Here is a 72,089-nt window from a genome sequence, read left to right on the forward strand (position 1 = left end):
TTGGAGCAGCTGGGTTTCTCTTTGCTCTCCGGGCCTCATTCGCTGAGCCCGGGCATGGTAGGCACATACGCTTTGGATCCAACTCTATTTCAGCGTCCAAGCTTAGTCCCAGTCTTTTAAATCTGCATTGCCAGCCTTGAGAATAAATTGTCTGTGGTCCAAAAAAAAAAAAAAATGATTGAAGGGTTTTCATCAGCAAGGTGCGTGTATGATTTGTGAAAGCCAGGAGAGACCCTGATTGAGGCAGTGACGGTTGGGAGATGGGCAGCCATCCAGGATAGATAACATCGCGATGGTATTTCAAATGGTGTGCTTTATGTGCTTGGGTTTTTGTGAGCTGCCAAGGATGAAAAATGAAAAACAAAAAAAGTGAAAAGAAATTGCGAGATGGCTCTCCCGGGGTGACTGGACTGGGTGTGCTAAATATTAATTTGAGTTTGAGGTGATTGTCGGAGAGGCCAAAGCGTGGGTTAGAATTTGGATGGCTGCTTAATCAGGGCTTGTTAGATACCTGCTGGGGGATCTCTCGGAGGGAAGATTTGTAGTAAGCTGATTTACTGAGTAACATAGGAACCAAAGAGATACCGCCTCTCTCTGGCAAAGTGGTCATGATTTGAATGTGGTGGTCCATCCCCCTTTTCTTTGCTTTTTGTAATTATGTTGCAGTGATAAAGGGGCTCAGAGAAACTTTAGTGTGGGAGTGTTCTGATTTTATTGAAAAAGTCTCTTTTAACAATTGAAACCTCTTGTTAACCTGAATGAAGTGTCGGTGTGTTAAAAAAACATACAGCTTTTTTTCTAGATAGATCTCTGCTGCTCATTTTTGAGCTAATTCATGAGTAATTGCAGCACAGGAATGCTCTCTATATCATCAAGGACAGCACACGCTGAAGATCAAGTGTGCCATCATTGTACACGTTCTAATACGTCTTTGCTCTCTTTTGTTTTTTTATTTATGCAGGTCCCTGACAGGCTGGATGAAATGAGATCCCCATGTAGCGATTACCATGGAAACTTGTGATTCCCCTTCTCTCTCAAGGCAGGAAAATGGGCAGCAGATATCAAAGCTACGTGAGACGACACATCTTGATAATGAGGTGCCAGAGAAAGTCCCTGGGATGGAGCCTGACAAGGAAAACAGCCCTGCGGATGACAACCTGAGGACGGAGGAGAGCCGTCGAGAGATCGCATCGGGATTGAGCACGGAGAATGCGATAGGTGCGGCCACTAAAGAGATCCCCTGCAACGAATGTGCCACTTCCTTCTCGAGTTTACAAAAATACATGGAGCACCACTGCCCGAACGCGCGCCTTCCTCTTCTGAAGGACGAGAACGAGAGCGAGGTCAGCGACCTCGAGGACAGCGATGTAGAGAACCTGACAGGAGAGATCGTTTACCAGCCAGATGGCTCAGCTTTTATTCTTGAGGACTCCAAAGAAGGTGGTCCGAATGCCCAGTCAGGGGTCAAAAGCCTCTTCTCCCCAGCACTGTTTTCAAACTCCCAAACTGCTGGCGGGGACAAGACTGAGCAGTCGGCCACAGCCCCCATGTCCTTTTATCCACAAGTGATCAATACCTTTCACATCGCTTCATCCCTCGGGAAACCATTTACGGCCGATCAGGCTTTCCCAAATACCTCAGCATTAGCAGGAGATGGTCCTGTGTTGCACAGTTTCCGTGTCTACGATCTCCGACACAAGAGTGATAAAGACTATCTTACCATTGATGGCGCAGCCAAAAACTCCTGTGTGTCCAAAGATGTTCCAAACAATGTGGACTTGTCTAAATTTGATGGTTGCATTAGTGATGGGAAAAGGAAACCTATTCTGATGTGTTTCTTGTGCAAGTTGTCTTTTGGTTATAGTAGGTCATTTGTAACCCATGCTGTGCATGATCATCGAATGACCCTCAATGAGCAGGAGCAAAAGCTCCTTAGTAATAAATATGTCTCTGCCATCATACAGGGCATTGGTAAAGACAAAGAACCTCTTATAAGCTTTCTGGAACCAAAAAAAAACAATTCTGTGTTACCACACTTTTCTACTGCAAACTTCATGGGCCCTGATCCAGGCATCCGCAGCCTGTGGAACACCTTTCACATGGAGAACGGTGATTCCCTGCAGGCTGGTTTCGCCTTCCTGAAGGGAAGTGCCAGTTTGGCATCTTCCGCAGACCAGTCGCCCAGGAGTGCCCAGATGCCAAAGGCTGAACTGAACCTCGGGGTTGCGGCCACCTCGGCGCTCAAGTCCCCCGTTGTCGGCTCCATGTCTCTCCAGCGCTCGTCGCCAGGGGCTGGGTTCAGAGATCAGGAGAGCAACTGTGAACGGCAGAAGGACGTTAGCACTTTGCATGCGAATGGTGAGCTCCCCATCAAAAGCGAGCCCAGAGACGCGGCTGATGCCGAGGAGGACGAAGACATGTATTTGAATGAGCTCGACGACGATGGTGTTTGTGAACTTGGGGATAGTACCAGTAGCAAAGATTTCCCTCTCTTAAACCAAAGCATATCTCCTTTATCGTCCAGTGTGCTAAAATTTACTGAAAGGGGTACTACTTCCTCTGTGACTGTTGCCAATGACCTAGAGAAGACAAAGCAAGCTGCTGCCAGCTTGGACTACAGCAATGACTCAACGAGCGGAGGCAGCAAAGACGGCTGCGACTCCAACGGAGGCAGGGATGGCAGTCCGCAATCCTTTCCTCTTGACTTGATAAGACGGGACGACGAAAGCCCAGGCCCACTGCACCAGCATGCTGCCACGCCCAGCACCCCTGGCACCCCTGGCCCAGGAGAGGGCTCTCCTGGAAGTGGAATCGAATGCCCCAAGTGTGACACTGTCTTGGGCTCCTCACGCTCGCTCGGTGGTCACATGACCATGATGCACTCGCGGAACTCCTGCAAGACGCTGAAATGCCCCAAATGCAATTGGCACTACAAGTACCAGCAGACCCTGGATGCTCACATGAAGGAGAAGCACCCAGAGTCTGGAGGCTCTTGTGTCTATTGCCGCACCGGCCAGCCTCACCCTCGACTCGCCCGGGGAGAGAGCTACACGTGCGGCTACAAACCTTTCCGCTGCGAGGTCTGCAACTACTCCACAACCACCAAAGGCAACCTTAGCATACACATGCAGTCGGACAAGCACCTCAACAATGTGCAGACTCTGCAGAATGGAGGAACGGAAGCCATCTACAACCACGCTGCTCCTGTGCCCAACCCCAGCCTGAGCGGGTGTGGCACACCCTCGCCCTCCAAGCCCAAACAGAAACCCACGTGGCGATGTGAGGTCTGCGACTACGAGACTAACGTCGCTCGCAATTTGCGCATTCACATGACGAGCGAGAAACACATGCACAACATGATGCTTCTTCAGCAGAACATGAAGCAGATCCAGCACAACTTGCATCTGGGCTTGGCGCCGGCCGAGGCGGAGCTCTACCAGTACTACCTGGCTCAGAACATCGGGCTCACCGGTATGAAACTGGAGAATCCTTCAGACCCACAGATGATGATCAACCCCTTTCAGCTTGACCCTAGCACTGCCGCAGCTCTGGCTCCTGGTCACGGTGAGTAGTTTTCCCTTGGATATGCTTGTCAGTCACTTTCTTTTGTTCTCTATCTCCTCCACTGACTCTGGTCTTATTACTCCTGTCATTATTGTATCCTGCCGTCAACCTGTTCTGTGATTTGAGCTGCTATGTGAGAAACATTTAGTCCTTTGCTCCACCAAGAGAAACCTCATTTTGGCATTAGACTGTAGTGAGCAGATTGCCTACACACAACATCCAGCAGCAGTTTTACTCTTCTACTTTATCAATTAAGACCAAACACAGCCTTTCTGCATCTGTTTCTGAAAGCTGATACCCTTGTGCATTAATCTCATGGATCTTTACCTCCATACGTAGTATAGACTGACACATCAGCCTGTCAAGAAATATAGTTTCCAGAAAAAACATTGTCTTTCATCTAGCAACTCTCGTCTAACAAAATGCTATATTTGTACCTTGTCTTGATCTTGTGTAATTATTAAATTCAAAGCTTTTTTCCAGAGGGTTGAGGGTATGAAAAATGATCTAGTTTGCTTCTAAAAGTGCAGAGATCAAAAGACTAAATTACAATTAGATGTAAGATGATCTGTTTTTTATCATTTTAATTTTTAGGACTACTGTTGAGGCAGGCTGGTTTCATATTGATCAGTTTTGTGTCTTTAAAGAGAAAAAACGTGCCTGAGTACAAACTCAGGAATGCCTGGTAGGAGTAATTAAAGCTATCTGATGAGGGAGTTGAGAACTTGAAAGGGATGATTGTAATTGATCCTGATTCAATCCTATTATAGCTTTTTATAGTTAAGGCTTTATAAAAGCCATACTCCTTACTGAGGCTTTATTTTATCAAATCCTTTTGTATGGGTGCCCTACACCAGTCTCTCAGCTCTTTTTAAATTTCATTTATTAAAAAAACCTTTTCTCTTTTTCTCCTCCCTGTGCCTGTGCCCCACCTCTTCCCTTCTCTCCCCCCCTCCTTTCTCTCTCTCCATGTCTTTCCCTCTCTCTCTCTCCCTGCAGTAAATAATGAGCTGCCTGCGGAGCTGCGTCTTGCGAGTGGTCAGCTAATGGGTGATGACCTGTCCGTCCTCTCTGCTGGGGAGCTGTCACCTTGCATCAACGACCCGCTGCTGAAGCTCTTCCAGTGCGCGGTGTGCAACAAATTCAGCTCTGACAGCCTGGAGGCCCTCAGCGGGCACGTGGCAGCGGAGCGATCGCTTCCGGAAGAGGAGTGGAGGGCCGTGATGGGAGACGTCTACCAGTGCAAGCTGTGCAACTACAACACGCAGCTCAAGGCCAATTTCCAGCTCCACTGCAAGACCGACAAGCACATGCAGAAGTATCAGCTGGTGGCTCATATCAAGGAAGGTGGCAAAGCCAACCAGTGGCGTCTCAAGTGCATTGCCATCGGCAACCCCGTGCACCTGAAGTGTAACGCCTGCGACTACTACAGCAACAGTGTGGAGAAGCTGAGACTGCATGCCACCAACCAGAGGCATGAAGCAGTGCTGAAGGTCTACAAGGTCAGTTGTGCTTTACTTTGTGTTGAACTGTGTCATGACCCACTGTCCTAGTTTTGTATGTTCTCTGTGTCACATAGGTTAATATTTACTTTGTTTTGTTGAACTTTTTATTGCATTATATCTGTTTTATTTGAAATAGTCCCAAACAGAACCCAAACAGTGAACATTTGTATTCTAGCACCTTGTTTTTTTATTTATGATGTCAGATGTCATTAGTCCAGCTGTAAATTTGATTTGGCCTTCCATGCTCGCCCTTTTCCCAGTTTCCTCTGCTCTCTTTCCTGTAAAGACAGGAATATGCCAGTCAGCCTGTTTACACGATGCCTTTCAGAAATCAAACCTAATTGAATTTATGCCAGCAATATCAATATTTTTAACAGTTGGCCGCTGTTATAGCGCTTCACTGAATGAGGAGAGCTGCCCCATCAGCCAGTGTATAACAACAAACATCATGTGAACAGCTGACGAATTTCAAACGTGTGACCGTGTGTGGTTGTCAACATGCACGCAGGAGAAATGGAAAAACATTTGGATTATTTTTAGATCGCCCTGTGTTTTACTAGTTTTTTAACATACAAATTTACATTTGATGTTTTATACCTTCTCTTGATGATTTGCGGGTCATATTTGACTGTTTTGCGCAAGGCCTAAGGCCGATAACTGATCCACAGTGGTGGGGGTTGAACAAAGGCCACTGCAGCCTCATCCTGTTCTTAAGTGCATTTGGGTGTTGACTTACTGGACTTGTGTGATTGCCTGAAACAATAATACTAACATCCTGAAATCATAGACCAGCATCACATCCCAGACACATTAGTGGACTCCTCTGGATAAACTGTATTAACTTAATGAGGATCTATTGACCAGCATTAGTCACTTTTGACTTGTGTGTGCTCGTAAGCCGGACTCAGCTGTATATTTAGAAAAGTGAATTTAGCAGCTGACAATGGCTAGACTGCAAACGAAATTGGCAGTCTTGTAATGATAGCAATAATGCGAACAATTCATTACTTTGACCCAATTACACACACAGTCATTCAAAAAGGGCTTTTTAAGAGGAAAACACAACTACTGTCACTTTCACACCAAGAACCTCCTGAAAAATAGTTGCCTTCTGAGAAAAATAAATGTTCAGTTTCTGCTCCCTTTTTTTAAGAATTGGGACTTTGAGCTCCTTCGTGTTATTAATGTATTCAGACAGTGTTAGAAATACAGAGCAAGTAACTAAACAACAAAGAGCAAATCCTCCAATGGGTGAAGTCAGCATGAGGCAAATAAAGGGCTGAAAGAATCGCATGTGGTATTTGGAGGCCTGGCATTAAAGACGCAGTCCATGGGAATGTTTTGAAATCCTTAGCAGTTTAGAAAGGGGTGGGGGGTCAGGGGGCTTGGCTAATTCTCTAAGCAAATAAAAAGGCTCCATGGCAACAGAGAGCATTTCGGATCACATCGAAAGACAAATAGATTGGAGATTAGAGAAAGAGAAAGGCCTAGCTTAGCTATGATCTTAGTAAGTCTCGCAGTAGATTTGTTTCTTCACGTGCACGTGTGGTTGGGTCACTGCCTGATTATTGACACGATTGTTTGTGTTCATCCTGAAATGTTTAATTAGACTTGAATTTTTAGCACCTGAGGTGCATCTTTTACATTTACACTTTCTGTTTTAGAACAGCAGGTGGCTATGTAGAGCATGTAGAATTAAAATACTCCCGATATTTCAAGTGTTTTTCTATGTTTGAGTGATCTACTCTAACAGAGAGACATATAATCTAATGAAATCTGTAGTTTGTATGGTTTTAATTAGAATTTTGAGGTAAAAAAAAAAAAAGCACTCAAATGGACGCCCACTCATTTGAGTTTTATTGGCTCACACTTTAAGAAGTGTCAGAACAGGTGATGGGGCTGAATTTTGATGGAGAGAGAAGGGTGTCCATTTGACACAGAGGGGGTGAGGGGGTTCGCTCTGGCTCTCTCATCTCCTCACGCCCCCACCTTTACCCGGGGAGAGGGAAATCTGTTCTACAGATGCGGCTTCTAATGCTTTTGGCAGGAACCAGGCCGTTTCGCTCATGTATATTTGGTAGTAAATGTTGAGAAAAAAAAGAAAAGGGGGTTTCTTTATTTGACCAGAAAAACACCTCGTCTTTTATGTTCAAAGGTGAAAGGGTAGCGCGCTAAAGAACAAAGTATTGATGACCTTTCCATATGAGCCCCGGAACACAAGTATCTTTATAGCCCAAAAATGATTGAGGATACAAACAAAAAGCATATTCAGTATTTTTTTATTGCAGCTTTGTACCTACGACTTTTTGAGGAGGGGATTTCAGATTTTCCAGACATTAGAAAAGACCTAAATTACATTAGCAGTGCAATGTTTCTTTTTTTGTCCAAGACTAGGTGCTTTTAAAGCTCCCAAGCCCACACCTAAAACAGCCTTGGATTTTCTTCACTGTTATGAAGTAATTCGGCTGTTAAAATAAATACAATGCACATTCTTGACCTCTTAGTGTTTGGCGTTGGCTTACAGTAATGATATATTGTCGTTATACAATTATCGTTAATAACCACTCAAATAAACGCAGATGTAGTCGAGTGTAAATCTGTCAAGGCCATTCAAAGGCAGTGTAACGCTTGATTAGGAAATGGTGAGAAATGTGTGTTGCTCCAAAGAGCCGATTTGCGCTGGGCACTTGGGTCATTTGAAGCCAAGAATGTTCATGGTCAGTGTGTTGGAAGTGAAGGGAAAGCCAGATACCGACCCGCACCTGTTCACCAGGTGGTCCTCGCCATGCTCGTCTTTTTTTCCTCCCCCTCTGTTTGTCTATTCCCTTCTTTCTCTGTACTTCCTCTCTCCGGAGGCTTGTGTGCTGCACATAAGGATGTCCAGCGTGTATCCCCCAGTTGCGCGTCAGGAGCTATGAACTGCTTAATTACAGCAGCCACCCCCATCCCAAAGCATCCGTCATCAGTCAAGCAGAATTTTTTGTCTGTCTGGAGTCCGAGGCTCCATTTCCATATTTGTATGTTCCTCCTCCTCCACTCGTTTTTTTTCCTCCTTGTCTCCTTTCTCCCCGTTTTGAGCCACAGGGGCCGTGGCACACATAATGCGCCTCTCTCTGGCGGAGGCAGGCGGGGAGATGGAGCCGCAGCGACTGGCTTTCCGTGGCCTTGTCCCCAGGGAGAGGCAGATAGCCCATCTCATTATCCATGATACGGATGGCAACACCATTGGTCGGGGCAGGGAAATGAGAGGGGAAATTAAAAGAGGGGAGCAGAGAAAAGAGGGAGGAGGAGAGAATGTGAAAGTGAGGAGACTGGAATTTTAGTTTTATCAAAAGACTTTTCCCATCCCCTCTTTGCTTTTTATTCTCACCCAGAAGGTCAGTATTTCCTCCTCATTTCCCCCTTTTTTCTCTCTCCATCTTTCTAAACCAAGATGGCTGCCAGTTGATGGGCACATTATATTACAGCACATTCATTACTGAAGGTCAGCCTCACTCCTTCTCATTTGAAAATCAAATGCCCCATATATATGCAGCTCAAATTATTGTCTGTCATTTCCCCCGATCTGATGGTAAAATGGACAGGAGATTGAGTTGAGGGTATTTGCATAAAAAGCCATTGTGCTATAGAAGAACGAGGAGGATCTGTTTTGCATGCGCCTTCATATAGCATCATCATCATCATTGGTGTTGTCCCTTAGCACACATTGTGTTTTATTTTGGGGCTTTTTTCCGCGTTTTATTAATAAATACAGGCTGGATTCAGACCGGTGAGCACCAAAAATTTAAATTCTGACATTTACTCATTCTCATGTCATTTCAAACCTGTATGACTGACTTTCTACTGCAGAACATTGGGGGGGGGGGGGGGGGGTTTGGGGGGGAATTATATTTTGCAGACTATATAAAGAAAGTCAGTGGGGTCCAAAATTGCATTGGACTCCTCGACTTCTATTTTGTTGAAGAAAACAAACTCCTACAGGTCAACAACATGAGTTTGAGTAAAAAATGGCAGATTTTTTGGTGAACTATTGCTTGTTTTTATAGATTTGGTTTGTTTACCAGTATTTTATGCATGTGTGACCCTGGACCACAAAGCTGAAAGCTGGATAAATAAACTTTCCATTGATGTATGGTTTGTTGAATAGGACAATATTTGGCCAAGATACAACTATTTAAAAACCAGGAATCTGAGGGTGTAAAAAAAAAATCTAAATACCTTTTAAGTTGTCCAAATGAAGTTCTTAGCAATGCATATTATTAATCAAAAATTAAGTTTTGATATATTTAGGGTGAAAAATTTACAAGATCTTTACTTAAAATCCTAATGATTTTTGGCATAAAAGAAAAATCTATAATTTTAACCCATACAATGTATTTTTGGCTATTGCACAAATACACCCGTGCTACTTAGGACTGGTTTTGTGGTCCAGGGTCACATTTAGTCTCATGTAATCTCTAAAAATAGCCACAATCCCCTCTAGAAGGTGTCCAAACCTTAAAAGAAAAAGAAAAGTGGATGTTGCCCGGTCTCATCTGTTTGTCAATAAGAGCCAGTGCACCGAACTACCAGAGGACTTTGCGCAGGTCCAAATGGCCTTACGCGAGCCCTCGCTTTCCTTTCCAAACGCAAACGAAACCACAGGCTCACAAATGCGTCCGTTTATCCACTTACTCTCTGCAGGCATAAAAGTATGTCAGCACTCTCTCAGCCTCCCGCTCTGACCCGACAGCGGGGCCAGATTATTCAGACGCTCTCGTCTTTCACCTGCACGCGGATTACAATGGGAATCTTTCAGGGGAGGGCGCGAGGGGGAGGGGGTATAATTAAAGCATACAGACAGACGAGTGTGGGTGCAAACACAAAGCCCAGGCTTCAGCTAGGCCCTGCTGTCATTAATCCTCATAGATATTAATAGGTATTTCTCCCATCATGCCCTCCCCGCTCGTAAGCAGATGGTCATCTCCACACCGGCCCCACAGGACTAACGTTTGCTGACGGACAACTTAAAGCATAGGGGCGCCCCAGACACCCCTCTCTCGGTTTGGTTCTTTCCTGCTTTGCTGTTTTCTTTTCTTTCCGTCTTGTGAGATGAGTGGGGGGCCGCCATATGAGGATGCTCTGATATTAATAACCAGATGTGATCTTCCTGTTGGCCCAGGGTCAGAGAGGCCGGGCAGGTCAGGCCATTTGTCTCTGTGCAGGCACTGTGAAGGCTATTGAGGCTGACAGGTATGGGAACCATAGCAGGGGAAATAAGACTTGCCGAGCCCTGAAGGGGAGCGTGGCACTCCCAGGAACAAAGAGTGGCAGGAGTTTGTCATTTTTACCCCTTTCCTCGTTCCTTTCTCTCTTTCTTTTTTTTTATCTTCCTTCTTTTTTCACTCGCCCCCTCTCCACCCGTCCATTTCTCATGGGATTTGGGCCCAGCTTAACAAAGGATGACTCACAGTTCTCTGATAAGGCCAGCCGTGGAAGGACTTGAATTGCAATAATATGATATTCTTGGTGAAATAGCTGGCTGAAGGTAATTAGCTTTGTTTTAACTCTCCAGACACAGACGGAGAGCAAACATATGACTTTGTCTGGAAAGCATTATTGGACAATAAATGTATGCCTGAACATCACACGTTCCCCCGAGGTCTCTCCTTGTAACTCAGCTGAGATTTTTCTTCCACCGCTAACCTTTATTTTCCCAGTTATTTTATTTAAGTAGCTACACGCAGGCTGCATGTTTAAAAAAAGAAGAATCATCCTGAAGATTATTAGGTCGGTCAACAATTAACGGCAAAGAGAGAGAGAGTTTGCAGAAAAGATTGGAATTAAGATCAATATTGATGTGTGTCGTTTAATAAGAGCCACGGCCCAGAACGGATGCCCGGGCGAAGACAGAGCAGCAGTCATGGGTGGCAGTTTTTGCTCACATTAACAGACCTGAATGCAAGAAAGCATTCCTCAAGTAATTGATTTTAAACATTAGGTGCTCACTGAATAGATAAGTAGAGTGTGATATTCGATTACAGAGCAAAGAACTCATTTAACCTCCTGTTCTTTCCTGGCCAGGATTTCCAACACAATACGATTTACCTCCCCTTAGGTTCAGCAGGATTAGACTGCTACTAGTAATCCTTAATGCTTTGAAATAGATCTGATAGAAGTCCCACTCACTTGTTTGGGATTACACCCATGATTTTTCCCACATTTAGTTAAATTAACCCGTCGAATTATCATTTTTATAATTGTTAAAAGCTTTCCGCGAGATGGCCTTTTTGTTTAATTGCGGTGTGCTGTGATTACAGTTTTTCCAGCGTTGAATGCTCACCTCAGTTTCCCCCTAATATCATGGTTTGCTGAATGCCGCCATGCCTAATGGTTCACCTAAAGGTGCAGTGTGTTTGAAAAGAAGCCTGCCTGGTTTTTGTGATTCTCCGAGAACAAAGGCAAACATTTCAGTAATCTTCAAAGTGGCCAGTGGTATGTCGAGTGGACCGTGGAATGCAAGCAATGGCTAGAGCTTTTCAGCGAAAAAACAATGGCTTTCCTTTTATGGGTTGTAACTGCATAAACTGTGGTCGAGGCATTAGCTGTATCGGTTGTATCAACTTACAATACCGCAGTTTGAATTGATGTGTTTATGTGCATTAGAAGCACTGGAACATTTCTATTTGTCTGTATGTATTTAACGTTCTTAATATATCCCTGCCGGCTCTTGATGTGTGGGTTAGTGGGTGGGTAAGGTGTTATTTACTTAGACTCTTTTGATACGGCACAGGTTAAAAGCGTTCACCCCTACAGGCTCGACTCCTGAAGATCTTCGTAGGCAATATGCAAAGCGTTCGGCTAAGAAGTGCTCCCATTGAGGAGTGAGAGCAGCAAAGCAAGAGGCAGGGCTCTTTAAACAAGCTCCTCTCCGTGATCCCTGCGCTCTCTTCCTCCCTCCCTCTTTCCCTCCCTCCTATAATAGGATGCAAATCAGGGACCCTCCTCTATGTTGTTGTGGAAGGGGAGAAGGCAGATGGAACATGAAAGGGTTTAATGTTTAAAAGTATGAATAGGGAAAGCACGCAGCGGTGAGCCGGGGCTCATTCCGCTCTTATCAGATACACGAGGTGGGAGATTGTCTCATCTTTGCTTGGGCTCATTTTAAAGGAGAGATTTCAGCCCGTAGACCATGCATCATAATTAGTCGGAATGCCACAGTCTCGTACTGTATCAGCTGAGGGTCACACGCATGGATCATCCTTTCCTGTGCTTCCCACCTGAGACTATGAGCTCATAACTCTTTGTTTGCATTCAAAACATATGCTGAGATGTTGGGGGAGGGTTTCAGTATGTGAAAATGTTCACTTATTTTGTTGCACATTGTTCATATATTTTAAACCAACCATGAATAATTTATTGTAGTTCAATAACTTTCTAAATTTTGTAATAGTTCAGTGTTTGAAAGCAAGCCTTACTATCACTACTAGCTTAGCCGCTGGCACAGCTTAACCCAAAACATATGGCAAGTTGTACTGTATTTTATTAATTATATTTCTATATATCATTATATACTATGAAATAATTATAATTGCATTATACACAGACATGGTACTTCTATATAAACCATGCAAATTATTTAATTAAAGCTGAATAAATCGATTAATCACGATTAATCACTTCCAAAATATAAAAAATTATATATACATATATATTACATATATTTCTTAAATATATACATGTATGTGAATATACACTGACGCTCAAAAGTTTAAGATCAGTAAGACTTGTGCTCCTCAAGGCTGCATTTATTTGATCAAAAATACAGTACAAAAAAAATATATTGCAAAATGTTATTACAATATAAAATAAAGGTTTTTATTTTAATATACTTTAAAATATAATTTATTCCTGTGATGCAAAGCTGAATTTTCATAAGCTGTTACTCCAGTTTTAAGTGTCACATGATCCTTCAGAAATCATTCTAATATGCTGATTTATTATTAGAATTATCAATGTTGGGAACAGTTGTGCTGCCAAATATTTTTTGGAACCTGTGATTCTTTTTTCAGAATTCTTTGATGAATAACAAGTTAAAAAGAACAGCATTTATAATTCTTTTTTATATAACAATGTCAATCTTTGCTAACACTTTTTATTAATTTAAAACATCCTTGGTGAATAAAAGTATTAATTTCTTTAAAAAAAAAAAGAAAGAATAAAAATGTTCTGACCCTAAACTTTTGAACAGTAGTGTATGTTGTTAGAAAACCTTTCTATTTTAAATAAATGCTGTTCTTTTTAACCTTTTATTGATCAAAGAATCTTGAAAAAAAGTATCACAGGTTCCAAAAAAATATTAAGCAGCGTTACTGTTTTGTAAAACAGGAATAAATTACATTTTAAAATATATTCATATGAAAACAGTTACTTTAATTAGAAATATATAAATATTTACAGTACACGCGTATATTTTGTTAACACAAACTTTTATTTTGAATTAGATTATTCGCGATTAATCGATTTCACAGCACTAATTATTAAATGCGTGTGTATACTATTATAATTGTTTTTATTATTGTTAGCTGTACATGATGGGTTGCATTTAGTTATTCATTTCCAGACTCTAGCGAGACAGGTCACAAATGTCTTACTCAAAATAAAGTTATGTGACTTACTTGATGGAAAGAGTTTGCAAACCTAGTTTTGACTCGGCTAATTGAGAAGCCCAATTTTAGACTCACCACTGTGCGTAGTTGCAGAAAAGCAAATTTTTCGTGGTTGTGTGGCATGAAGATGATGGTGGTGCCTCTGTTTTTTTTCACCTTCTGATGGAGACAGGCAAAGCTTTTAAGGGTAATGGTAAGGTCAGTGGATTTAATGGGAGAGAAGTGTCCAGGCGACAGATTTTAAATCACCATAATATAAATACACCTCCATGTTCATAGGGAGTTTGCTTTCTTTAAAGGCAATTTGAGGAGCAGACGAACACTCGTGCCTGTCTTAGCGGTGAGAAGGATTAGAGGAGTGAAGATTAAGGACTAGTTATTAATCTTCCATATCAACTACAGAGGTGAGAGGTGATATGCAAATGAAATTTTCCAATGCTCCTGCTTCATGTTTAAGTCCAGTAATTGTATTATATAGACATGAGGTTCATTTATCTGGCTACCAATCAGCAACAACAGGATGTCATCACCAGAGTCTCTGGATTTGTCTCAAAACCTACCTAGACTGCATTCCTGGACATTAGTCCTGTCTACAGAGGTGGCTCACTATGTTGAAAATATAAGCATTATGACATTCAAGGTGCCAGTTAACACATTGTTCAGCATTAGGACCTCCGTTTGACCTTCGACAGAGTCTGAAAGTCCAGTGAACCAGTGGGAAGAGCATGTGATTTAGGAACAGTTACATGAACTCCTTAGTGCCAAAGTTTTTCGTTCATTTCCTTCTGTCAAAGGAACATTATTGTAGGCCTGATGATATATGCCAGATCAACAACATTAGCACCACATGGAAATATTTCTCTCGGCGTGTCCTTCTTCATCTGTTTACCGTTCAGCGAGAAACGTATGAAGCCGTGGCATGATTGGTTCCCAAAGCCCTGTTCGCTGTTTGCTTTAATAGAGAGTCGACAGGAACTGGCGCTCACAGCGATCAATGAAATATTACGTCGCGGATCAATCCACATATTAAAATGCTGGTAAAACACACGCACTCAGACTTTGACATGATTAATACGAATGTAAATGTACATGAGAAGAAAAACAATATTTCCAAAGAAACACACAGAAGTTCTTTTAAGACTTTCCGCAAACCGGCTGTCAATTCGTAGATTTATGTGTTTTTGGTGGATTTGTGTTTGGACCACGCTTGGCTGGCCAACATTTACATGAACTGTTCCAAAGTCGGGGCGCAGACTGCATCGACTTATTGAAGGCCTGATTGCGAACTGCAATATTCACAGTAGCTCGGCAGAAGCAGTGTCCTTGGGAAAATGGGGCGTATGACGCCCTGTCCGGTCCGAGCGCGATTACCGTAAATGAGAGGCTGTGGATGGACGCTACGGCAGTTGTGGCTTTAGTCGTTTTGGAGGGACCCCGGGGTGTGTCCCGCTCTCTTTACTGCGTCTCCACAAGCCACCTCAGACGAGAGTGTGCTGCTGAAAGACACATTGTGCTAATTCACTTATTTAACTTGGCATTCGTTTGCAAGGATGATTATTATTATTATATGACCTAAGCAGCTAACCATACAGCCATGCGCTGGCGGAATGTCCTAAGCCATAATTACATATGATGAACCAGACGGATTCGGAGGAAAAAAATAAATAGGGGAGGTAATTTGGGGCTCTTTGATGCATTCCTTGGGATTTGTTGAGGTAGGGGAGAGGGAAAGTAGAAAAGCGATGGTTTTTCGCTCTTGTTTTGTGCCTGTAGCAGAAAAGACGCTGGCCTTGTGTGCAATCTCTGAATGGAATGTAGGGGGCATACCTCTTGCACAAGAATTTCGCTCAGGTTGCCAACTCCTGCGGTACCCATGATATAACATTACATTTATGTCTCCGGGCTCAATAGCGGTTACTGGTAACATGTGTTTGGACGGTGTCAGCATTGATGGAATCGTATACCTGGCCGGCCTCCAAGTAAGGCTGGAATGTGTTTAAAATGCTTTGAGGAACAAAACAAGCTTTTGTTTATTTTCTTCTTTTTGCTCTCGGGGTCCGGAAACCGGTGCCTCTTTGAAAGCATACAAACAAAAAGGTGGGAAGACAAAAAAACAAAAAAAAATGGCGCTGATAGGATTTATTAAAAAATGCTCAAGAACTTCTTTTTCTTTCCACTAATGACCTGGAAAAAAAGCTTTGAATGCCCTAATTTGTTTTCGTTTAGCAACAACATATTTTTTTAACCCTTCATCTTGTCTGAAGGAGTCTTGTCATCCTAGTAGAACGGAGCGAATAAACACCCAGTCTCAAACAGCCCTTATCCATATTCTGAATGCCACTAATGAGTCTGTTTTGTCACTGCAGGCAGTACAAATGAAACCAGTCTCCTACTGCCAACAGCAGACGGGCAGAGGGGAAGGCAACGAGAGGTGTTTTGTAATCATTGAAGTCAGCATAAATAAATAAGTCTCGTCAGGTTAAGGAAAAAACACGCTCCCTGGGAATTGGGGCCTAGTTTGACAGGTGATGGGGAGTCCCTGGTGCTTTGATTTGCATTGTTTTGGCAGCACGGTACGATGGCGTCTTTGCTTTGGAGTCGCCCAGCTCATGCCTGATTAGGTCCTGAGAGCCCAGAGAGAGCAAGAGGTGGGTGTTCCTCAGACCCCCCGTGCCAGGCTGGATGTGCTCTTTGGCATGCCGAGGGGCACCCGGGAACGATAAGTTCGCTAAAATGATTGGACCCTGTGGGGTTTTCGACTCTTGGTTGTTTGCCAAATGCTAATCTAGAACAATTACCCATCAAAGGCGAGAGCGCGCCGCTGTATTGTCATAGATAACCTCTTCGCCACCCACAACAACAGCACTTGGAGCCATTTCAGAGATTTTCTTAGCGCTTGACAGAACCGCCGTGCAATTTATCCTCCAGCTTTCCGCTAAACCGAGTCGAGGTGAGAGAAACCAAAAGTCGTATTCTTTTTATTTATTTATTTTTGTAATAAATAGGCCTTCTTTTCTTTGCTAGAAGCATCCTGACTTTTCGGTGGGCAAAATCTGCTACGGGATGCCACAAACATTTTGAACTTTGCAGGTAGTATATAACGGCTTTGTGAGTCTGGCAGTACTAAAAATGGTAAGCTTAAACCTCATAAATCAGAAACCCCAGGCTCAAGTCTCTGAACAGCTTGCACCGGTGCCACAGGGGTCTATAAAAGAAGGAAGAAAAATACTTGATTTCAATATAGGTCTTGAGCAAACAAAGCAGGAATGCTGATAGTGAATAAATTAATATTTTCTAGAGTTACGCACTCTTTCGGCCTTTAAATGTTAGGCGCGTCTGCTTGCATTGTATTTTATTAGGACCATAAAAATGGATACTCGGCTGCGATTGTGATTCAGAATAATGTAAGATGTGTGGTCAGCCCCGTTCTCATGCAACACAAATCTATTTCATATTAGTATGAAAATATTAGTAATGGAGGCTGCTAAAAGCAGCTACAACTCAGGATAAGATGCATATAAATGCAATATGAGAATATGAATGCGACAATAGCTAGCCAATAGCCCTTGAGCAAATGCTTGTTTATTAGTGATAGTTATTCATCCTAATGAGGTTTAGTCATCATGCAGAGAAAACAAATTATATTGCTGTTTTTCCCAGAAACAATCTTAAGTCTAAATGGAACATCGTGTCTTTTGTTTCACTAAGCATACGACTACCTAAGATGAATTTATGAAGCACAGACATCTGGTTCTGAATGAGGAATTAGATTGATCTCATTTTGTGTTTTGGAAAAGGTTGAACCCATTCTCCTCTTAATTTACAGAACGGTTACATATAGTCACAGGACCCTTCGAGAGGTCCGTGTGTCAATTCAGCCGGGTTCGAGTCTGTTTACAGGGAGGCAGTTCATACAAGTAGCCCTGCATGTCTTCCAAGGGCTTCCCTTTGGAAAGAAACAAAGATAGCTGTAATTAATGACCCTGAATCTGTGCCAAAAAGGCTTTCCTCTGACAACTTCAACTTAATTAAAGCTTAAGACGTTTCAATGGCCACAGAGAGCCCCTTACGGAGTGCAGCCCTGCAGACTCGTGAGAAAATTCTGCCGAGTTTATGAAAGAAAAGATGTGTGTTACCACTGGTGCCATGACTCTAATCCCTGACAGTCCAAGAATCTGTTTTGTCAAAAGGGTTTTCTTTTTAGCCGGCTCACACCTGCAGTCACGCCGGTACTTCCTTCGGGCTCGTAGAGGGCTGGTTTTGTGTTTTAGCGGAAGATCAGATAATGGAGGCCTCACTCGGCCTTTTGTTTTTACGCATTGTTCATTAGCCTGGGAGTACTGTAGGCACACTTGATATGCTTGGCTTGCCTGGGGAATGGGGAGGGAGGAGGGACTGTTTGTAGCACTGGGGGCTTTGTATGTTTCTTAGGTGGAGGGGACGCCTACTATGGCCTTGCATGGTGCACTGCTGCACAATTTTAATGCAAAACTTTAGCCCAAATTAAAGTGCATAATTGTCAGGCAGGCCTGAATGCAGGAGCCCTGCTGTTTGAAACACATTAGAGCTGAATAGAACAATACGCAAAGCTGGACAGTTCGGATTTCGCCTACAAAGCACTGTTTTAAATACTTTCTCTCTCCTTCTGTGTCTAGCCTCTGCTTGGAGTCTCTTGTCAGAATTAACAAGCTTAGGAAGCCCCACCAGCTCAGTGTGTGTGTGTGTGTGTGTGTGTGTGTGTGTGTGTGTGTGTGTGTGTGCTTGTCCCTAAAAAGACCAATCCAGTTTGGGTTTTGTTAGAGGCAGAGGGGGAAGGAGGCAGTTCACCTTATTCGTACCAGCTGACCCACTGGAAGCCAGAACACCAAGAGAAATAAAGCAGTTTAATAGCTGTAAATAGTAGCGGAATTAGCATGAGAAAGTAGCCAGGATTTCCTCTTAATCTTTAGGAAAAGTTAACACTTAAAGTTAGGTGATATAACTAAAAATGCTGTTATTATTCTAAATTGCTAATTAATTATTATTTTTTTTATTATATAAAAACAACATATGGATTAATAGAATTTAGCACATTTTTTAAAATGTTAGAATCTGCCTTCAAAACATTAACAACATGGTGGCAGTAAAACCACTGTGCGATTCACACACACATACAGTGGGGCCTGAGTAACAGGGGTCTTTGTGTCAGTGGAGAAGAGCGAGAGAGAGGCCACGCGGGGGTTTAGCTTCCACTCTGGTCCGCTAATGCACCACAGGCCTTTCGTACGCCTCTCTATACACACACACACAAAGCAGCATGTGAATATTTAGACTACATAAACCTGAACTTGTGTGTATGTGTGTGTGTCAGTATATGTTTAAACAGTTTCACAGCCTTTATGAGCAGCATGGAAGCCGAGGTGCCCCTCTCCTTCCGAACGAAGCTGCAGACCTGTGGTAGTTTTATAGCCAGGGCCTGGTAGATTTGTTTTCTTATCTTTATCGCTGCACAGATAGTAAATTACCCCCACCAGATCCCATCTTCTTTCATCCCCTTATCCCTTTCTAAAGTTGCACAGTCCAGACTTAAAGTTAAGCTGGACTTTTTGTCGCAGTAAATTACTCGTATGTCCCGGATTACGCGATGCCAGGAGGAGACGCGTTGGCTCGGCTCTCCCTCCGCACCTCGGCTCGCTCTCCCTCGTCTGTCTTTCCTCATCGGGCAGCCCCTCTAAAGCACTCGGCTTTGACAATCTCTCTTTGTTATCAGTATTTATGTTTGGGACAAAGCTGGAAGGAATGCATTTCATGTCGGGAGATTATTACGGGGGAAAGGAAGTATCTGTTTCATGTAGGTGCTGTCTCAGCCCGTGAAACAAACGACGGCTGTAATTTCATGTGAAGCGTATAGCCCCTAATGACTTTTTCCCCTTCTCTCTTTCTCTCTCTCTCCCTCTCTTTCCATCTGTGCTCACACCTCCTCCCCTCCCGCAGCACTTGCAAAAACAAGAGAGTGCGTGTAACTCGGAGTCCTGCTACTACTACTGCGCGTTGTGCGACTACTCCAGCCGAGCCAAGCTGAACCTGCTGCAGCACCTCCGGTCGGTCAAGCACCAGCAGAGCGAAGGCCTCCGCAAGCTGCAGCTGCACCAGCAGGGCCTTCCTCCCGATGAAGACAACCTCGCCGATATTTTCTTCGTCAAGGACTGCCCTCCGAACGAATCGGGTGAGTGCACCATTTAGCCCACTCCCATACCGCATACCTCCTTCCTCAGACCCAAACCTGGAGCACCTCTTCTCCCGATGTTAAACATGCCAGCTGCCTAATCTCCCTAAAATGAACATGTTGTTCCCATTACGGACCGTCTTTTTATATCAGTACCACACTCGGCCCTGTACGCAGTGACATCTTTAGCAGGCATGCAGAAGGTTATGAAACTCTACCTTGGGAGGATCTCACAGTCAAATTCTTCCCCCTGGAGTGAGCTTTAATTTCCTTTCTCATGACCAAAGCAATTTGGCTTTCATTTAAAAGTTTTGGAGCTGCCAGAAGCTAATAAGTGTAACAGGACTGTAAAACATTCAGAAAAAAAAGACGAAGAAGAAAAAAAAAGATTAATAGTTTTATTTGAGAGGGACCTGTAATTTAAAACATAAGAGCGAGTCAGGGTCCATTGTATAGTAATGCCCACGTTAATGCCGCCCGACCAAATGAGCGCTTAACTTGTTTTTGCTTTGCCTGACCTGGCCGAGGGAAACGACTAACACGTTTTCAATGGCATTCCAAAGCTGAATTAATCTCTGTTCCCCAAAGTGTCCTGTTTATATATGAACTCCAGAACCAGATGGGATTAAACGGAGAACCATATGTGAAACTTCAGCTCCAAAACTACCCATATTGGAAATAAACAAGTGTGTTTTACATTTGGCATTAATTATATCTGGATCAAAGGTGGTTCGGAGTCTGGGTGCACCAAAGGACCAGTTAGATAAATCATTATTTTGCTTTTAGACAGACAACCTACCTCTCTTGCGCACACACACACACACACACACACACACACACACACACACACACACACACACACACACACACACACACACACACACACACAGTCTTTGCATGTATATATGTTACTATTATTTGTGCTTACATTATTCCACAGACTGCTTTATTTTTGGTCAGCTGCTATCAATATCATGTTTATTTCTTTACAGCATATTCAAATTCAAAAGTTATTCCCAAATCTCACCTTTCCCTCTCAGTGTTTCCAGCTATAGCTCATGGCTTTTATATTTACCCCAGTCCTTCAGAACGGCGCTAATGTGTATAAACTAACAGACTCATTCAGAATTTATGCTTGCCGTTTAACGACTGTAGTTTTTTTTCCACTTGTACGAACGTCAGACCGAGGCAGACGAGGTGGGCGGACTGCAGACAGAGTGCATTACGGAAAAGATAAACCCGTTGTCGTTGTTTTTCGGTGCTCTAGGCGGACTCTAGAGCAGCTAATGTTTTGATTATCCACAACTACGCTTGGTTCAGTTAAAGAGTAACTAGCTTTAATAGGTTCGAGCCTCAAGCGCAGAGTTAGAGAGTGCCGTTGAACTTTTTTTACAGCTCCAGATCTTAGTAGGAGAGAGATTATTCAGGTAGTTTAACCCCGTAATCCTAATGTTTGAAGTGCTTTCAAACAGACCCAACACTGGCGAGGCTAAGGAAATGGATCGCTGGCACCAGATAAATCGCAACTTATTTTTGTTAATTGTTCCAACTGGCAAGTGTAAGCGGTAAATAAATAAATAAAAAGTTAGCCAAATGCCAGCGCAGGAGGGAGGGGAGGATAAATTGGCAGGGCCAGGGGGGAGTCTGCCCTCCCCGTGACACAGTGCCCACTGCATTCTCAGGACCGGGCCGGGTGCCTGCGTGTATGTGATGGTAATAATTTGTGTCTCTGCTCCAGAGAAAAGGTCCTGGAGTAAGCAACATTTCAGCCCTCGCTGAATTACAGCTCTGTGTTAAAGGGGGACGGTAGGTTTTCATGGGTATAACTCCTTAGTTTAGCATTTTCTGGTCATTAGTCAGTTTCATGAAGAGAGGGAGAGAAGAAAAAAAAGATTTATTTAACTGCTGACCTGTATCTTTCTTTTAAAAGCAGCTCCGTGGAAACTCGCCAAATAATTATAAAACCATTTGGGAATAAAGGTTAGAATGCCATTGACTTCATGTACATGTGAATGGATTTCGTTAAACAATTTTGATGCCATTTTTAAGACGTAATTAAGGGGAGATTTTGTGGCGCTCACAGTGGTTAAATAAAGGAGAAATGCATTAGTGCCAAAAGCCACACTCAGCAAACTACAGCCGTGCTGTAGCACGAGGGCCATATATCCGACTGCTTATTGTTTAATTAGACTACAAAAGCATGCCGAAAAGGGTTTGCGCTGCAAAAATTCTCCAGCGTTGTTTTTGTTGATAAACGCAAAGCATTAAAACATGGCGGCGCGTACGCCAAGGAGACGAGAAGTCGTATATATTCCGGTCTTAGCGACCCAATCGCTGCGGTGCGTGATAATGAATCCGACCTCTACGGGCCCAACGTGCTAAATTAGCCAAAAGAGACCAAGTATGGCAGATCCCAGTAATATACCCTCCTAAAGAGACTATATGAGCCCATCCTCCCTGAGAATCAGACTGCCAAGTCTCCCAGGGCGACTGTAATTCCCTGCGCTCGGGACCCAGAAGGCTCATCATTTACACAAGGTAAACATCATGAAGCTGAGAATTTGGAAAGCCAGTGGGGTTGTGTGGTTAAGCATGTTTTTGAAGTGGCGCCCCTCATTTGTAAATCACAGCCGCGGCGTATATGTGGCCCCTGCAAACTCATATTTTACGCAGATGTGCGATACGTAAGAGTGTGCAAAACGCAACAGGGTTTTGTTTATTAGCTTCTAAATTATATTTACATAGATTATTTCCGTTGTGGAGCTCGGAATTTTTTCATAACGCCAAATCAATTGCTTAAATAAGGCTGTTTGTATGAATATTTGATCTCACTATTGCGTGATATTTTTATATAAATATTTAACACGTTCATATTTGTGATAAAAAGGTGAAATAACAGCAGCAACGTCTTTGTATGTGTGCATGTGTACGTGTGTGTGTGTGTGTGTGTGTGTGTGTGTGTGTGTGTGTGTGTGTGTGTGTGTGTGTGTGTGTGTGTGTGTGTGTTCGCTTGCATTTTAGTCCTTAAAAAGACAAAAGAAGAAAGCACTATAATTGCGTGCGCGTGGAGTGGGACCTATTTCTCTGCCTTGTAGCTTGGCCTGTAAAACGCCTGATGGGCTTGTTGATGCATAAAGGGCTTTTTTGCATCCTTGGGTTGCTTCTCCATTTTGTCGTGGCTCTCGGAGAGGAGATGGGATCTTATGGAGGTAATTATTTCTGAGAGTCTCCCCCGCCACACTTACCCCCCCCCCCCCTTCCATGTGTATTAAAACTAGGCAAGAAGAGGAGACCTTTGTCTGGCAGGGGCTTAAACAAAAGGCCTAGCTGACTTTGGAGATGAACACGTCTTTAAATGCTGCTGCCGGATGGGAGCTGAGAGAGCCCCGCATGTCCCACTCTTTTGTTTCTTCTGAGTGATAATGCTTCAGGAGGTTTGCAACCAGGGCCAAATTACCACCAATGCAGTGAGAACCATTTTCATGGCAGCTGTAGGCCAACAACATGCACTAATGGACATGCTCTCTGTGTCTTTCTGGTATAGATTGGCGTAAAAAAAGAGAGAGAAAGAAAGACTCGTTTTGTTTTAGCCTGACGCAAGCATGTATATGAAGAGGACTGCGTGCTTTGTTCGGTTACACTCTGAATGCGAACCTCAAAGCCGCTCTTTGTTTTCCCTGTGGTCGCATTCTCATCCGCCTGCATTTCAGCGCCATGACAAGATATTTTAACGGTTTAGGTTGTTTTTTTCTTTCCTACTTTGAGAGCACACAAGCAATTATAACAGTTACTTTTCGAGATCGCATCCCTAGACAGTGTTTCCAGGGTTTGTGGCCATAATTTGTAGCCATTACATAAACTGAAATGGGAAAGCAGTGAAGTGAAAGATATGACATACAGCCAAATCGGTCTCATCATTCTGTTAGCCATGGGTGATGTACTAATGCAAGGCCATCCATTTTCCCTTTGATTCCTTACACAAAGCAGGAGGCGCAGAGGCGGCCACATTCCACTGTGATTAGACAGAGACGGGCCAGGCTGCAGGAACACAAGCCTGCAGTGTTTTTTCACTCTCCTGCTATCGTACCTGAGGAAAGTTTAGGAAAAAAAACTGTGTTCGTAAAAATGACCCCGATTTTGGTGTAAAAATCAGTAAGCATTCCCATCGCGATGATTGCAAAGGAACGCTTTTTCACAGAAAATAGGCCATCCCTCGTGAAACACGATCTTCACCAAGAGAGGCTTTTTGTTGATGGACATAAATCGTCTCAGGAGATCCATAGCCCGACCCCGAGTTTATATTGCTGTATCATTAAATGGAGACAATGCTCGATGCTTTTTTTTTTTCATGTCATAATAAGTCAGTTATGCGTATGTGTTTTATTATTTTTGCAAAGAGCAGTGATTTTACCAGAAAAGCTCAAAACCATTTTTCAGATGGCAGGCATTCAAGATTGAGTCATTTCTGAATAATTCCGTCCAATGCTATCATAATTATTCTGCGGTTTCTGCGTGCAGAAAGTCCAAAATTATTTTCGAAAATAGCCAGTTAGTGCTTTTGAAAAGACATGTTTTAGAACCAGCGTCCCTGGTTGTTTTTCTTTCGACGAGATCCTCCTTTCCGAAAGGAGTGATACAAAAGCTAAATTGTTACCTGATGTTTTCACAGGCTGTTGTGGCCACTGACAGTTAAAATTAGCAGAAATTGCAATGATTATTCGCATTAACATACCTGACTTTAAACCAGTACGAGGGATGTGTTCTTTGCATGCTAATGTGCTTATGGTGTTTCACACCATAAGACCTTTATTTATTTCGCTAGGTAGTAAACATCCAGGAATGCGATACCTTTAGAAAAGCGTGACAGTTTCGATTTCCATTCGCTTGAAAAAGTAGGCCCTCTTTTGTTCATGCCAAACAATGCTAATAAGGCCCGCATAGCGAGCGGCCGACTAAAGGGGCCGTGTTTTAGTAAATGTACAGTACACATGACCGCTAAAGGTGTTAGCTGACAGCCTACAGAGACTTGATCTGGTCTTAATTCAAACAGGGAGAGGAAAATTGCTCGGCGGCTTCCTCATTGTGTGGTGACTCCACTGACACTAACCATAGGAGATAGTACAATGCTCTCTGTCACAGGGCATTAAGGGAAACAAGGCATTGTCAAAGCTTGGAGGACGTCACAAAGACAGGCAGCATAGAGCTCTGATAAAGTAGCAATTAACTAATTGCCTCAAGCAGTACAACAGCAGACTAGTGTTATTATTAATGTGTGATAATACGGACGGATCTCTCACACGCAGATACTTCCACTGGGTTACACTTTTGATGAGACTGCAATAGTGTGACGTGTGTGGCTGCGCGTCCAACACCCTTGTCATTAGCTATCATCTCCAAAGGAGCGCTGGGCCCTGAATCCCTTCACTTCTGATTAGATGGCAGGCCATTGATGACTGAGGCGTCCAGGTGTCAGGGTAAAGTTAGTGACCCCGTCCTCCCCACTGCATCTTGCCTGCAAGTAATTAGTCCTGACTCCAACCATCACCCCTCCAACCATCAGCCCTCTCTCTTTCTCCCTCTCTCTCTTTCTCCTCCCCCTCCATTTCTCGCTGTCTCTCTGACCTTGCATCCTTTCTCTCATTCATTCCAGATAAAATTATGTGTGGGATGTGTGTAAAAACATGCATTCATTTTGTACATTGGGGAAGTTTTGTCTCACCAAGCTTGCATTTAATAAAACAGTAAAAACTAATATTTTGAAATATTTTTAAAATTTAAAATAACAGCTTTCCTATGTGAGATTTTTTTCAAATGTAATTTTTTTGACGGTCTTTAGTGTCACGTGATTCTTCAGATCAATATTATTATTTTTAATCAATATTACAAACTGTTGCGCAGCTTAATATCTTTGTAGAAACAGTGATGCATTTTTGTCAGGATTCTTTAATTGATAAGACGTTTATTTTAAATACAAACTTTTTGTTGCATTAGAAAAAAATAAATCTTACTGACAACACTGTCGCTCAAAGTACATCAGTGGGATCAGTAAGACTTGTAATGTTTTTAAAGAAGTCTCTTATGCTCATCAAGACTGCATTTATTTGATAAAAAATACAGAATAAAACTGTAATATTGCAAAATGTGATTACAATGTAAAATAATGGGTTTTATTTTAATATACTGTAAAATATCATTTATTCCTGTGACGCAAAGCTGAATTTTCATCAGCTGTCTTAAGTGTCACATGATCTTTCAGAAATCATTTTAATATGCTGATTTATTATTAGAATTATCAATGTTGGAAACAACATTTTTTTTTCCAGGATTCTTTGATGAATAACAAGTTAAAAAGAACAGCATTTATTATGTTGGCTTGGAGAGCCAACATACTGTTATGCTATTTAAACTTATTATTATTATATGTTATTATTCTTCTGATCCTAAATTTTCCAAACGCATCTCCTCCTAGGACTTTAATGCCACAAGCCCCAAACTTGGCAGACACCTGGGCCCTGACCACGAGATTGTTGCTATATCTATTTGGACTGATCAGACTTAGTTTATTTATTATTTATTTTTGAATATGAAAAATTTCCCATAGACTAACATGGGCTGAGAAAAAATGCCCCCTCTAAAGGAGCAATTCCACTCCACTGAACGGGCGGGAAGTGACCTTTTACCTACTTTCGCTTTGAAATCGGTGGAAAATACAAAGAAACACCACCTTTAAAATTAAATTATTCCAGCGATTTAATTTACTAAACCCATTAGGACACATCAAGAGCTGAATTCAGCTGATTGCAAGCTGTTTTATGTAAAAGAGAAAGCTCGCATCCTTCAGCGCGTACACATATAATACAATACAATACAAATAATTATTTCACATCCAGCTAGCCAACATGACCTGTTGTCATAGCCTAGTCTGCTTTTTTTATTAGAATGTGAAATATCAAGGGCGCATTTTCGCAGCGGAGCAGCTCGAGAACGCCGGACACACAAGTGCTCTGGCTCTTTTGCCCCAAGGCAGCCCGGGTTGGCTCTCCAAGCCAACATTTAAAGTTTGTTATCGAACTTTAGCTTCTAGTTCAAGATCTATGCTATCACTTTTTATTAATTTAACTCATCCTAGGTGAATAAAAGTATTAATTTCTGTCAAAAAAAAGAAAGAATAAAAATGTACTGACCCCAAACTTTTGAACGGTATTGTATATTGTTATAAAACCTTTGTATTTTGAATAAATGCTGTTCTTTTTAACCTTTTATTGATCAAAGAATTCTGAAAAAAGTATAACAAGTTCCAAAAAACCTGTTTTCAACATTGATAATAAATCAGCATATTAGAATGATTTCTGAAGAATCATTTGACACTGAAGACTGAAGTAATGATGCTGAAAATTCAGCATTGTATCACAGGAATAAATTACATTTTAAAATATATTCACATAGAAAAGAGTTATTTTAAATTAAAATAATATTTCACAATATTAAAATTTTTCCTGCATTTTTGATCAAATAAATGCAGCCCTGATGAGCATAAGAAACATCTTTAAAAACCATTAAAAATCCCAAACTTTTGAGCAGCGGTGTATATAACAATGAACATGTGAACGAAATGACTACAGTGATTATTTTTGCTTAATGTTATTTTCTGAAATTACAAATTAATGTAAAAATAATTAAAATACTATAATAAGCAAACATTTATTAACTCGGAACATGTTTTATTTTTAAACAAACCTAGATGAATAAATGCAGTAAATTATCTTGTTCATTTTTAGGTCATGGTACCTAATGCATTATCTAATGTGCATATATATACTTACACTCATTTTAAGTCTCTTGGGTTCAGTGTAGATGCTTGGGTCTGTTTATCATCTTCTCTCTCTGCTCCCTGTCTTGTTCTCTGATAGAGACTGCTTTCCTTGTTTCCCCTTTTCCTTTTCCCCATCCACCTCATCCATCACAACAAAGTATGGAATTGATAGCCGGTATTGATTATCCATAGCAGTGCCTAATCGTGGCTAACCGTAGGAAGCTTTGCAGATTTAGCCAGCGTTGGCCAGGGCCAGTGATAATGCAGCTGGGAATTTAGACTTAATGCTGTCATCATGTTCTCTTACAGCGACTGACCACCGCGTGTTAGACAGCGTCCCCTCTGGAGCAAGGAAATGACTTGAGGATAACTTGAAACGCCATTCGCAATGCATTTAACTCCTGTAATGTGACACATGGAGTTAGGCCATGGTTAATATGTTTTTTGTTTCTTCCTTCAAAGGTGGAGAAACATTTTATTATGAAACATAACTGGGATGTTAAATAGGCAAATATTATTTCTTAATACGTTCAGAGCAACACAACAGGAATATTCAAACACGTCCGTTTCAATCCAATTGCATAAATGCAAACGCTCACATTAGCCTGCTTTTCCCCATCTTTTTTTCCCCATGTCTGCTTCCTGCACTGATGAGTAACTCTATTTAATAGGCTGCCATTATGCAGGCAGATTGGGAAGTTGACTGGGAAGTGCTCCTAGCTATTGCTGCATTTGAACCCTGTTAATATATGCAAATTAAAAGGAGTCGGGCCTCGGGATTGGTCCTGTTTTAAATAAAACGCGAATCTGATCAAGGCAATCTGCAGATGGGGTGTTATCAGAGGGAGCCGGAGCAGCGGTTGATGATTCCTCGCCTGTATCTCTCTCTTCCATCATACTGCACTGCATTAAAGAGACATGATTCATCAAGCACAGGCACTAGTATTTTATGAAATTTCGCTCTCTAGGGCAAAGGCTTTTTTCCTTAATCAGAAGACAGTGGGCTTGCTTAAGTAGAGTGCTCCACTCGGCGGTCATGCCGGATTTTCATTTAATTTGTTTGTGTGAAGGGGGGCATCCAGGGCAGGTGTGTATGAGCGAGTGTGTTCCCCATTATGTTTTACGGTGCATAAACTTTACGCACGCACCTGTCAGCGAACGTATCGACGGTGGAGTTTACTTTTAAATAGGAGGAGCGGCTATTATTTCTGATGGGAATTTAATGCCGAACGCACTCTTAGGAGACTCGCAGAAGCGACAATAGCTAGCGTTAAGCACCGTCATTGAAGCGAAGGCCTGTTGATTGTTCATTGACTGTGTCTAGGTTTGCTGGAGTGCTTCTGTGGCATTTGCATAATACATGGGCCAAAAAACCCTGATGATTTCGAGCTCATTTATAGCTCTTCAGCCCTCACAATTACAACGAAGGATACCTGAAACAAGCATCCCCTCCAGGGCTCGACCGTCTTCTTTGTGTCTAAGCGTAGGGGTTAAAACGGCAGAAAAATGTGGGCATTTTTCTTTCATTAGGAATATCTTCTTCTGTGGACACCCTCTCACAAACCAATTAACTCGGTCTGAATAATTCATCATTCAGGGGCGACTGTGGTCCAAAAAGGAACAAACTGATAATAAGATCCAGATCCCAGTATATGCGGCGAAGTAGGACAGCGCAGACACCTCCAAACCTTCAGTATGCATGAAGGATTCGTGCCACAGAAGGTCATTTTCATCTCTTTCTCTCTTTCTCATTGTCACATGCTTGTATTTCTGATAACGCCACATACCATACACACTGATTCTCTCCGCTATAATACACCTCATGCCTCTGTCAGCTCGCTTTCCCATGACCTGCTTTAGAGATCCTCACAATACAGTCACTTCATCAGGGCTTTCTCTTCACCGCCACTGCTCACAGCTCTTAGAATCTCACCATTATTCCCAGAAACTCTTCGCTTATGACTTAATTAGTTATAATTTTGAATGAACAAGGAGTCAGGTGATCAGGACGAGAAAGGAGGGATGGAGGGATGAGAAAAATGGGCGGATTGATGTGGCGTGAGACTGTCTGACATTCCTGTGTGAAAGGATCATCTAACAGCTGAAGCTCGTAATCCAGCCCTGTTGATAGAAAGACATCTCTCGGACCCCCTGGCCATGTTCGAGAAGCAAACTGCCCGAAAGACCACATGAAATCACTCAGCGACTGCGGTTTACTATCTTGTATTAAGCTATTTCCTATTGTTTGCATGGCACGTTATTGAACGGCACGGTATTTAATAACTTTCATTTATTTTTAAAATTGTATTAAATATTTTACATTGTTTAAAAAAGCGAATAAAAATTTTTAATGTTAAAATAAAAATTAAAAAGCCAATAAAAAGCAATGACATTACAGCCCTGAACTATGATTTGTTTCAGGTGGTATTTGCTTCATTCTATCTTTTAAAGTAAAATAAAATAAAATAAAATAAAATAAAATCTTAAGTAACACAGGTATATTTGTAGCAATAGCCAAGAATGCAATGTATGGGTCAAAATTATCAAAACAATTTTTAAATCAAAAAAATTATTAGGATATTAAGTAAAGATCATGTTCCATGAAGATATTATGTAAAATAAAATAAACGGTCTTAAGTAACACAGGTATATTTGTAGCGATAGCCAAGAATGCAATGTATGGGTCAAAAATTTTAAAACAATTTTAAATGCCAAAAATCATTAGGATATTAAGTAAAGATCATGTTCCATGAAGATGTTATGTAAATGTATGTAAATATGTCAAAACTTAATTTTTGATTAGTAATATATATTGCTAACTTCATTTGGACAACTTTAAAGGCAATATTCTCAATATTTACATTTTTTTTTTTTTTTTTTTTGCACCCTCAGATTATCAAATCTCAGCCAAATATTGTCTTATCCTAACAAACCATACTGTCCAAAGTACAGGAAAGTTTATTTATTCAGTTTTTAGGTGATGTGTAAATCTCAATTTAAAAATGGACCCTTATGATTAGTTTTGTGGACTAGGTTCACATATGTATTCTTAATCATACAATAAAGTTATGTTTGTATAATTGCATATCACATTATATTACAAAAGCTAGAAATGGTCAAATTAAACTTTTATTATTCTTCATGTATTTTGTCAGTCTTCGGTTAGCTTAGCCTGCGACCATCGAATAGCACAAAATGGTTAAAGAAGGCTACTTTTGGTTAGCTATAACAAGTAATTATAATAAAGCAAAGAGTTGGATCTGATTTTCTATGACATATTTCCATATTTTGGTCTGTTTTTGGAATCACTATTTTTGGAATCAATTGGAATCAAGATTCTGACCATCTTCCTCATTTCTCCATGTTTCTTTCTTCCTCCTCTCCTCTCGCCCCACCCTCCTGGAAAAGCCATTAAGGCGTTGTCTCAAGCTTGTCAGATCATGGCCAGGCAGAGGGGAAATATTCCATCTGAGCGGCACACTGTCTTCAAGTGCGGCAATTAAGAGTGTCAGCATGCGGCCACGGTCCTGTCTGACTGTGAGGGGACCGGGGGGGGGGTCGTCAGGCCCGTGTGACCGAACACACACATGGCTGGAAGCGAGCAACCCTGCCCTCCCCGGTACGACACCGCCGCTCTGTTTGATAAAGGAAAACAGACGATTTGTGCAGAAACTCCAGCGAGTGCAGAGCCAATGAGACACTCTTGTGGGTCAAGTGCTGCATTTGCATTTTGATGGGATGTTATCGAGTAATTAATGCACTAGTCAGAATGTATTACCCCAGGAGTGAATTGAAAGGTTCATTACCAAATCGCCCTCACTCCAGGAATAGGTATTTCTCCAGGCGTTTGCCTCTGACATGTTGTTCTTCTCTCCCTCTCTCTCTCCCTCTCTCTCTGTCTCATCGTGGCAGGCTGTAGAGGTGAACAGTGGCTCTTAATAAGGGCATTCACTTTGGAGAGCGCTCGTCATAGTAAATGTACACATCAGGGCCTTGCCTCCTTGTCACTTTAATTGCTTCTGGAGGTTCTTAACAGGCCAATCTTCATCAGCCCAGGCCATGTTATGAATAACACGGGCATCGGAGGAATTCATGCTTAATAAAAGGGACCCAATTTATAAAAATGGAGTGCATTGTTTACAAAGCACACACCGAGAACTCTCCACTTTACCATTTTCCATTAGAGAAAGATGAAAATGGGCTGGGTATGCCAGCTATGTCACGAGACAAATATATCAATATGTAAACATTGTTAAATATTATAGAATTCTAGAAGTTATAGAAATGCCATGGCGATAACTGATGAATTTCATAAAATTCATTACTATTCTGTGTAAATATAATTAATTAAATAGTTTTAAATAGTTGAATAGTTGAAAGTATATTTAGGCAATACAATGTACACTGCCGCTCAAAAGTTTGGGATCAGTAAGATTTTTAATGTTTTTTCTAAAGAAGTTTTTTATGCTTATCATTTTTATGCGTGTTCATTTGATAATATTTTATATATATATATATATATATATATATATATATATCTTTAGTGTCACATGATCCTTCAATTATCATTCTAATACGCTAATTTATTATTATTGTTGGAAACAGTTGTGCTGCTTTTTGATTTTTTTCAGGATTCTTTGATCAATAAAAGGTTAAAAAGAACAGCATTTATTTAAAATGGAAAGGTTTTCTCACAATATACACTACTGTTTAAAAGTTTGGGGTCAGTACATTTTCTATTCTTTTTTTTTTAATACTTTTATTCACCAAGGATGTGTTAAATTAATAAAGTCATAGCATAGATTTACATTGATATATTTTGAATAAATGCTGTTCTTTTTAACTTGTTATTCATCAAAGAATTCTGAAAAAAGAATCACAGGTTCCAAAAAATATTTGGCAGCACAACTGTTTCCAACATCGATAATTCCAATGATAAATCAGGATATTAAAATAATTTCTGAAGGATCATGTGACCTTTAAGACTGGAGTAACAGCTGATGAAAATTCAGCTTTGCATCACAGGAATAAATTATATTTTAAAGTATATTAAAATAAAAGCCATTATTTTGAATTGTAATAACATTTTGCAGTATCACAGATTTTTTCTGTATTTCAAATAAATGCAGCCTTGATGAGCATAAGAGACTTCTTTAAAAAACATGACTAGTCTTACAGATCCCAGACTTCTGAACAGCAGTCTATAGTATGAAAAATATTTTGAAATATTTTAAATTAATTAAAAAATGGAAATATGCATAATCAGCATACATCAGCCAATTCTGCCAAATAAATAATAATAAAAAAAATCGTAGTGTATAATGCATGATGTATATGTGCTACAGCAGACCTTGTGACGAAGATCAAAGTACATTGCAACTGTATATACTTTACAGCCGGGTGTATACCACCACCTAGTGTGTATTGCAGCCGAATGTATACCATTACTATAGTATATAATACACCTCTAATTTCTCTCCAGCCTTACTTATTTGCCCCCCTCTCTCTGTGCTGCCAAAACCAGCAGCGTACAGAGGGAAATTTGAGTGTGCTATGAGATTAAAGGCTGAAATCAGGGCCTTGTGAGCAATCATCTATTCCCAAGAACATTCTTTCATCTTCCATTCTTCCACCCTAATGCTAACGGTTTCATGTCACAACATTGTTGTTGCTTTTATCATCCTATAATAACTTTCCTGCAAAAAATGGGAGGGAGATTGGAAGAAAAAGAGGCTAAGAGAGGCCTGTTCTTTCTCTGCCATCACTGTAAATTTACACAAGGCTCTTTTGCTGTCACCGGAGCAGTTCCTCTTATATTAGCGGTCTTGTCTTTGGCCTGGGCTTAAACCTAGATATATTCCACCAGCGTAAGACATTTATAGCCATTGTTCTGTTTTCCATAATGAAATCAAGCATTGTTTCCTGCCTCACATGTTATTTTGAGGCTAATAGCCTCGGCGGGTGCGAGTGTGGTGCGTTGCGGACAAAATGGCGACCTGTTAGGCTCGCAAATCCCCGTCTTCCATCATCCGGCTTGTCCGTCAGCAGGGCATCAACGGCACCAAACTGCAACCCATCTCCCGGCCCATCAGCAGGTCTCACACGCCAGTGAATTCGAGCCTTTTGTTCCCACTTGGGCTGATAGGAATGAGGAGGTAGACCACGGAAAAGCAGAGCAATTTTCTGCTATTTAAGCTTGGAGAGATGGCGCTCCTTGGGAAGCGTGTGTATGTGTGTGTGTGTGTGTGTGTGTGTGTAGAGGCGTTTGGAGGGAAACAGAGTTTGTATGGAGTCACTGAATGAGATTTTTTAGATTTAGGCATGCATGGAATTGGGGGTGAGATAATCGAGGATGTGAAATTGAAACCTGTCGGCTAGCGATGCCGTTCTTTACCCTAACACCACACATGCATGCACATGCAACTCTTTTCATTTATATGTGATTATCAATGAAAAGTGCTTTGTAATCAAAGAAACTTCCCAAAACCATTAGACTTGACTGGCTGGAATAGAGTTATAATACTAGGTTACCGCACACTATATAGTCCTTGCGGGTCCAAAACATTGAGACACACTGATAGAAGTCGATGTTTAATTTTCTCAACAACAATGGCTAATTGCTTAACATGAGAGAAAATATGAACATACGCAAAGCTCTCTTCCCTGTAGCTATGTCAACAAATCCGCTAAGAGAGAGGCCCTTATGAAGTATGTCATGTTGTATTATTTTAATTACTGTTTGTCAGTGTAATTTTGCTTAAACCAGTTTTTTTTTTCTTTTACCCCAGGTTATAAAATGTTATATGGGTGCTCATTATTAATCGAATTTATTTGCTCGTCAAGCAAGCCATGTGACGACCGACTTCCTGCCTCAAATGACAATTGCAAACAGTAGCCTCCTTTTAAAGGTATAATCACCCATCTCTTCTAATTAGAGGAAGAATGTGCACTAGATACAAAGGGCTCTGTGAGGATGCAGCCCGGAGCAAGCGATAACTCCCATGCCTCGCCGCAGCCTGATCTGGGATCGGCGTTTGGAGGCGGTATCTGACATTAGATTAAGGGAGGTTATTTGTGGAGGGGGAGTTACTCAGGTTACATTCCTTTAAGGGAAGTGGCTGGCCGGCTGGCACCCTGTCTTCATTTCACAGGCTGGTAAAGTGAGCAAGACCCTCTCGTATTATTCACCGGGGCAGGCTGATCGAAACTCGGCTCGATAGCACTAAACCAGCTCATGCTCCGAAGATTTGTCTTACAAAACCTTGAAAACTGCTCTGAACATCTATACATTGATTTTTGTTGGCGGGGATCTCCGGGGCTTTCATGTAGAGGCAGGATCCATGCAGGGATGAGGAGAGGGCTTCCCCCTTTGCCAGAGTGTGCCGGCAGAGCGGGGGGATTCCGTTTCAATAACCCGGCCGAAGGAATTAAAAACACACAGGGCTACTAGAGCCACAGCACCCTGTTATGCTGAAGCTTGTTAAACACACACTTTAAGGCCTATGTGTACTTTCATATCGGAAAATTGTATATACAGCGCAGCTGTATTGTAAAAACCTAACTGTGCTGTATACATGTTTTTGTACAAATTCAAGGCCACTCGTCTACTTCCTGTTAAGACTGTGGTCTTGACTGCTTCTTCATAATTGTGTATAATTTACTATATTCACAATTGTGGCTTTTTACTCATGATTGTGAGTTTGTGTCTTAGAATTGCAAAATATATTTAATAAATCTCAGAATATTAGTTCTTATTTCTTATATCTCACAATTACCTGTACCGGTTTTCTTTCTCTCTGAGGTGGAAACAGCCTTCCATAATTTCCTTCGTTCTCCCTCTCCTTCAGTATTAATTCCTGTGCCTTTGATGTGATAAGGAAGTGTTAAATCAAAGTGAGGCCTAATTACATATCTTGGGACCGGCTGGTTGTAAGGCATTGTTCATACTGTTAGAAAGACGGGCGGCAGCGAGAGCGTGTGTAAGGGGAGGGCTCCACGTGTGTGTGTGTGTGTGTGTGTGTGTGTGTGTGTGTGTGTGTGTGTGTGCGTGTGTGTGTGCCTTTCTGGCTGGCAGCTGCCAGCATGCGTGCCACCTGCTATACATCTCTCCATTAGCATAATCACTCTCCGGCAAATGGCAATAATAGTGTCATGCACCTCTGTGTAATTGCTGCTGTCATAATATGTGCCTGACGATTGTGTTTCCTGACTCGACATGGAGGGAAGCAAAGATCTCTGGTGCCACATTCACACTGAAGTGCCTTTGATCTGAGGCGCAGGAAGGACATCCCTCTTTTAGTCACTCAAAAGCACCTTATCACATGCAAATCAAGTAACCATGACTGCTTTTTGCTGTTTTGGTGACAGGGATTATTAAAATGGTACTCTGTGCATTGCACTATATATGCTTGCTTGTACTTTTCAAAGCAGAGCTAGGTATTAAAGAAGACAGGAGATGACACTGATGTTTTACATAATTAACCCACTCAGATTTTCCTTCAAGGGACAGCTAAGGCAAGAAAATGAATAGCTAATGATCGCACAGGCCAGGGGCGGTGAAGTCCGAGCTTGAGCGACAGCGTAGCCATTGTGACGAGCTCAGACCCTAATTGGGCCGGAATCTGTAGGAGAAGGAAAATGAAAGAATCGGGAAAGGAGGGACTGGGGGGTGAACTGCACAAACAGCAGACAAGCCAAACAGGAATTCTAATAGATTGCATGCTCGGCTTGCTGACACCTCATTGCACCTAACATTGCTATATTTTGCTAGGGTGGCAAAAATTATACATTTGCTAAGATGACGCATACATGTATTTTTTTCGGAGACAGGGTACGGGTTGTGGTTAGCCACCTCATCGTTTGATGTATGGCGACGGAGTCGGGCGGTCGGCGTAAGCGCGCGTTTGCGTAATAGAAATGGATGAAGGTATCGTTTTGAACGTTTTGTTTCTTTTTCATTATTCATACATCCTTTACCTTTTTGACATTCCAACATTCAAGGACGCAGGGCTTCGTCTTGGATGGTGGATGATAAATTCTGAGCAATCCCTCCCCTAATCGTTCAGAGCAGGAGGAAAACACACTGCCTTTTTAAAGCATCTGTGTCTTAAACTGTCATTGATTAAATGTTAACTGATATACTCCAGTTGGCAATCTTGTTAGAGCTTCCAGTAGCCAAGATAGACAGTTTAGAGTCCTGGCTGATCAATATTACAGATAAAGATTTCATCCATCAATGAGCTCCCAAAACAAAAGGTGTCTGTTACCTGATTAGGCCGGCCAGAAAGTCTCTCCCCCTCCGGACTGCCGACGCAGCACGAGGAGTTCCATTCGATCGGCTACAAACATGGAGCCCATGTAATTACAGCGCCAAACAGTTCCGCAGATAACATGCCTTTGACTTAGCTCCGGATAAAGGTTAATCTCCCTCTGTCTGTCCGGTGAGATGGGTCTGGGCTTTATATATTTATTTAAGTCCTCCGCTAAGGCCAGGGCCAGGGGCTGTTAGTGTGGAGCCTGGGAGGAAAGAGTTAGAACCTCCTGCATACCAATGCCAGCGCAAATGACCGAATCGATGGCAGAATGGCCACTGCTGTTTAAGAGTATCAATAAATGTTCCCTTATTTCCTCCTCAATGGCTAAGTGTTGTAGTTAAAAGTCCAACAGATGTCTTAATTGAAAGTTAATTTTAAATCAATGCAGAAAGTCATTTAAATATTGATCGCGCTCTTTTGACTCAAATCGTACACGGAGCGCCCAGGCCCGGCATAATTCGCCCATCGTTCCTCTTTTTTTAAAACAACTTTGTTCAGATTCAATCAATAAGCCACAATTAGTATGTTGTGAAAGTGCCATTGACACTTCCTAAAGGCCCACAGGCAATTTTATTATCTTTTCTGACGCAGATACTGCGTGCCCTTAATTACAAAGTACGTTTATGGCGTTTTAATTGTGTTAGGTCATCGTAAAATCAAACTAATGCAGAAACTTCATGTTTGAATGCCTTCCTGTCCTTTCATTACAGGTTCAAGGCCATTAAAGAGATTTATGGGCCCCCGAAAGCAGGGCATCTGCTGTACTTCTGATTTTCTCTGTATCAGACAAATGGAGGCAAGAACGACAGGCACTGGAAGGGGGGAAAATAGGGAGAGAGAGAGAAAGAGAGAGAACAGGGAACATTGTCAGAGGCCTCTGTCTATCAGGGTAATCTTATTTATTTAAAGCATATGTCTGCTGGTACTCCTTTGTCAGGGTCTATTAGGGGGCAGTGCAGCCCATATGACATTGTTTAGCAAGTAATGAAATGGACATTTTTTGCATGTTTTTATAGAGTTGGAAGGGAGCGCACGGACTCATTCATTTCCCTCGATGGATGCCATCTCCTAGCCATCGCCGCAGATCGAGCCACGCGGCTATTGTCAGCCCCGTTTCCATTCAGAAATTTTAGCCCGAGACTTTGTCTAATTAGATGTGGCCTTGGAGAACTTCGTTTCTATCCTGTAGGAATTTGCCAAACGTTAGCACGGCCACTGTAACCCATAAATGACCTCTGTTTTGATCGGTCATAATAACTTGCTTATGGAATTTGCTATTGTAGTCAGTTTTGGTACTTTCCAGTCCACGTTGTTCCCTCTGTCTTTTCTTTTCAAAGGATGATGCAGCTCTCTGTGTATATTTGAAAAATCTGCATGTGCGCCAGACCGCCTTTTCAGTCGTCTGTGTCTCCTCGCAATGCGGTCGGGGGTTTGGCTGAGGCTTTCTGGGTTTCCAGAGCAGACCTGCACTGGGGTGACAGATAGGTCTTATTTGTCTGATAGAGTTGAGCAAGAAAATAGATCTAGAGCTGGTTACTTCATTAGGTTCTCTCATTGATTGAACCTCCTGCTGAAGTGATGCTGCAGCCTCCTCTGATAACTGCTGGTAATAGAACAAAATGAATTCTTATCACAGAGATTGGAAAGGCCATTAACCCTGGCCCCCAGTGCTTTTCAGACGTCACAGACAGGAAGCCGTGCGGTGCGCGGGAGGGAAAAAAAAAGCACCATGCTCCGTCTGAGCCGAGGTCATGTTGGCGGCCGTGTGTGAAATTTCCAGCCCTTTTGGCTCCCGTGTAGATGAAACGGCTACCCGGGCAGATGTTTATAATCATGTCTTGAATAAATATTGGATGGAGAATAATATAAAAAAGGAGAGAGAGAACGAAGCGAAGAGGGAGAACGAAACGAGGAGGAATCTTTTTATATTATTTTCAAATGCTAAAGTAAGCCTGGCCGCGGTGCCTCCTTTCTCCGGATGCCTCAGGTGATCTGAACGGCACGGACACAAAAAGCCTTTTTGTGCACGGTGCAGGTGTTTGGGGTTTGTCTGTGGAAACCTTTGAAGATGCATTCTTTAAAAGATTTAATGCTAGTTATTTGGAACCATTAATATCCCTTATGCGGGCGAGTGCAGAAACAGAAGTCTGCAGAAATGAAGGGGGAAATTTGTGTTGGTGCAGCAAAAGCAGAAGCTTTAATCTTCATCATGTTTATTCATTTGATGGAGGTGATTAATGGTTTTGAGTGCATCATACATCACAGAGGAGCTGGTAGCATAGAAAAAACTTTCTTGGATGAAAGAAACTGACAGCAACAAAAGACATTTTCTGATTGCTGATGCATGAGCGGAAGTAGAGAAAAGCCATTGATACTGACCGGCAATGGGGGTTTAGAAATAAAGATATTTTTAAAGAAAAACACTCATTTGATTAAGTATTTAGTTAAGAATACTGTATAAAAGTGGGCTGCTTGCAGTGAAATTATCACAAAATCTTTAGGTTAATACGCAATTTACTTGGACGTCTCCACAGATCCCTGCAGCAGCTGACTTTGTGTGAATGTGCAGAGCAGCTTTCTTGTATCTCCCAGCAGCAGCAGCAACAGCAGCGCCGTGAAGGGAAACGGGCCTGCTCTCCGCGTGGATGTTTAGTATTTTAGACATGGTACATTAACGGCATCTGGTTAAGATCTAAATGCTTGTTAAATACACTGAAATTTGGAAAAAGAAGGGAGCAAGAAAAAAGATTTCAGTAGGGGGGAGGACGTGGATCAACAAGTCAGTAAAGCTTATTATCCTGAAAGTATTACAACTGGCCCTTAACAAAGTAGTACAGGGTTTCAAGTTTCAAAGATTCTTTTAAAACGGAGCGGCTCAAATGAAAACCATGGGGGAAAAGAATGTGACATCATGAAAACCGTGGGCAGCTCAGAGCCAACCTGTGGTGTGCTGGGAAATTAGTGTTCCTTACACCTCAACAAGACCAGACAGTCCAGAAATCATAATTACAACCAGATTGCTTTTTTCACAGACACTGAGATCTGTAAAATTATAAGAAGTGACAATCATGCGAAGAACTGTTTTTATTAATATAATAATTATTTCAGTAGTTTGCAAAAAATGCAGTCTGGTTGTTATTAGTTTTAAATATTGTATGCTTCCATTTATGACAGCATAGCTACACTAAGTTCTTTGTTGAGAAGCATAAATAAACCGTCAGTATAAGGTGGAGGTGGAGGTGGGGGACACATTTTAATGAGCACGATCATTTTTGGGGGTATCCACGGTTGTGTACAGTGGGTGTCTCTTTTACTGGCCAGATAATGACTGGACTGAGGTGTTATGGTCCCCAAGAGGAGAGAGAGGGAGCAGCCTGCCCTCTACGTCTGTCATTACGCTCTCTCTACACCGGACAGGCCCAGCGTTTTAATGAAAAGAAAGAAAAAATTTCCATGGATTCATTTTTTTTCAGTTCGTAGGTAGAGTAGTTGTGCAAGGGGAACCGGTGCATTTTGATGAGGCCAAAACACAGCGTCGCTTTAATTGTGACGCCTTCTTGACCCCGGTCTCCCTCCAGCGTGCCGATCATCCCACATCAGAGCAGGTCTCACGGGAGACTGGCGAACAGAGAGCCGTCGGAGATGTGTGGTTGATGTGTTTGCGGGTTTCGCTTGAAAGGGATGGCGGGGGCAGTAAAAGTTGTCTATGGCTCTGCTGTTTGCGATTAAGTTTGATGGGCAGAAAGTCTGGCGAGCCCCCCTCGCACCCCTCCGATGCTGCTGACACACTGCCTCTGTAAAGCATTCAGATTACTCAAACTGTTGCCAGGGTCAGGCGCGGGGCAGACACCGCTATGATGTATAGGAAAGCATGTCTGGGAGTTTCTCTCGCTCTTGAAATGCATACCAGAAAAACTGCAGAACACCCTGCTAACAGACGAGGGAGAGAGAGAAGGACAGTGGAAGGAAAGAGAAAAAAACGCTGTCTGATGAGACCCAGATGATAGCGACCCATCCTTTTCTTCCCTTATTTCTTCTGTTTCTACCTTCATAATTCGCCCTTTTCTTTTTCGTGACACTCCATGTTTTATTAATGCATTCCACGATCGCCTTAAAAATTTGATGCCCCCTCGAGGTAGAGACGCTCACTAGCACTTTGACACTTCATTTCCCAGCTAGGGGGACTGGGTCAGTAAATCTAGCCGACTGAAGAGAGCGCCTCACGCTGAGGACGAGTGCTGCAGGAGGGAGGAGGGAGGAGGAGAGGGGGTGAGAGAAGGGGGAGGTGCCACAGCCTGGCCCCTGTACCCTTAGGGTGTGACATTGTGCTGTGGTGTTTGTGTATGAGCGTGTGTGTGTTTGTGTGTCTCTTTTATTAACCGACCTGAAATCTGGTCATGATCACAGACATCCAGCTGGTCCTAACCCCCATCTGCCTACTGAGGCAGAGCACTCTCTCTCTCTCTCTCTCTCTCTCTCTCTATGATTAGCCCTCTGTCCTGACACTGGCTTAAGCTCCGTCCAGAGCCCCTTTGCCCCACAATACCGCCTTCCCCCACAACACTCACCCCCAGTCCTGCCTCCACTGCAAAAGAAAGGAAGTGAGGCACAGAGAGCGAGAGACAATGTTATATCCATACTTTATGTAATGAAATGTATACACTTAAAGTGTAGCTTAGCAGTATGTTAAATTTAAGTAGTTATGACAATATTTTTAATCATATTTTTTGATTACCTTATTAATATGTTCTAAAAAAAGAGCATATATAATGTGACCCTGAACCACAAAACAAGTCATAAGGGTTAACTTTTTGAAATTAAGAATAAATGTTTCCATCGATGTATGGTTTGTTAGAATAGATACAACTATTTGAAAATCTGGAATCCAAGGGTGCAAAAAAATCTAAATATTGAGAAAATTGCCTTTAAAGTTGTCCAAATGAAGTAATTTTACATTAGGAAATTTACAAAATAGCTTTACTTAATATCTTAATGATTTTTGGCATAAAAGAAAAAAGTATAATTTTGAATTTTACAATGTATTGTTGGCTTTTGCTACAAATATACCTGTGCTACATATGACTGGTTTTGTGGTCCAGGTTAATTAAATATAAAAAAACTGTTTATGCATGGAAAAGACACCACAGCCTTTTCTATCCTACAAACGGTGCAATTTATGCCATTTATTTTTGTAGAAATGCGGCATGTACATCTAAAGATACCCCCCAACTGTCTTACATACACACACAGACACGCATACACACACACACACACACACACACACACACACACATACACACACAGACAGTGCCTTTGTTGCAGGATGTATTAGAGCACACCGTCACCGCATGTGCGCCAAAATAGCAATTTTTGCAGCCGGCTGCCAGCAGTGACAGGAGATATTTCATCCTGTTGTCAGAATATTATTAATAAAACATCAGGACTAGAGTGCAGCACAATTTTTCCTTTCAATCACTCCCAGCATCTGCCATGAAAATTTCATGCTGTATATAATTTCCACTTAATGTATTGCACTTAAAACGTCGGTGCCAGCGCCGTGTGGGGAGTTTTAAAGGGTTAATTATATCATGTATCTGCAGAGTCGGGGCCCCTCTGCTTACCAAACAATGACTTGAGTGATTGTATGCAAATATACCGGTGACCTTTTTGCCTCCCCGTGGTCAATTTATATGGTTATTAAGGTTTTATAAAATGGATGAGCGCAGCACTTTGAACGCCATTTTCCTGCCTCATGTTGTCCTAATTTATTTCATTTCTCGCGGGGTCTTCCGAAATATGTTTATTTCTCCCCCTCGCTCTCGCTTTCTGTCTCTCTCTCTCTCTTTCTTTCTTCCCCCGTCGTGTGCCGTGTGATGGAAGCTGCATGGGGTGGAGGGGGAAAGACAGGAGTGGTTATCTGGCATTACTCAGCCTGCTAAAAATTCATTAAAATGTGACATCAGCGCAGTGAGAGACAAATGCTCTCTGGATGAAAGGGAACAGTAGGCCTTTCAGGGATTAGAGGCGCACGGCCTCGACCTATCACCTAACAGCATAAACAGATTAATCCACTGGCAGTGCTGCAAAGATACACAGAATTATTAAACACGAAGGGGGGGTGGCGGAGGCGCTTGAGCCTACAGAAAAATTTCCATGTAATCTGCCCGGTGCTAACAATCTGGAGAGGTGTGTGAAGAATATTCCTATTTCAGAGTGTCCCGGGTTTAATGAAACCAAATGGACCGCCCTGCACCAGTGTCTTGTGGTATATTTTGTATATATACGCGCACACACACACACACACACACACACACACACACACACAGCATATGATTCAACAGCAGTCGCCCTAACCTCTAGTGGGTAACCAAGTGCCCTTCCTGTGTTCAATTGTAGAAGAACCAGGTGAAGACAGCGAGGAAACCCCACGAGCCTCCTCATTGGCCGCGGCCGAGGACAAAGACTCGAGCAAGAGGGACGCCATAGAAGGCAACACAACAGAGAAGGACTCCAGTAAGACCTTTAGTTTTGGTCTTTTTTTTTCCCTGGTACCCTCTCTCCAGTGTCACTTAGCCACTGCTCCTACCTGTTTTGCTCTTCTGTTCTCTTCCAATGGGGCTTTTCTTGCTAATAACAGCTGCATGTGTGGGTTGCATGTGAATGCTATCAGTAGCCTCCCGCTGACCCATTTTAATCATAGCCATCTGATGGCAGAGATGTGGATAAAGGCAAAGAATATTCCGCAGTGACCACTGAGATTATTTTTTTAATCAAATCAGTTTGTGCGCTTGTAATTTTTAAGCGCCTTTCATTAATCTTTGCTGTTCTTGCGATTCCTCTGATGACATATTCATTTTGTATAAGCACAGGATTAGGTAGCGCTCAAGTGTATAGGTTTGTAACCTTTTTTTTTAATTCAAGCAACACAGCACCTATCAGAGCTCATTGTCCTCGAACTGCGGATTTGACTGGTAGCACATTAGCAAGGGCAACAATCCTTACAAAACAGCGTTGTGTTGAGATCAGGAAACAGCCCCTGGAGCTAGCATCTGGCATCACTACCTAAGGCTCTGTTATATTTGATTTGCCAAATAAGAATTCATATGTGCTTTTTTATGTATGAGATGGAAATATATGGTCGAAATGAATATTACATTAGGCGTCTTTTCATACACCATACCTAGCTACATAATGTTGGGTTCAATGGAGCAGAGGAAATGCTGAAACAGGACAGAGCCTATTAGTTTAGCCAGTCGTTTATCTTTTATCCATATAGCCATGACAGGCTTGTCTGAGGCAGCTCGTACTCAATGCATTTACATGACCTATTACATGCGGCGTCATTTAACGCTGCGGTCGGGATGCAGATCTTAGCGTTCTTAAACCTTAATGTGAATATACGCATGGTAACTTTTGCATCGCGATGCTTTGTTTTGTTTTTCAAGGCTGTGGTATTTAAAATGAAGTTGGAAAATATCCGTCCCAAATGGCTGTTGTTTAGCAGCAGTCAAAATTGGTTTGGAAACCCTGGAAAGGGTTGCTCTGTTGAACCCATATGTTTAATGTACATAAATGTATTTGGGCCAAAGGAATAAATCCTTAATGTGGGTTTGAATATAAAACACTTGATATTCAGACTCCTGCATATTAAAGATTATATGTAGAGATATTAACAGCATTCATCTTAACAGGCAGCATCTCTCAAAACAGCCCATTTACTTTGTCATTTTAATCTAGTGTCACTGTGGATTAATTATAATCCAAATTGCATTTTCCATGCAAATGTCTTAATCTGGATCAACTCCAGATTACTTTGTGCTCTGTTTAGATGTAGCACGGAAGCATGTCAGTGAGTTGGCTTTAGGCTAAAGGGATAATTCACGAAACACAAGCAAATATGAAAATTAGCTGTCATTATTGCTAAGAACATTTTCTGCATACCTGCTGCAAATTAGCAGGCAAATTAAATATTGTTTTCAAATCAGCTCCTTATGAAATTTAAAATAATGCGCTGAATTAAATAAACTGCATATTTACCATTAGCATTTGCATGTTTCCAGCTCGGAAATGAGCATTTATTCAATTTCTGTCTTTCTAGATATTTGATTAAAATAAATTAAAAGTATTTGCATATTTCATTGAAGCCCTAAAGCTATGATTTCTGTTACTGACTTAATCAATTCAGAGAGCCTTGTAGGATTTGCCAAATATGACATCCGTCGGTTTACGCCTCGATGGCAAAGCTGATGGACTCAGATGCCTTATTTTTTTTTCCGAGAGCCCAGAGAAAGTGGGCTGAGAATTTAGAGTGTGGTATTCAAATGTTATCTGCTGAACTGTAGGTCACACTAATGCGTAACCTTAACCTCTTGTCCTTGTAAATCACTAAAGTTCTCCGAGCGTCCCAGGGTCCTGCTTTATTTATTGCCCTGTCACCTCAGCCAGACTGGCTGGACTGAAGACCAGTAAATTGAATAGCAAATTTATGACGCCTTTATCAAGCAAGTCCTGTGTAATTGGCGTTTGCAGGGGAAAGAAATTTTGAAATAAAATAGCTTGTCATATACAAGCGCACAGTGCTTTGCAGAGCTTTCGAAGTGAAGCTGAGCTACTGCCGTTTTTGTTAATATGAAATTTTAGATTGCGCTTTGAGACATAAAATGGAAAAAATCGAATATTGAAAATAAACTGTGAGGAACATCAGATACATTAGCAAGATTTTAGGTCGAATTATCAGAAATGTTTAAAGAAGCCTTGTGTAGGTTGCATGATTTTAAAAATCCCATTGACAGTTGTAAATAAAGATGGGTGGCCAGTCTGCAGCTCTGGTCCCTGTAATGCAAACAGCTTGACTGTCATAAATCACCGTTTGATTTATCTAATCAAGCAAGGTCCTGCTTCTCAAAGACATTTGTCATTCGGATGAGAAGGGGGGCTGTGGTGTCACAATTATTTTCTCTATTGCTTCATTGCACTGTGTGTGTGGGTTTGCAGACAAAGAAAAAGGCCATTCTCATTTAGTGTGAGGTACAGACTAAACAAAGAGTCTAGCGATTGAGTCTTGACACAATATTACATGAACATAAAGACTATTACGTGTAGATATTATAAATATATATATACACATATGCCATCTTTAGAATTTTTCAAATAGTTAATTTAGTTGCAGCTCAGCAAAGCTGAGTTTGGTAATAATAAATGCTCCAAAGGCATCATTTCATACTTTTTCTTTTCTCATTTTTTGTCCCCTATTTCTATTCTGGCAGTCTAGCGTGTCCATCTGCAATGCACTTTAAATGTTTATGAAAGCAGAGCGTTGATTAAGAAAATAAATCATATAGATGGATCCCCATGTAGAGCAGATTAGCCCCCAGACCATACATTTACATTCAATATGATGGCAATCAATGGAAGGGGCCTCATTGCATTGTGAAATGCATTTGCACTCGGTTGTCCAGGAGTCGCCTCCTCACCCGGGAAATAATTTAGTTGCAGATTGACTGGAAGATGGCGAAAATTGAAAGTTAAAATTAGAAATCCTCGTAATAAACAGAGGGGGGAGAAAAAAGGTCAGATGATGCGGTACAGCAATGAGATTGGGGAGCCTCGCAAATGAGGTTTTCTGTTTGTCATGAAATGCATGTGACATCCCCCCCACCCTCCCAACGCAGCAGGGATATCAAGGCCAGGAGAGAAAAAAAGATTACCTAGCTATTTGAGACTGCAGCCCATACTCTTGATACTCTTGGAAATTTGTATTGTGCCCTTGTGGTTTTTCCCCCCTCTTGTGTCACTTTCTTTGGCAGGCTAATATGTCAGACTCCTGATATGTAAGACCACAATAAAATAAGCAGAATGCCTTGTAATGCCAAGAATTAAAATGCACAAACACGCAGCAGATATTGAAATATACTAAATACGGAGCAGAAAAAAATACCCTTTCCTTTTTTTCCCCAACATCTTTTTCACTATCCATTTTCGATGACTGCTTTGCTAAGCTTTGATTCATAAGAGTAATACACACATTTAGCCTAGAGTGACCAGATTAGAGCGAAGAACAGCGAGCAGGGCTTTCTTTGTGCACTGCATATGCAGCGAGAGGATAAATTGCATTGACTGAGGAGGCTGGGACACTGTCTGTATCTGAGGATACAGGGGTAATGAAAGATTTATCACTCTGTGCAGCATACTCTAAATACAACTGGGGGCTGATTTGCTGAATTGAGCTCAGCTGAAATGGAAATAACATGGCAACCCCCTCTAATACAGAGTGTGAGGCATGGATATTCAGGGGGATGCTGGGAATGGTGATTTGGCTGTCTATATCCCCCAAATGAACTGCATAATGGTACCCTGACCTGCAATGCAATAACAATGAATTCAAACCTCTATTTATTTGCGAATATCTTCATTCGGTTGCTTTTGTGAATATAGATTTTTTATTTTTTTTTGCTGGATCCTCTAGTATTCATGCTCAAAATCAATACACACAATTTGTCTGTGGTGTAATTCAATTTAAATTCTTTAATTTCTGCTTCTTTTCGTAGTAAATATATGATGTCCATTTCATTTGCTACATAATCTGAGTCTCATATAATGTGAGTCGCCCCAATAACCTTTTATCAGATCTACATTCCTAACAATAATCTTATGATACCCAAATGTGCCGTCTTATTAAAGTGAGGGTCATTGTACCTCTGTCAGGAGATTTTCAGCATCAGGAGTCCAGAATAAGCTTGTGACAGAAGATATCCTATCTGTTTATTCACAGGAATTAATACACTGGCTAAGGAAACCCTGGGGACTGCTACAGCAGGGAAGCGGTCGCTTCAGCAGGAGAAAGAAAATGACACTCCACCCAAGAGGCCCAAATCAGCTGAAGAGAAGACGCTGTCCAATGAGCAGGTTAGTTAGATCTGTTTGCAGAAATGGGACTTAATAACAAGACTGAGCCATCTTTGTGTATATTAAATTCTTGGATTAGATTATATTCATTTACTTTTCTAATAATTATATTAAAAAGCACTGTCTGAGTGGTACTAAACCATTTCTGAAAGGGCTATATTAAAACAGGTAGTGAGAAGTTGCAGTTTAAACATACTTCATGTAATGAGGAGCAGGCATAGTCTGAAATGGTTCATGTCAACATCCTTTGTAATTTTCTGATTAGAAATTCCAGACATTCTTGTTAGTTCATTTCTTATTTACTTCATTAGGTTTTTAATTAAGTTACATTAAATGAAAACTAAAGTGAATTGGAGGAAATTTGATTTTGTAGTCATTTGGAGTCTTGTTTTGTTTGGCATCATGTTGCAGTGTCACTCCTATATAGTCATGCATGCCAATGTTATGATGAACTCTGTCTTTTCAGGTGCAGCAGTGCCCGTACTGTAATTACAGTAACAAGGATGCAAATCGTTTACAGCTGCACATCATGTCCCAGCATTCTATGCAGCCGGTCATCAGCTGCCCCTTGTGTCAGGATGTCCTCAGCAACAAGATTCACTTACAGCTGCATCTCACCCACCTCCATAGCGTGGCTCCAGACTGTGTGGAGAAGTTAATTATGACAGTATGTGCAGCATTCATTTTCTCTAAATACAAAAAAGAAAGAAATGTCTAAGCTGTCAGCCTTACTAACTAGATCATACTCTGGCAGGGAATAACTTGAATAAGCATTTCCCAGGCCTGGCGTATTTCTCTAAAGAATATGTTATAAACTTAAAAGTTCTCCTTCTATAAAGTTACAAAACAGTTTTTAAAAAAAGATGTTTAAAAAGTCCTTATATCTCTACTTGATTAAAAGGTTAAATTTTTGAATAAAACTATTATTTTGGTAAATATTAGTTTATTTTATATCTTATTTTCGTATTTTTTTGTCTTCAGGTTGCAGGCCCAGATGTTACAGTGCCCAATTCCATGCTGCCTGCATCATTACAAGACAAAGTCCCATCTTTAATGGATTCTTCAGCTGTTATCCCTGAGGGATCTGGAAAACCCATGGGTAAGCATATTTATGCAGCCACAGTGTCATCCAAAATGTATGAATGGCATTACAGAGGATTCCTTAGAAAAGTCATAATAATAGTCTTTTATAATGGAATGTTTTTGGAAGAATTCTGAAATATTTCCTTTTTCTGAATTTCAACAGGAAACAGCTCTAAGGATTTGAAAAACAGCATGGGCCAAGACAAAAGTGAGGTTGAACTTGCCAATGAGGAACTCAAACCGCCAAAGGAGGCTGCTGAGGCCCCTGACTGGAAGAAAGCGAGTGGACAAGACAGGAAGAGCCCAGACTCCCTGCAGGAGCATCTTAGTGATCTGCAGAAGCGGCAGCAGCTCTCAGTCTCTGATCGCCACGTCTACAAATACCGCTGCAACCATTGCAGCCTGGCTTTCAAGACTATGCAGAAGCTTGAGATACATTCCCAGTACCATGCCATCCGTGCAGCCACCATGTGCAGTTTGTGCCAGCGCAGCTTCAGGACATTCCTTGCCCTTCGAAAGCATTTGGAGACTGGTCACCCTGAGCTGACTGAAGCCGAAGTACAGCAACTCTGTGGGAGCTTGCCTCTAAATGGTGACATTGTTGAAAGTGAGATACGGGCTCTGGAAGAGGCACAAGCCTTTGAGCACGAGCTAGACAAAGATGAGGAACTTGACCAAGAAGGGAAGGCCAGTCCGACTGGAAGTGACAGCAGCTCCTTGCTTGATGAGATGGGCTCAGAGCCAAAGCGGACCTTGCCATTTAGGAAAGGTCCAAATTTCACCATGGAAAAGTTTTTAGACCCCTCACGACCATACAAATGCACAGTATGCAAGGAGTCATTCACCCAAAAGAACATTCTTCTTGTTCACTACAATTCTGTCTCACACTTGCATAAGCTAAAGAAAGTTATCCAAGAGGCCTCAAGCCCAGTTCCCCAGGAGACCAGCAACAATGTTGATAACAAACCATACAAATGCAATATATGTAACGTTGCTTATAGCCAAAGCTCAACCCTGGAGATTCACATGAGGTCTGTACTTCATCAGACAAAAGCACGAACCGCCAAAATGGAGAGTAGTACTAGTACTGGAGGTGGTAGCAGCGGAAGTACTACATCTAAAAGCCCTGTTCCAGTCAATCAGGGAAATGCAGATTCTGCAAATGCACCAGTATCCTCTAACAAAGAAAACACTGTAGATGCCAAAGAAGTTACCATGAAACAAACTACTGATCACATCTCTGTGCAGCCTACCCACCCACCAACCCAGTCACCAGCACAGCTTCAGATGCAACTGCAGCACGAGCTTCAGCAGCAAGCTGCATTCTTTCAGCCACAGTTTTTGAACCCAGCTTTCTTCCCACACTTCCCAATGACACCAGAGGCCCTACTACAATTCCAGCAGCCCCAGTTCCTCTTCCCATTCTACATCCCTGGTGCTGAATTTAACATCAGCCCTGAGCTTGCATTGCATTCAGCTGCATTTGGGATGCCTGGTATGACTGGATCATTCCTAGAAGATCTGAAGCAGCAAATGCAGCAACAACATCAGCTGGGCCAACAGCAACAGCTTCAACTCTCTCAGCAGCAGGCCTCCCAGTCTCTGCAGCAGCAGAAAGCACACCAGCAGAGTCACAAGCCTAAAACAGAGTCCAACCACATTGCTCTGTCTGAGATTCAAATGTCTAGAGATGCTGAAGAGCACCTAGAAAAGCAGGAGAGCAAAGCAAAGCAGGATATAGCTAATGATATTGACAGTGGAAAAGACACTAAAGATTCCAGAAAGCCTAAATTTTCAGAACCTCTAATTCCTCCACCACGCATCATCTCGGGAGCTAGAGGTAATGCTGCTAAAGCACTATTAGAGAACTTTGGCTTTGAACTGGTTATTCAGTACAATGAGAATAGACAGAAAACCCAGAAAAAGACTAGAGAGGAAGAGCTGACTGACAAACTTGAGTGTGGACTGTGTGGAAAGTTCTTCTCCAACATGCTTATTCTCAAAAGCCATCAGGAACATGTACATGGGCAGTTTTTTCCATATGTGGAGCTGGAGAAGTTTGCACAACAGTACAGGGAGGCATATGATAAGCTGTATCCCATAAACCCAGCATCTCCAGAAACACCCCCACCACCTCCACCACCACCTCCTCCTCCTCCTCCCGCCCCAGTCACTGCTCTCCCTGTGACTACATCTGTAGGAAAATCACAGACACCATCTCCTGCACCTCTACAAACTCCTCAGCAAGCTCCACCACCACCTCCTCCTCCGCCACCACCACCACCTCCACCACCCACTGCACCTCCTCAAGTGCAGCTCCCTGTTTCTCTTGACCTGCCAATTTTCCCACCACTGATGATGCAATCAGTGCAGCACCCTGGGCTACCCCCACAGCTTGCGCTGCAGCTTCCAACAATGGACTCTTTATCTTCTGACCTCACACAGTTATGTCAACAACAACTGGGACTGGATCCAAACTTCCTGCGGCAGTCTCAGTTCAAGCGTCCTCGCACCAGAATCACAGACGATCAGCTAAAAATCCTGCGTGCTCATTTTGACATCAATAATTCTCCCAACGAAGAACAGATTCAAGAAATGGCAGACAAATCTGGCCTTCCACAAAAAGTCATAAAGCACTGGTTCCGCAATACACTCTTCAAAGAACGTCAAAGAAGCAAAGATTCCCCTTACAATTTCAACATTCCGCCCATGACCACACTGGAAGATATCAGACTTGAATCCCAAGTGAACATGCTGGAGTACTACAGAACTGATGCTACGGCAAACAAAAGGTCATCAAGAACACGTTTCACAGATTATCAACTGCGAGTACTCCAAGATTTCTTTGATACCAATGCTTACCCCAAGGATGATGAAATTGAGCAACTCTCAACGGTACTCAACCTGCCAACACGAGTGATTGTGGTGTGGTTCCAAAATGCCCGTCAGAAGGCCCGCAAGAGCTACGAAAACCAAACAGATATTAAAGACAGTGAGAAGAAAGAACTAACAAATGAGCGATACATTAGGACCAACAACATGCAGTATCAATGTAAGAAATGCAGTGTCATTTTCCCCCGAATTTTTGACCTCATTACTCACCAGAAGAAGCAGTGCTACAAAGATGAGGACGATGAAGCTGGTGATGAAATCCACTCAGAGGAATTCACAGACAACAATGAGCAAATTTCAGCAAAGTCAACAGAGCCATCAAAACACTCACTTGTAACAGCAAGCAGCTCTGGCTCCAGCTCTCCCTTAATGCCTTCACCTCGACCTGATGTAGGGAAAACCTCACCCAAACCTGAGCTCCTCCATGAAAGACCAAAATTAGGAGAGAATGCCCCTTTACAAACCGCCAAGAACCTAAATGAGTTAAAATCTTCCAAGGCTTCAACCCCACAGCCTCCACCACAAAAAGTACCTCAGCCACAAATGTCAAGACCCCATTCCCAGCCCCAGTCTACGAGTGTCTCATCAAGTCCTCTATCAATTGCACTGTCCTCTCTGAACAGTAGTCTGCCACCTCAAATGTTACAGTACCACTGCGATCAGTGCAAAATCGCTTTCCCAACAGTAGAGCTGTGGCAGGAGCACCAGCACATGCATTTTCTGGCTGCCCAGAACCAATTCCTACACTCACAGTTTTTAGAAAGGCCACTGGATATGCCCTATATGATCTTTGATCCAAATAACCCTCTTATGACAGGGCAACTCCTTTCTGGAGCCCTATCCCAGATACCAACTCCAAGCAACTCTGGCCTTGCTGTGAACTCAAACTCTGTGAAACGTAAATTAGATGAAAAGGAGGATGGATCTCATGAAAAAGATTGTGCTAACAGTGCAGAAGATCAGCACAGAGATAAACGTCTTAGGACTACCATTACTCCAGAGCAACTTGAGATCCTGTATGATAAATACTTACTTGATTCAAACCCAACAAGAAAGATGTTAGATCATATTGCTCGTGAAGTTGGTCTGAAGAAAAGAGTTGTCCAAGTATGGTTTCAGAACACCCGAGCCAGAGAGAGGAAAGGGCAGTTTAGAGCAGTTGGGCCCTCCCAGACTCACAAAAAGTGTCCCTTCTGCAGAGCACTGTTTAAGGCCAAGTCAGCTCTTGATAGCCACATTCGCTCAAGACACTGGCATGAGGCAAAACAGGCAGGCTTTAGTTTGCCTCCAAGTCCAATGATGCCTCAAGATGAAGGAGGTCAAAGTCCCAATAAGTTTAATTTTGCTGACTACCTGCAGATGCCCACAAAGACTGAGATGAATGACAGTGAGCTTCCAGCTGCATCATCCACTCCAGTTAAACCTCTCGAGATGTCACAAAAAAATGTATTTAGCTTATCATCCATAAAAGCAGAACATAGTGATGAACTTGAGGCACTTAACATGAGCTCTGGAGAGGCCTCTTTTGATGCCAACAAAATGGACTTTGATGAGACCTCCTCAATTAACACAGCTGTGAGTGATGCTACAACTGGAGATGAGACCAATAATGAAGTTGAGAATCTCACAATAAATGGAAATGAAAAAATGATGGAGAACAGAATGAACCAAGCACAAATCTCTGACATAAATGACGATAGAATCCCTTTCAACATGGTTAGCCCAGCATTAAGTTTCTCTGGCAAAGACAGTGACTACTTCTATTCCAGAGATGATGACTTTGATGATAATGCAGACAGGAGCGAGACTTCAAGTTTGACTGATCCAAGCTCACCCAGTCCATTTGGAAGTACAAATCCCTTCAAGTCTGCAAAAGGTGGCGGAGAGAGACCAGGCCACAAACGTTTTAGAACCCAAATGAGCAACCTACAGCTTAAAGTCCTAAAGGCTTGCTTCAGTGACTACCGCACACCTACTATGCAAGAGTGTGAAATGCTGGGCAATGAAATAGGACTCCCGAAACGTGTGGTGCAAGTCTGGTTCCAGAATGCCCGTGCAAAAGAAAAGAAGTTCAAGATAAACATTGGAAAGCCATTCATGATAAGCCAGGGCTCCCCAGATGGGCCAAGGCCTGAGTGTACATTATGTGGCGTGAAGTATACAGCCAGACTTTCGATTCGTGATCATATCTTCTCGAGGCAGCACATTGCAAAAGTACAGGAAACCCTGGGCAACCAGGTTGATCGAGAAAAAGACTATCTTGCACCTACCACTGTCCGCCAGCTTATGGCTCAACAAGAACTTGACCGTTTGAAGAAGGCAACCGATGTACTCAACTTGCCAGCCCAGCAGCAAACTGCAGTGGACAATAATGCACTTCATGGCCTTAGCCTGCCAACTGCCTACCCAGGAATATCTGGTCTCCCACCAGTGCTTCTTCCTGGGGTCAATGGGCCATCCTCCCTTCCAGGTTTTCCACCAAATACACCTGGTGAGTTAGTATGACAAACACAATGCAGTAGCTTAATGAACAATTAATGCATGAAATGCTACTGCTCCATTCCTTTGAAAGACTGTGACATTCACTAATTCATAAAGACTTTTAATACATGCATTTACTGTAACAGTGTGGAATACTTTGAGTTTGACTGTGACCCCTAAAGTTCATTTGATTTCATGCCTGTGCTTGCTGTCTTGTTTCATCTTTCCTTCTTTTTGTTGTATCCACCTTTTGATAAAAGTTTGGATCCGTAATAGAGTGATAGCCCCAAAATAATGTCTTGTAAAGTTGAGGAGTGATTTTGCAGTCAAATATTTCAATATTATCTATACCACTGTATTTCAGCTTTAGCGTCTCCTGGTGCTGGCATGCTTGGGTTCCCTACTCCAGCCACCCCTTCTCCTGCCATGTCTCTCAGCAGTACCCCAACCAAGACTCTTCTTCAGACACCTCCTCCTCCTCCTCCTCCTCCTGCTCCTCAACCCGCTGCACTTCCTCTTCCTCCCAATCCTTTGGCAGCAAATCAGACTGAGCAGCACATAAAAGAATCAGAGAAAGACAAGAAGTTAGAGAAGCCCAAGGTGAAAGAAAGAGAAGCCGACACTGCCCGTCCCGAGACCCCAATTGTGAAGAAAAGGGAAAAGCCCTCGCCGTCACTCTCGTTGCTAGGAAAATTGGGAAGTGAGGCGCAGATGGACCCAGCACAACTGCAAGCACTTCAGAATGCCATTGCTGGTGACCCAGGCTCCTTCCTAGGGGGACAGTTCTTGCCTTACTTCATCCCTGGCTTTGCCTCTTGCTTCTCACCCCAGCTTCCTGGCGGAGTGCAGGGGGGATACTTCCCTCCCCTGTGTGGAATGGAGAACCTGTTCCCCTACGGCCCCGCGATGCCGCAGGCAATCGCTGGGCTTTCTCCGACTGCCCTGCTGCAGCAGTACCAACAGTACCAGCAGTCCCTCCAGGATTCTTTACAGAAGCAGCAGCATCAGCAGCAAAAGCAAAGCGAACCACAGCAGAAAACGCCCCATATGAAGTCAACGAGTGCACAGAGCAACTCTCTCAAACCAAAAGGGGCCGTCGAAACAAAGGATGATAAAGGCTCTTCAACAGAAAGCACAAATGAAGACCCCCAAACGAATACCAAAAGTTCAGGCTTTCCAGATGCGTTTATCGTTCCGTCCATCAAACACGAGTTTATATGCAGAAAGTGCCAGATGATTTTTGCTGATGAAGACTCAGCAGCTCGCCACCAGAAGTCTTTCTGTTACTTTGGACACCCTTTTATCGATCCGCAAGAGACAGTGCTTCGGAAGGCCGTGAGCAAGTACAATTGCATAGCCTGCAACGTGTCCGTCAGCGGGAACGAAGCACTTGGCCAACACCTTCAGTCGAGCTTGCACAAAGAGAAAACAATCAAACAAGCAATGAGAAATGCCAAAGAGCATGCTAGATTATTACCTCACTCAGTCTGCTCCCCTTGTCCTAACACCACATCTACCTCGCAGTCTGCAGCTTCTTCTAATAACACCTTGCCTCATCTCTCTCACTTGTCCATGAAGTCCTGGCCAAATATTCTTTTCCAGGCCTCAGCCAGGAAAGCTGCTTCCTGCCCATCTGCTTCTCCTCCTCCCCTTTCCTTGCCTTCAACGGTTACCTCAACTTCGTGCAGCACCTCAGGGGTTCAAACCTCACTACCCACCGAAAGTTGTTCAGACGAGTCTGACAGTGAGTTAAGCCAGAAGCTGGATGACTTAGATAACGCGTTGGAAGTCAAGGCTAAGGCGGCGTCCGGCCTAGATGGCAATTTCAGTAGTATCAGAATGGATATGTTCAGTGTGTAGGTGTGACAAACGGATCCCTTGCTTAAACGAAAAAAAGACTTTTAACTGCAGTTCCAAAGTTTCTCTAACCCAAAAAATTACAGTACCAAAAGATTGACTCAGGATTGTTTTTCCCATATTGATATGCTGGCAAGAAAATGATTGATTTTTGTTATGGACAGAACTGTTGCAGATGCTTGACTGAGCTTATATTGTATACAAGAAAAAAAAAACATGGAATAGGAAAACTCTCACAAGTTCTTTTGGAGCTTGATTCAAGCCAAAAATTCTCACGATAGCAAATTGCACCTCAGCTGGATTGATTTCCAAATGCTAGCATGTACTGTATGGGATAATGATCCAGAACTTTCAAAGAGAATTTCTCTTAGTTTAGTTAGGTGTAATTCAGTAGCTTTAAATTCTCAGGTCAGAACATAACATTTCTCATTTGTTGAAACAGCAACGAAGCCTGCTTATAAATGGCTTTTACCAAAACATGTCAAGCTTTATTGGAGGCATTTCCTTGATGTGTGTAGTGTACCAAGAGACAATATAACTGTTACAGGACAACGTGCATATCCTTTTAGTTTGCCCTACGAGAGAGTATGCTTTTACCACTGAGGGAATTTAGAATGGTGAAGTCATGTGTATGCCCCTGTGTTTGCCAGTTTGTATTGCCACAAGCTGTATTTATATACAACAACCTTTTTCTTGTAGAATATACTAATAATCTGTGCCAACTCTTACCTTCTTTCTTTTACCTCTCATCACACCCTTTTCTGAAGAGGTAATAATTCTAGTTTTGATAGACTCTTGAAGATTATGTGAATAGGACATTTTTTCATTTGTGAATTGCTATACTGTTACGGTACTTGCTTGTGTCTGGACTATAGTGCACTTATTTGATTTCTTTCTCTTTTTTTAATTATTATTATTATTTGAGGTAGGCCATGTCTTAATTTAATAGATATCAGTTTTCAGTGTTTGTTTGTTTGTTCATTTGTTTGAAATATTATTTGTGTGTAGTTCAGCAGCAGATTGGTCCACATTTGTTAACAATCCAGAGACATTTAACAATTGGTGCATCCATGAAAGTAGTACTGTATACTTGAAAAAGTGCAAGTTGGACAAAATGTGTTGAAAAATGGTATGAACATTCGCTTCTTTTAAACAAGAAAGCTGCTTTTTAAAAGGGGGACAAGCATTTGTTTTAGAAAATGATTTTTTTTTTCTGTACTTCTGTAGGACTGAACACAGTGTTACCCCTATACACTGCCATATAGTGGATAGGCTGTTTCTTCCATTCTACTCTGGGCACTTCTGTTAATGTCATGAACATAGACCATTTTCCATCATATTTAGTGATACTTGGATTACAAAGTATTATCTTATGACGTTATGCTGCTACTGTGTAATGTTTTTGTTTTTTTTATTTTACTTTTTTTTTTTTCCAATCGCTTGCCATAAATTTTCAGCTTCCTACTAGACAGAATACTGATTCATCACAAATGACATTGCTTTACTGTTTTTTTAATTTCATTTTCTTTCATTTTTGGCTGTGTAACTTAAAGAATGTGAACGCTGTCAAGGGTGTTTAATTTTTACGAATCACTTTCTGGTTTGATACAGTTGGACAATGTGATTCATTCCAAAGTAACAGAAGGCTTAATGTATGAAAGTAAAAGGCTCGTGAACAAAGAAAGCTAAGCTGTTGTACATATTCGTAGTTGGCTGTGCATGGTACAAATTTATTAATATGAAGAAATGCAAAAATGTATTGCTTTTGGTATTCCTATTCTGAGATGAACAAGTAGCATGTAATGCAACTGTTTGACAGGTTAAATCAAATCATGCTTAAAAATTGTTTCAAACGATGAAATTAAGTAACATTTCATTTTACTTTTTATTGCTGTACAGGTGTTTTTTCTGTTTAAGGTAAAATGTCACAGTTTTTAATTCTCTTTTTTGTGGACTTTTTAATGTTCTTATTTGGATTTTTAATATTTTAACGCTTATTTTAATCCTGAAGACACTTTTTGATTGTGTTTCACAAGAGACATCTTTGCCTCCTAAGGTGCAATCCTGCCTCTGTCCAAAACATGAGCGACTGTCCTGATTCCAAAGGCTTTTAGAACTCGGCTTTTGCCTTTCCCTGAATGTGGAACAGCATTTAGAGACTGAGCTGTCAGCTAGCACCGTGCGCTAAGGTGTTAGCCTGGACCAGAATGCTTCCCACACAAAGGACTGGTAAAGCAAAAAAAAAAAAAAGCAAAAAAAAAAAAAAAAAAACCCAAACAAAAAAAAATTACAAAAAAAAAAAAAACACAAAAAACAAAAGGATGGTCCAATAATGTAATTGTACATAAATGTTGCAACTGCACAGCAGCCAAAAAACCTTTCTACGGATGGATAGTGTCAAGCATAGGAGGACAACCTTCTAAAGGTTGATATTAGGATTGTTCTTCTGGATATCAAAGGGATGATCAAGGCGTAATCATATTCTACACAATACGTACTTTCAACGCCTGGGTAACATAGGAAATGCACCCCAAGGTTTTAATAAAAAAAGATGCCCCTATGGCGAAAACTTTAAATAAACTAAACCAAAAATGTTATTGATGTTTTATATATAGAGAGTAGTCTCATTAGTTTTTGTTACTGTAATGTTTGAGGTCTCAGCTGTACCGTATTACGGTAATAACATGGTTTTGAAACTTTTTTTATTTTGTCACAGACCTGTTGTCATAGTTGAAATGACGTTTATTGTAGATGGTATTTGAACAACTTCTTCTGGAAATAGTTCATCAAGTATGTTTGTTGCTCATTGTTGTGATACATTAAAAACTGTATCTGCAAACCACTTCTGAGCCTGGCATCACTGTCTGTGTTTCTTCATGAACATCACAAGTCAAAGACACGTCTTTACGCTGAGCTCACGCCACCAATGAGCTAGAGAAGAGGTCACATTATCCCTAAATCCACATTTTTAATTTCACATGGTATGCCTTTACATGTTATTTGGTTGTAATCTGGCTTTATCCAGATGCAATGGATTATCTGTGGAAGTGTCAATCTCAAGAGCCTTTCTGCAGGTATTTGTCTAAGCTTCTCCCCTGGAAGAGATAATGGATTATTCATCAATCTACCAAGCAGATCATCTAGCCACGAGTTTTAACTGCTATTCAGCAGAGAAAAAAAGTACTTTAGTTATAATCTCATTCATTTCTAAATCTCGCACAATAATTGCAGCAAATTGCATGCTTTTAAAACACACCAGACGCAACATCCAGCAGTTTCCATTCATGCTCCAACTGTGGCTGACTTTCCCCATTCCCGTTAATGATTGTCAAAGGTATTTATCCCAGTTTGGACATCTTTGATCAGCCTCTGGAGTTCGAAAACCTTTAGTCAGCACATTCAAATTGCTTTTTGCATATTTGGCCAATATATCTTTTATTCTACCAGATGTTTCCCACAAATCTGTTTCGCAGAGGACACTTGGATGTCATTCCTGTTATTTTTCCTGTATCTTGCTGCTGCGTCGAGTGAGGGTCACACCATTCTGTGATTGGATAGGGTTTGACCTTTGGAAGAACAATAGCAGAAGGCATTTCGCTTCTGCCCTCTCCCCACACCTTCTCTCTATCTTTCCACAGTTGTTTGCTGACATTTAAGACTCAGGGACCGATCTCAGTAGCTCTGTACCTATCTTATGCCATGTGATCTTGGTGAATTGTTCTATTGTTTTGTTCGAGAGTGAGACAGGACTGATGTTAATCAGTCCATCTGCCATGGTAAAAAGTATTCAGCACGAAGTTTTTAAATATTTAAAGACAACCAAAAAGACTTAAAATACTTTTGAAGGAATGCTTGTCATTTAATAGCTTATACATATACAGTCATGCAGCTGATTGGATCATATGCTAATGTTTATTGACACATTTATGGTTGATATTTTCTCAAGCCATTTGTTGGATCTAGGGACAGTAAACTGAATAAAAAGTGATTGGATCTTTGTCTCTCCTAACGCTCAAATCCCAAGTGTAGAATACTAATTCCTGTATTTAGTCCCTGAACTCAGGTCTTTCATTTTAAACAGATTCAATTATAATTAAATCCTGCACATGGGAATGTATCATTCCTGCATGATTCCTAATGTACTGTGGCAGATATTATATTATCACAAGAAAATGCATTTATACATATATATTTTTTAATATTTACACTGAACGGATCTTAGAAACGTTATAAAATACACATCTGTCATTACTCACCCTCTTGTCGTTCCAAACTCGTAAAACCTTCGTTCATCATTGGAACACAAATTAGGATATTTCTGATGAAATCCGAGTTTTCGAACTCTCCACAGACAAGCAGAATACCACGGACTAGGCCAATAGGCACATAAAGGCAATAAGGTCGTCGTTAAAATAGTCCATGTGACAATGAAGCTACGAGAATACTTAATGTGCGAAAAGAAAACAAAAATAAGACATTTGTTTTCATCCGGGTAAATCCGCCGCCATTACTAAAGTACTAATGCTGCCTTCATGTGATATGGGAAAGATGATGCTTTCCACTTGTGAAGTAGAAATTACCAGTGTGTCGTGTTCAGGTGCTTTTGTTGTCGTAGTGAAGAGAAACATGGCGGACTCCAAATAAAATAACATGAGAAAATTGCCTCCTTCAGAACACTGTACCGCACAGCACCCTACTGGAGGCGAGCCACGACGAGCTAGCATCTTCTCTTAACGGTATTTTTAAAGACAACACTACGTTTAAATAGCGACGTTATTAAAATCCTCTATGCCCCAGCATTATGGGGGCTACAAACTAACCAACTAAACAGCAGAGAACTTTTAACATCATGCAATGCTTATCATTCAGTATAGTTTTGTTGATGTCCGCAATGTTGAAAGGTCAAAGTTTATCCCATCTCGGCAGCTCGGGTATCATAAAAAATTTCGAGCTTTCCAGTGGAAATTACAACATAAGTGGGTGTTCATGTGCAATTTCGGTGTCGGATTTACCATAATTACGATAGCACATGAAGGCAGCATACGATGCGCAAAAAGTATTCTCGCAGCTTCGTAAAATCACTGATGTCATATGGACTGTTTTAACGATGTTTTTACTACCTTGACCGTAGTTCCCTTGCTGTCTATGGAGAGTCAGAAATCTGTCGGATTTAATCAAAAATACTTAATTTGTGTTCTGAAGATGAACGAACAACATGAGGGTGAGTAACTAATAACAGAATTAAAATTTTTGGTTGAACCTCCTTCAATTTATTTATTTATTATCCCATATTATCTACTATTCATTTATTTTTTTTCCGCTGTAGATTTCTATTTTATGTCCTTCTTTAATCTCCTCCTCTCAGCGGTGATCACAAGAGCTATTTTAGTTTGGTCTTTGATTCATAAACTTGCTCTGTTCCCCACACCTGTGCTTCATTTACCATGTGCACCTGAGCAGTTCCACCAGATGTGTTCGAGACAAAATTGCTAATAATTTATGCTGGCCTGACTGTGGAGGCCTTGTATTAATAGAACATTTGTGCGTTTGTGACACAGACATAGATCAGTTCTCGAATTCCAATTTGCATTCATCAGTTGTGTTTAACTCGAGCTGCTTTGAATTCTAAATATATATTTTTTAATAAACTTTTAGTTTTATTGAGTCACAAAGGAGCTGAGGGTAACCTCACCCGCATGGTGCAGTTGTTTGCGACAATATAAAGTTACTGAGTTTGTTCTCACAAAGTCTGAATGCCGTTTCTCTTCCACTTTCGCCGCTCTAATACTGTCCTGTCGCATTAATGCAAAAAAGGCCAGGTAAAAACAGGATTACAGGTGATAAGAAAGACCTCATCGAGACTTAAACTTAAATTCGATACATAATGTTCCCCGCAGCAGACAAATATGGAGGAAAGCTGAAGGGATAAAAGAATTATTCCATTCTGAGAGTGAAATAAGCTCCTAACATTGCCAATATCCATGTAGGCGATGTGCTCAACAAACACAAATATCTAAGGAATGGGAGAGTAAGGAGACCTGAGAGATATCTAAATAAGCCAGAGAGCTACACCTCTGAAACAAATGCTCGCAAAAAAGATGCTGTTGCGAACCCGCTGGGACTTCCCAGGCAGATTGTTCTGTTATGTTTTCTGATATGCTCAGAAAACCACACCTCCCAGATGGCTTGAGATGAAGGTTGGGAGACACTATTGCTTAAGACAGATAAAACTAGTTGTATGATAGCATCCCTCACAGAGAAATGTCTTATTTCCTTCTCCCAAACAAAACAATACTTCTCTGCTGATGTTCAGTGAAATCTAGTTGAGGCCATACATCTAAGGAAACACAGTGAATTGTTGAACACCTGAGGCATTGACGGTGTTTAAAGAACAGCGAGGCGTTTTGTAGATTTGATAATAACACATCAATGTTCTGAATTGTGCGTAAAGTTCCAGTTTTTGTTACATAAAATGCCTTCAGACTGCAAGCATTTTCTTCCTCAAAGTTGAACTCCTCAGACTGCTGAATAGGAAAGCGGCTTTTATAACTTCCAGCTTTCATGTTCCTTAAATCAACAAACGGTCGTGGATATTTCAGCTGTGTAAGGGAGGGCAGGCTGTAATAGCAGATGCTTTGTCAAACCCGTCAAACATAAAGTCTGTTTGAATTACGCGAAATCTGGTCGGGATACATAGACAGTGAGATGCAAAAACAAATGTCCGTTTTTATATAATCATAACAATAGCAATGTAAACATCCACTAGAGATGAGTATTTGCTAATCTTATTTTCGGCATTTTGTTTACAAACCTTGCGTGTGACGTTTATGATGTCATAAAGGTCTGGATGGTGACTAAAGCGAAATATTACATTCAGATTTGGAGATTTGTTGGGGTATGGATTGTTCTTTGTTCTGCTTTCATTATTTAGATGGACAGATCAAAGTTTAAAGGAATAGGTCACCCAAAAATGAAAATTTGCTGAAAACGTACACACCCTCAGGCCGTCCGAGATGTAGATGAGTTTGTCGAAACAGATTTGGACCCTCAATTGACCCTTCACAAAGACCACCCCCCTTTGTTACTGTTGCTACGTCCGACAAGTCGTCCGCTCTCACGCCACACATCAAAAATGAGAAAACTGACAACGGGCCAACAGACAAGACAATAAATACCGTTTTGTGGCTCTTTAATGTGTCATAACAGATGTTCAAGTGGAATGTTAACGGATCATCTCTTACTCTTTACTAGTTATATGAAATAAACATAAATGAACATCAGACGGAATCTTGTTTAAACTGCAGAAAGACTTCAATACACCATTTTTCCATTGATTAGTCAGATTACCTGTCAATCAAATTCCCTGCAAAGGGTCAATTGCTCACTGATAGTTCCTCTGGAGTTAATGGGTTCTGTCAAAATGAGAGTCCAAATAGCTGATAAAAACTTCACAATAATACAAATTATTCACATAACTCCAGTCCATCTATATCTTGTGAAGAGCTCCATGTTTGTAAGAAACAAATCCATCATAAAGGCATTTTAATTTTAAACTTGCAATTCTGACTTTTTCTCTTTCTGTGGGAAAAAAAAAAATCATAACTGCAAGATATAAACTCAGGATTATGACTTCATTGCAAGTTTATATCAATTTCTGAGGGAAAAGTCAGAATTGCAAGTTTGTATCACGCATTTTTTTTTTTTTTTTCATTTTCATTCAGTTGCGGAAACGGGCTTCCATATATATTTCAAATTTATACTTTGTTATATATCACAATTATGAGTTTTTTTTTCTTGCACTTGTGAGTTTATATCACAATTCTGAGAGAAAAGTCAGATTTGCGAGTGTGTATTATGCAATTCTGAGAAAAAATGTCAAAATTGCGAGATAAAAAGTCAGAATTACCTTTTAAATTTTTTTTATTCAGTGGTAGAAACAGGCTTTCTATGATCTACTTTTTGTGTCTTTCAATTCAAATGTTTTTTCTCGCAATTGCGAGTTTATATTACAATTCTGGGAAATATATTAAAAAGTCGCAATTACATTTTCTTTTTTTCAGTGGCGGAAATGGGCTTCCATATATTTCTAATTTCTACTTTTTATATCTTATAATTCTGAGGGGGGGGGGGGGTTCTCGCAATTGTGAATTTCTATTACATTTCTGAAAGAAAAAGTCAGAATTTTGAGTTTATATCAGCTCTGAGAAAAAAAACGTCAGAATTTTGAGTTTGCATCATGCAATTCTGAGAAAAAAGGTAAAAATTGCAAGATAAAAAAGTTGCAATTACCTTTTTTTATTCAGTGGTGGAAACGGGTTTCCATATATTTCTACTTTCTACTTTTTATGTCTGTTAATTCTGAGGGTTTTGCAATTTTATATCACAATTCTGAGAAAAAAGACAGAATTGCAAGTTTGTATCACACAGTTCTTAGTAAAAAAAAAAAGTCGCAATTATATTTTTTTATTTCAGTGGTGGAAACGAGCTTCCATATATTCAGAATTTCATTTCTACTTTTTATATCTGTTAATTCTGAGGGTTTTGCAAGTTTATATCACAATTATTTTAACTTTTTGTATCTTTCAATTCTGAGCTTTCAAGTCAGAATTATGTTTATATCACAGTTCTAAGAAAAAAAATTGCTAAATAAAATGTCAGAAAGACCTTTTTATTTTTTATTCAGTGGTGGAAATGGGCTTCCAAATTTTCTAATTTCCACTTAGGCCTATATCTTTCAATTCTGAGTTATTTTCTTACAATTGCGAGTTTATATCACAATTCTGAGAAAAAAAAAAAGTCAAAATAGCAAGATAGAAAGTCGCAATTATCTTTTTTTATTCAGCGGCGGAAACAGGATTTCTATTTACTACTTTTTATATTTTTAAATTCTGAGGTTTTTTTCTTGCAACTGTGATTTCATATCACAATTATAAGAAAAAATATCACAAGATAATAAGATTAAAAAAAAGTCATTGGTTTTTTTTTATTTAGTGGCAGAAACGGGCTTCCATATATTTCTAATTAAATTTTTTTCTCACAACTATGAGTTTATATCACAATTCTGAGAGAAAAAGTCAGAATTGCGAGTTTGTATCACATAGTTCTGAGAAAAAAAGTCAAAACTGAGAAATAAAAACTCACAATGACCTTTTTAATTTTTTATCCAGTTATATGTTTTTATTTCTCGCAATTGCCAGTTTATATTACAGTTCTGAGAGAAATAGTCAGAATTGCTAGTTTATATCAATTCTGAGAAAAAAAGTTAACATTTTTTCTTTTTTAAAATGTATTTTTATTCATAATTTCTGTTTTACAGATCAAAGCAAAAATGAAATCTTTCCAGACAGGCTAGTCCGTTCGGTTTGACAGCAAAGCTACGGTTAAACCAGGACCCCTGATCACCTTTACATCATTCACTCATAATGTCAGCTCTATTTCTGAAAGCGTCCAAGTGCTCGTAAAAATTCAGGCCTCTGCTTAAATGCTTTTAAAAATGTATTTAAAGAGTTATGAAACATGACATGTTTACTGCGGTTGCCATAGTGTTGTTTCCAGTGTAAGAAACAATTAAATACCAATATCGTATTATGCAGAGTCTCAACCTCAATTCACGGCGGTCCCAGCGGAACGTGCGCTGGAAGTAAATTAAGAGAAGGATTTAGGTTTTGGCTTTGCTTCCCCCGAGCAGACATTGTGAAGAAAAGCAAATCCAAACTGCTTTACATTAATATTTACAGTAATGCTCTTAGCAGACACTTTCTGACCAAAGAGACTTTCAAGAAGTTTCTGCTCTTCCCTAGAAGTAAAGACAGATTTCAAAAGTCAATAAATCACTGGCAGAAGTCACATTTTAATGAATTATGTCTTAAGAACTACTCACTTGGTTTACTTCAAATAAACTTCACATTTGTGCATATTTATTTACTTAAAGCACAAACATGCATATATATACTGCTGTATTTTTGGTGCATTTAAAAAAAAATAGTTCACCCAAAAATTAAAAACTTGCTGAAAACGTACTCACCCTCAAGTCATCCAAGATGTAGATGAATTTGTTTCTTCATTTCTTCATCAGAATTAGAGTCTAAACAGCTGATAAAAACAGTAATTCAGAAGTAAATCCATCAGTTAATACAAGCAAAGCAAAAACTGCAATGTTTGTAATAAACAAATTCATCATTAAGATAAAATAGAGTCATTTTCTAATCTAAATTTTTATATATATATATATATATATATATATATATATATATATATATATATATATATATACACTTCCGTCACTGAATTAAAAAAATTAAAAGGTAATTGTGACTTTTTATCTCAGAATTGCGTGTTACAAATTGTGTGTACTTGTTAATTTCCCCTAATTATGTCAGAATTATGAATTTATATTTTATTATTATACATTTGTGACCCTGGACCACAAAACCAGTCTTAAGCAGCACATGAATATTTGTAGCAATAACCAAAAATACATATGGGTAAAAAAAATTTTTTTTCTTTTATGCCAAAAATCATTAGGAAGTTCATGTTCCATGAAGATATTTTGTAAATTTCCCTTTCCTTTTCCTTTTGTAAAAAAATTTGATTTTTTTGCATCCTCAGATTCCAGATTTTTAAATAATTGTATCTCAGCAAAATATTGTACTATCCTATTTATTTACTTATTTATTTAGCTTTCATATGATGTATAAATCTCAATAAAAAAAAAATAAAAAAAACACCCTTATGACAGGTTTTGTGGTCCAGGGTCACATTTTTATTATAATTTGTGACCCTGGACCACAAAACCAGTCATAAGTGTAAATTTTTCGAAATTGAGATTCTTACGTTATCTGAAAGCTGAGTAAATAAGCTTTCCATTGATATACTGTTTGTTAAAATAAGACAATGTTTGTCTGAGATACAACTATTTGAAAACCTGGAATCTGAGGGTGCAAAAAAAAAATGAAATATTAAAAAAAATTGCCTTAAAATTTGTCCAAATGAAGTTCTTAGCAATGCATATTACTAATCAAAAATCAAGTTTTTATATATTTATGGTAGAAAATGTACAAAATATCTTCATGGAACATGATCTTTAACTTATATGCTAATGATTTTTGGCATAAAAGAAAAATCGATAATTTTGACCCATACAATGTATTTTTGGCTATTGCTACAAATATACCCGTGCTGCTTAAGTTTTGTGGTCCAGGGTCACATTTTATGATATTTGGAATAATGTATAAGATTACACTTATTGGCTGTTTTTGTTGTAATTCCAGTTAAGGTTTTAGTCATTTTGTTGTGTTTTAGCTTGGTCAAGTTTTTTTTTTTTAAATATGTATATATCAAACATACAGTTGAGGTCAAAAGTTTACATCCCCCTTTCAGAATCTGCAAAATGTTAATAATTTGACAAAAATAAGAGGGATCAAACAGAATGCATGTTAAAAACCATACATTAAGAGGAGAGTGAAAACTTTTGAACAGAATGAAGGTGTGTACATTTTTGCCTAAATATCATATTTTTTTCATTTAGTACTGCCCTTCAGAGGCTACAGAAGATACTTACATGTTTCCCAGATGACAAAATAAGTTAAATTTACCCTGATCGTCAAATTCAAAAGGCTCTTAATGCATCGTGTTTTTCTTCTAGAGCAACAGTGAGCATTTGAACCTTATGTAATAGTTGTATATGAGTCCCTCAGTTGTCCTCAGCGTGAAAAGATGGATCTCAAAATTATACAGTCATAGTTGGAAAGGATTCAAATACATAAAAATGCTGGAAAACCAACAATTTGTGGGACCTGAAGGATTTGTCTGAAGTTCAGGACAAACAAGGGACTAAACAAAAAATCACAGCTGTGGATTATTCAGGCAACAACACAGTATTAAGAATCCAGGGGATGTAAACTTTTGAATGGGGTCATTTTTATAAAATTCAAATATCTTATTTAAGACAGTACTAAGAAAAAATAACCTGCAGTTTGTATAATTAACCTTTTGCAGATTCTGAAAGGAGGATGTAAACTTTTGACCTCAACTGTATATATATCACACATCTTATAATACACTATTTTTTAAATTCACGGTATAGTATGTGTCAGTTGACGTTCATCAGTTTGTTTTAACAGTAATTTAGTGAAAGGTATTTACAGTGTGTAGGCCAACATCCTATCTCCTCATTCATGTTACAACACAAAACATTTCCGTGTTATGCATATTCAGACTCTGAATATCACAGTCCCACACGCCCGTTACGGACTTCTTCTGGTGCAACATTATTCATTTATTCATTGCAAAGATGTTGAACAAGAGGCCAGCCATTGTATTCTCAGAGAGCGCTTGTGTGTTTTGGCAATGCCTGTCTGAGTCCTCCCTGCATATTTACAAAGAGCACAGCCATATGTAAATTACAAAGCAGTGCATCACACACGCCTGTGCTACACAAAAGACCCTCTCATTTCCAAACATGGGACTTGGATTACAAGCATTTTCCCCTCTAACCTGTTTACCACTCGCAGAGGCTTCTCTCATATGTGTGCCATGGGGAAATCACAGGTCAGAGCTCAAGTGATAATATTACACGGATTTTCCCACCTTTATCCAAGCATATGCAGAGAATATTTGCATGTTTTCCCCCAATAAAATGTGTATTTGCTTACTCTCACAAGCTTTGTCAAACAATAACAACTGAACTTCTAATAATCAGTGTTATTTTAATCTAATGATTCAAAAACATGTCTTTAATAACCACAACTACTTTGTTAGTCATGAATCTGAATCATAAGTTGATTCTGTTGAAATTTCTTATTGATCTCAGACTGTCCATTGAATGAATGTAAGCCAATAGCAGCACATGAACAGAAGGTTAACTCTTGATCTGTAAGTATACAAGTCATTATTTTGTCCGCAAAGCAGTTTTCATGGTCATTTGTTGACATCTTCCTGTTCGTGTCCATGTCCAGTGACAACTCTATATTTGCCCCATTTTCACTCCTGAATCACATCTTAATCATTATATGGACATTGATTCATGATAAAACAGATGCTTGTCAACACCTCTGCTAGGCTTGCTGGGTTTATTCAGGGAATCATGGGTAATGCGTACACTCGTTTGTCTGTGGCCTGACCTGATCATGTAGACATCAAGCCAGCAAATTTGCCACTTATCGTGATAACAACCCTTCGCAAACCCTAAAGTCCTCTCCAGTTTTCATCATCTTCATTATTTTCCTGTTTGCAACTCAGATATGGCACTGCATATGTTACATAAACAAAATACATTCCTTGTTTGTTTAATTACATGTCAAAGATGATATTTAGTTTTTTTTATTATAAATATATTTTTTATTAATATACATTTTCAGTTTTGTTGGATGAACAGAAATTTCAAACTGAATTTATTTGAAATAGAAACCTTATGTAACATTATAAATGTTTTTACTGTAACAAGGCCTCAGTTATGTGATATTCAATATATCCACCTTTTTCTTTGACATTTTTCAGGGGGGATTTCTTCATAGGATTATCTGGCAACACTTCATCGCCAGCACTTAAACTCACAGCAAGTATACCACATTCGGTAAGGCAAACACAATAAAACATCATGATATTGTCTGTCAGAATCGTTATCAGCGTTTTCAAAAACAGTAGCAATGAAATGAAATAAACAATAGCCATGAAGAAGTCTATGCTATTCCATTCAGTATTGTAGTTCAGTTTTCACAAAGTCTAAATGCTAAAAACAATAACAAGAGCACAAGACAATACTATCATCTGTATCCATCTTTTTCTTTAACTTGGAAGCAAGCCTATGGGTGAAACTTCCGCTTCATTAGCCACTATAGGGAATAACGAGAAGAATAACAACATGCAGTAAACAGTAAAACTGTTTGCACTACAAACTAGTGTGCGCATGCAACGTTTTAGTGCCACGTTTAAAAAAAAATCTAAGATTCTAATTACAGTGAGATATTCGTTTTATTAAATTAGGCTTTACCTACTGTTTTTTTTTTTTATTCCTTCTGATGTTCCGTCATTTTTATATTGTGCTATAAACGTGAAATAAAGAGTATACAAAATAATTTGTATTTCGTGATAAAACTGACAGAATTCGAAAGCTGATCTGAGCTGTGTTTTAATAAAAGCAAAAAAGCACAAACTTATTGCAATGGAATACGTTAAATATTATTTTCAATCATCGTCTTGCCACATTAAAGAGTGTGAAAAACAGATTATTGCTATAAAACGGACAGATTTTGAAAGCTGACTTTGTTTTATATTAAAAGTACCAAAAGCACAAAGCTTATTGCTATTATTGGGTGGCTGGCGCACTGCAAATAGGCCTAAGGAATGCAATCGAAGAAGCATACTGTCCCTGCATGTATGGCACATTGGTTTGACTTCCGATAGTAATCCCACATATATTCAAATAAATTCCGGTGGCCTGGCAACTCCTCCCGGTGCTCCCAATCTGGGCTATTTGTGCAGACTATACTCTTAAAATATTATAACTTGAATTGCTACAATTTAATTCTCGTAATTTTGACTTTATTCTCGAAACACTTCGACTTTATTCTCTGAATATTTTGACTTTATTCTCAACTTTAATCTTTTAATTTTTGATTTTTGAAATATATTTTTTTACATGGCACTAAAATGCCATTGTATGTGCATAATTAAGATAATACATAAAAATAAAATAGTAAGACACACCAATTAAGCAGCAAAACGAGCTGTTTTGTACAGCTAAAAATAACTGGATGCGAATGAGACTGGAAGCCAGACCCATACAATTTACAAATAGCTGCACCCACTCATACGGGAACAAAAAGGTAGATAGCAATGGTTATTAATGAAAACTATAAGAGTAATATGTAATGTTGCATTAATAATAAACAACTTGTAAAATTATCCACATAACAAATTTTGATGCAATATCATAATATTTATATATATGAATTAAACATTTAAACATTTTACATTAAAATAACTATATAAATTAAATGTGCTTTTTGCTGCACATTTCCAGGTCTATTTATCATTTATGTAGAAACTTGCACAGACACAAGCAGATAATTCAGAATTAGTATGAAAGTTTTTCCTTTATATTTTGACTCATCTCAAGGACACAGAGTCCAGTTCGTCTCTAGAGAGATACTTATGATTTCTGGCGACCCGAGATTCTGCTTAACGCAGTTGTTCAGTGAAAAACATGCCTGGTTCTTTCCCTGTCTATGCTATTGCCATATTCAAATATTCATTGTCAGGTAGCTGGTGTCAACGAGAGGATATCATATAATTGTAGTACTTCGTCTTGCTCAGCTACTTCACCAACGGGGCATCACGACTGAATAGGTGAGAATAACCATTAAAATGCAAAATTACTAGACGTGCAACCTTCTCGTGGTGAAGTTGGGTCTTTGTGATGAAGCACCCGACCCCCCATAGCTGAAATTCACAAATGGCCTCTCGCAGGAAAGATGGTGTGGCGTTGTGAGCTTGGCTGGGCGGACGCTTATAAATCACCAATGGGTAAAGGGTTTTTAATGCAGCACTCTGCGCTCGCTGCCTCCATTTTCTGTCACAGCACAGTAAAAGATGAGAGGCCCGGGGGGAATACCAGCCCCCAAGATGCTCTGAGCCGAGCTGTAGGTCATGCTGTGTGCCTCTCAATGGATAAATACATAAATACATGCAGCGATGCAACACTAGACATAAACACCGCTGTGAGATAGAAATGCATGCACAAAAATAGCTTTCAGAAATAGGTTTTAGATTTTTGAGCTACCATTAACCCTATGTTATCAAGAAAATAATATTTAGAGGCTT

The 72,089-nt window shown here is 40.6% G+C and overlaps 1 protein-coding gene across 1 annotated transcript; it reads left to right on the top strand.

Annotated features, from left to right (window-relative positions):
* Window positions 1-1,007: 1,007 nt before the first annotated feature.
* Window positions 1,008-59,109, top strand: zfhx4 (zinc finger homeobox 4). Its single transcript, XM_073830817.1, has 9 exons — window positions 1,008-3,564; window positions 4,564-5,066; window positions 19,691-19,922; window positions 43,446-43,562; window positions 47,821-47,954; window positions 48,421-48,621; window positions 48,936-49,053; window positions 49,201-54,420; window positions 54,775-59,109. The coding sequence occupies exons 1-9, from the start codon at window positions 1,008-1,010 to the stop codon at window positions 56,268-56,270; spliced, it is 10,578 nt and encodes a 3,525-aa protein (XP_073686918.1). The 3' UTR covers window positions 56,271-59,109.
* The last annotated feature ends 12,980 nt before the right edge of the window (window positions 59,110-72,089 follow it).

This window comes from Garra rufa, chromosome 24, assembly GCF_049309525.1.
Source record: "Garra rufa chromosome 24, GarRuf1.0, whole genome shotgun sequence".
Taxonomy (NCBI): Eukaryota; Metazoa; Chordata; class Actinopteri; order Cypriniformes; family Cyprinidae; genus Garra; species Garra rufa.

Excerpts from the sequence above, each read along its gene's own strand:
- zfhx4 (XM_073830817.1), top strand. The coding sequence starts at position 1,008 with ATGGAAACTTGTGATTCCCCTTCTCTCTCAAGGCAGGAAAATGGGCAG. Across the intron at positions 47,955-48,420 it reads AGACGCTGTCCAATGAGCAG|GTGCAGCAGTGCCCGTACTG; the intron begins GTTAGTTAGATC and ends CTGTCTTTTCAG. Across the intron at positions 48,622-48,935 it reads TGGAGAAGTTAATTATGACA|GTTGCAGGCCCAGATGTTAC; the intron begins GTATGTGCAGCA and ends TTTTGTCTTCAG.